The sequence below is a fragment of the Nelumbo nucifera genome, chromosome 3 (genome assembly GCF_055504915.1).
Source record: "Nelumbo nucifera cultivar China Antique chromosome 3, China Antique-T2T, whole genome shotgun sequence".
NCBI lineage: Eukaryota > Viridiplantae > Streptophyta > Magnoliopsida > Proteales > Nelumbonaceae > Nelumbo > Nelumbo nucifera.
The window spans coordinates 53,190,157-53,251,104 of record NC_142651.1 but is presented as its reverse complement, the minus strand read 5'-3'; the positions used below and the strand labels follow the sequence as shown (position 1 = coordinate 53,251,104).

The window sequence follows — 60,948 nt, the reverse complement described above, 5'->3', positions numbered from 1 at the left end:
GAACTGTTTTGGCCACTGATTTCTGGGTTAAATGGTCTGACCATATGATTTGAACGTAAAGCCCATTTTAATTTAAAAAAAATAATTAAAATAAAAAGTAGCCAAAAATATAATTTAGATCGATGGGTCAATGGTTCAACCACCCAGGCCAGTAATCACTGACCAAGTCAATACTTTTTGGCCTAGAAAAAATTTTAGGGTGAAACAAAACCGATTGTCTAGACAATTCCTGGATTGACTGATCCGACCGTCCAGTCCAGTCCGTTTTCAAAAGCATGGTCTCATCTATCATTTTTTTTCCCAATTTGGCCATTATTTTGAAAGCTTCCATTCTCACAACTTCCTGCCTCCAAGCCCTATTATATCTTTACAAGTCTTCCTCCATCTTGATTATCAGATCATGTAAAAGGTTGTCCTACAAGTTCCAGATCTTGTAGACCAAAATCTGCTATCGATTGATTTACTTGACTTGATATTTTCTCTCTCCTCAGATTTCTTCCTTTCTAATCTTTTCACGAAATTATGTCATTGAGGTTACCTATCAGTAACCATGGTTTTTGTATGAAACTTGATTTATTCCAAGGCTGTATTTGGTGCAGGTTCTTGAGTGGGCTTTTTGGGCCTTTGACTTTTTTGGCAATAATTGGGCCTTTGGCTTGAACCAATAAATTCGTTTAAGCCCAAATGTTAGCTTTTGCCTTTTGGTGTGTTTGGGGAGCCATCAATATTGCTCTGAATTTTAAAGATTCTCTATCATTGTTGAAGAAAACTCAAAGCTCGTGGTTGACTGCCTCAAGGAGAGAGTAAAGCTCTCGTGGAGATTGGAAAGTATCATTAGTGAGTTTCTTTGCCTTAAGACCGAATTTAGTTCAAGCATCTCCTTCTAGCATACCTATTACGAGGCAAACCAGGCACTGAATTGACTAGCAAGCAACACTCCTTCTACTTAAGGTTCAGTCCCAACAGATCTAAGACAAATTTGTTTTTTTTGATTCCTGGGGAAGGACTACCCCCGTCTTGTGTAGCCCCTCACCTTTTTTTTTTTTCTATATATATAACCTTGACTTGACTCTCCTCTCATTCTCTGCCTAGCAGAAAAACAAAGAGTTCAGTCAAGTCAATGTTTCCACATTAGATGCTGACCTTGGTTGGATTTGATGGAAGGAGGTCCCACAGCCACCGGGCTAACGGTGAAGCGTCCGATCAGGACCTCTTAGTATTAACGCTTGATAGATGATGCCTCGTGGATCTATGTCTAACCAGGATTTCACTTTATGGTCTTTCTTGTCAATTAGGACAAAAGAATCAAATTCAATGGCTTTATTGGATGGTCTACAGTGCCTAATATGAAGCTTAACGTATTGATAGCTTCCAAAGCTAATTTATGCTTAAATGCCGGAAAGATATGATGCCAAAGAAAACAAACAAACAACACAAACCGACAAAAACAACAGAAACAAACTATCTAACTACGACTACTAAACGCAAATGGATCGGATTCGAATCAGGCTGGATCTGATCCGATAATACATTTTAGATCCAATCTGATTTGAAGATTTAATCGGATCTCATAAATGGCGGTTTAAATTTGAATTTGTTAAGGATGTCAGATATGTGAATATGATTGATCTGATTCAAATTCTGTAAATTTTATAAATTATTAAAACAAATATAACAATTTATATAAAAAAATAAAAATATAAGTATTTTTCAATTATTTTCATCATATATATAAATATATACATATCTTTTTATAAAATATTTACAAAAAACAATATAAATATTTATAAATAAATGTTTTTATAAATATATTAATATATACATGCCTTTTTTATAAATAAATATGTTTACATATACAACAAAATAAATAGAATCCTTTTGAATCAGATAGGGGGTGATTCAAGTTCAATCCAATTTTCAATCGGATCCCATTATCAAATCCGAAAATCCAATAAACAGTTTTCTGAATCCAACAAAAAAAGGATTGGATACCACCTTCTGATTAGAAGTGAAATCCAACATAGCAACTGTATGCTCTGCTCCATTAGCCAATCAACGCACAAAAGAGAAAGAGATGTTTAAAGGTATAACAAGCTGCAAAATATCCAAGACCAATGGGATCTCTTGCGAGTGAAATACGTTCTAACACCTTTTCAACACAATCTAACACATCTCATCATGAGGCTAAGGCCTATCATAAAAGTGGGATCCACCATGTATGGGATGTGCATCGATAATGTGCAAGGTATTTTTATTGACAGGATGCTCAGACTCCATTTGAATGGATGGTTATAAATTTTTTTCGATATCATGTCTAGGGGTGAGCATGGGTTGATTTGATTTGGTTTTATGGCAAAACTTGAAAACTATCCTATAAGAATTGATTAAAAAAAATACATATTCTTTAAAACTTGAATTTCAATAAATATAATATATGATTTAAAATTTATATTATCTTTATTTATTAAATTTTGTAATTTAATAATTCAAAACTTATAATTTAAAATTTGTAATTATTACTTTTACTTTTTTTATTGAATATATTCAAGTATTCAAATAAAAACAAATGATCAAAATAACTTATATGTAACTCAATGGTCAAATGAACCGATTAAATGCATCCAGTCTTCGAGCTCGGGTCAATCTCCGGGTCAACTTTTCGGTTTTCGAGTTGACGCGTGTCACGTCGTCAAAAGAGAGAATCCAGTATCCTTCCATTTTCAAATCAGCAGCGATCTTTCTTTCCGTCACCCCGGCGGTTCTCTCACCATATCACTCAAAATCTCCAAATTAAAATTCGATTTTTTCCCTTTAACCATCTCAATTTGCTGCAGAATTCGGATCGAGAAACCATGAATATCTTCACGAAAAAACCCACAGCCAAAGGTTTGTTTTCTAGTTTCCCTATGTTTTCTTGTCCACCAGCTTTATCTGTTCTGCAAAATTTTCCATTTAACTTTGTGGTTAATTTCATTTTTTGTTAATTCTGTTATTATTAACTCTCAATTTGATTTCGTTGTTTCTACTTTCGTGATGTTGTCGTGTCTCGATTCTATTTGTTTGAAGTTCTGATTTGGTTCTGTTAGTTGACCTACTTTTCTGCTGTGTGGTTGCAGAGGTACTTCGAGAAAGTAAGAGAGAAATGGCGAATGCTACGCGAGGTATAATTTGTTTACAATTAGTTTTTTTTTTATTATTATTGAAAAGCGAGAATTTGTTTTTTCGCTTGCGACATTAGTTTCAGCGTTGCATATATGGATATATGCACTTTCGATCAATTACACGTTGAACTTATGGGATGCTAGAAATAGAAGGAATTCATTGGTAAAATTCTTACTAATTAGTTAGAACTTAAAAGAGCCACTGAAAATAATCCGGACATTTTTTTTAGAAGTGACAGAAGGTTCTTGAGGGCGAGTTTGCCTTTTTTTTATTAAGGTTTTTCCTTTCTGTTCTTATCTGAAGAACCTTAGGAAGGATGAGGGCTTGGATTTTCAGTACTATTCTTTTTGTAGAAAACCATAGTTGGCTAGGTTAAGCTTTCTCATTTTAGAAAATTTCATTTCTGCTTGCTGATATGAATAGAATCTCTTTGATGTTGGCACTGATAAAAAAATTGCAAATTCTTGCACTTAACATTGTCAGAGAGAACTAGTTGATTGGGCATAATTTGGTTTCTTTAATTGGATTTTGGAGTGTGCCAATAGCCTCTGTTACTTAAAATCTTATATTCCGCGCTTGTTAAAATGGAGGAACTAATTATTCGGATTCAATTTGGTGTGGTTTCAGCATTCATCTTAGCTTGGTCATCTTGATGCAGATAAGGGTCAGCTTCTATGTGTTTGTGTGTGTGTGTGCGTTTGAATGAGTGTGTAGGATGATTAATTCTTTATTGGAGAGATCGAGATAAACACTTAATTCTAGTTACAAAACTACCTCCTAGCGAAATAAATAAATAAATAAATAAAACAATGGAGCAATATTTTTTTTCTTGTTAGAAAAAAAGGGGAGCACCATGCCTGGTTGAATAGGATAAACACAGGCTATTATCCAATGTTGGTCCTCTATATATGGTGGACTGGATATGGGCCTGTTTGGCAAATTTTGCACAGTGGCCACTCTCAGACTTGAACCTAAGTTCTCATGCTTGTCAGCCCAAGGTTTTACCTTAACACCAAGCAATGGCCCCTGTGCCTTCTGAAACAAGATAATATAATTAATTTGTGTGATGCACACCATGCTTGAGGTAGGTGCAATTGCTTTTATTTGTGGTTCTGGCCTTTGTTCATCCATTCTTTGTACTGTGTGTCAAACTAGTTTTACTTTTAGAACTATACTGTGTACTTATTCTGAAAGTTTCATTTTTAAGCATACTTATTTCTCATAGCAATTTCTGTTTGATGCTTTTCTTGCTCAGGAATTGACAGGGAAATTGCAGCATTGCAGTTGGAAGTATGCTAAGAACTTTTCAAATGATATTCTCATTTTTAATTTGGTATTACATTTAACTTCAGCAACCATTATGACAGGAAAAAAAGCTTCTTGCTGAGATCAAGAAGACTGCCAAAACAGGGAATGAGGTAGCTTTTCAACATAATTTCACTGGATCGTTTCAACCTAGGAGATCATTGTATCTCTCAAGCATTTTCCAGGAGTACCTAAAGCTTTATCTTTTTCTGAAGCTTTTAGACTTGGTTGTCATGGTCTATTTTCAGTTTTTCTTTCATTTTCAACTGCAGGGAGCAACTAAAATTCTGGCGCGTCAACTTGTCAGGCTGAGAAAGAATATTTCTAATTTACAAGGTAGTCGAGCTCAAATGCGAGGTATAGCAACTCACACACAGGTACAGTAAAAATCCTCCTCAGTCTCTCTCCTATGAGATTTGCTCTGTTTTACTTGTTGTGTCTGTTGCATATTTTTTCCCTTCTCAGCAACATTTATTCCCCTTTGTAGGCAATGTATGCTAATACATCAGTTGCTGCTGGCATGAAAGGTGCAAGTAAAGCAATGGCATCCATGAATAAGGTTAGATAACAACGTCTAAGATTTACCACATAAAGGAATAGACCATGTACCAAATTATCCTTTTACTCGATATTTCATTAGATTATCATGTACATTGTCTTTTTTTTCTTGTCATTTATTTGTTAAAATATCATTTCTTTTTTGCAGCAAATGGCACCTGCAAAGCAGCTCAAAGTGATGATGGAATTTCAGAAGCAATCAGCACAACTAGATATGACTGTAAGATACTGCATTTTCATTCATGAATATGTTTCTAATCTTTAATTATGCCATGGGGGGAGGGTGGTTACTTTTACTGCTTGCTGATAAGCTGGTAGCACTTACTTTTTAATTTTTCATATGCAGACAGAGATGATGTCGGATGCCATAGATGATGCTTTAGACAATGATGAGGCTGAAGAGGAAACTGAGGATCTGACCAATCAGGTAAACCCTATATTTGCCTTCACTTGGTCCTAAAAACTATTCTTTGAGGAAAACCTTTAGGAAGGGGATGGATCCATTAGTCAGGTTGTTTATCTTAAATGATCCAAAAATCTTCTATGTGGCAACTGGCAACAGTGTTAACCAGATAAAGGTGTTGGATACAGATTTTACACTAAATATTGAAGCATTGAACATGATATGGCACTGTTATACAGGTATCTGGGTGTCATAGACTAGTAACTTGTTTTGGAGCTGGAAAGAATTCATCTGCTCTTCTGTCTGCCACCTTTTGCTGTTAGAGGTTAGAGATGGTTTGGTTATGTGCATAGAAGACCATCTGCAGCATCTGTTAGAAAAAGTGATCTGTTGCAAGTTGAAAGGGATAGAAGAGCTAGGGGCGGACTAGAAAGACTTTGGTGGAAGTAACAATAAATGATTCAGGTGCCCATAATTTAATGATGGATATGGCACTGAGAATAATGGATTGGTGAAACAGGATTGATGTAACCAACTCCATATAGTTGAGATTTGAGACAAGGCATAGATGATGATGATGATGAATTGTAGTTTGTTGTAGATATTCAAAGGCACATAGCTTCGAACAAAAGTATAATCACCTAAATGCTTCTCATCAATTCTTTATATGCATTTCCTCTATTTGTGAACTCTTTCTCAAGTTGGTCTTTATACTTTTGCAGGTATTAGATGAAATTGGTGTGGATATTGCAACACAGGTTGGTATAAATGGTATTCTATTTTCTGGGATTTCTCTTTTGTTAGTTCATTTTCTATTCTTAATCTGATTTTGGGTTTTAATGGAACCCTTAACAGTTATCAGCTGCTCCGAAAGGAAGAGTTGCCGGAAAGAAGACTCAGGATGTTGGAAGGTAAGCTGACCCCTGTGCTTCTTTAGCTCCTCTCTGCCCCTTCCTAGTCTATAATGTCCTTGCCTGGTATTATTTTTCTTTTAGCCATTTTGTATATCAAGCGAGCAGTAGATGAACAAAAGGCATGAAGAAGCTAAAAATTTCGCAAATTACTGTAGAAGCGGTCCCAGGAGGGGTTTGTCAGTGTCTTTTCTTAAAGCATATTAAGTAATTTTCCACGAAAAGCATTAATATCTCCTTACATAATCATGCTTCTCAACTTATTGTTGTACGTGTAACCCCCTCAGTTTCAAAGATGGCTTATCAAGTGTCTAAATATGTTTTATATTATAAACAAGCTGAGTCTTATTTTAGTAGGATTTTAAAAGAGAAAGTTTCTTGAAAAAAATTCAAATAGAACTAGTCTTCAGTCAAATATTAGATTTGGATGTTTGATAAATAGTGACATTCATGAATTGAACCTTAAGATTCAAACATAATTGTGAGATTTTTCCTGGAAATGATTCAATCATCAGATTCAGATCAGACCCCTGGGATTCATGATTTGAATTGTCAATTGTAGACTTAATATTTTGACAACATTGTGTGGAATGTGCTAACTATAGTGTATTCTTATCTTAATCGAGGGAACTGTTTTGGATCATATCCTTGTGCTCCTGTGCTCTGACTTATCAGGTTATACTTGCTTCCCATCATTGGGATAAGATTCTGATTAGTCTACCCTTCCACTTGTATAAGCTATTTTCCTTCATTCCTCTACATCCACTGACAGTATTAAGATCTTCATTGATTTGTTTATCATACTGATTTTTTTTCATTATTTTTAGCTCACTGGATAGTTTTATTAATACTTGAAACTCTTGTGTTTTTCTTGGTTAGCAGTTCGGATGTGGGTGAGCTTGAAAAGCGGTTGGCAGAACTTAGGAACCCATGAACTGAAGATCGAAAACTTTGGTTTCTTTCATAAATTAACAGCTGCCTGTTACGCTTTAGATCTTGGCTGGTGTGTAAATCTTGTATAGTGGTCTTGTTATATGTTGATACAAGGTTAGAAGTTTGTGTCCTTAAGGCAATACAATGCACGTGGCTCCACCTATGATTTGATTTGGGGCCTTCATTTGGAGATTTGATTTTTGAATGATTCATTGGTTATAAAATGTAACTATGAATTCATTTACTAGCAAAAAATCATGTAGAGCTTTGGATGATTAGAGGAAGACTCTTCCGAGGTAGATCCCAAGTCTGTGGAGAAATTGAAATTGTTAAAATCCCATCAAGGCATCAACTGAAGTGTTTGTATTGTGATGTAGATGGGCCATGTACACAGCATTTGCATGAAGGACGTGAAAATCACTAGCTCTAATAACACATATTAGTGTTTTGTTTCATTTTTTATTTAAATTATGTTTTTCTGGTAATGTTTTTATCAGGAACAATGTACCATGAAAGAAGAAAACAAAGAAAGAAGAAATTGATGGCAACGATTTTCATTTCTTTTCCAATACAACATGTTTTTGTTGAAAGATTCAAATGGTTTCTTTAAATCTATCTCTAGTGGAAAATGAGAGTTTAATAGAATCTTGAATATCCCAAGATCATGCCCATGGTGGTGTGCAAAACCATAGTTTCAAAAACTAAAACTAAAACATAAATTTAGTGAAGTTTGATCTACTTTGGTGGAGTTCCTGAATGCAGTTTTGATTAAAATCTGCAACCTCACAAGTATTTGGATTTCAAGAATAAGTCTACGTGAAGCAGTAACAAACAAAGCTCTAAATTCCCTTTCTTGATTTTGACCCAAGAGAATAAGGAAGAGGGAGAGGGGGGTGTTGGCTCCAAGAGTGTGCTAGCAATCCTTTTCTTAAATTAGGGTTTTGTTTGCTAGAAAAAAATGATTCCTTCAACCCTAAGGTCGTTCCATGCACTCCTTTTTATAGAGCTTATCTCATAAGTTATGTTTCTATTACAGTTAGGAGAGTTTATCTCATTAGTTTTTCGTAATTATAATTAGGTAGGGGTGGGCATGGGTCGGTTTGGTCTGGTTCTATTGGCAGAACACAGAACTTATCCTATGAAGGTCAGTTCTAGGGTCGGTTCTGGCCTTGGTGGTTCTAGATTGACTCCAACTTCCAGGGCCTATCCATGGAACCTGTTTTTTTTCTTTACTCCCTCCTTCAAAAATAAGAAGCATGTTCGTTAAAAACTTGATTTTTAATAAACCTAATATATAATTTAAAACATATGTTATCTTTATTGATTAAATTGAGTAACTTAATGTATAGATTATCATTATATGGTTCAAAACTTATAATTTAAATTTAAACTTTGTAAATATTACCTACATATTCAAATATTAAAATGAAAACAAATGATCAAATAACTTAACCCAATGGTAAAGTGGGACACCATGTCCTTTGTAACCATGAGTGCTTGGGTTCAAATATTTATATCCTCCAAAGTATTTTGGGGTTTATTTCAAGGCAAGTTTGGTTCCACCAATGCCAAACAATGTCAGTTTGGGTAGGATAAACCCCTAGACCCTATCATGTAACAGATTGGGTAGGGTTAGTTAAAGACCGGTTCAAGATCGGTTCCATTTGGTTCTAGGTAGAACCTATCTATTTGCTCACCCCTATAATTAGGTCCCTCCACTAAGACCCCTTAATTTGTGTGACTTCTTAGATTCAATACTATTAAAGTAGTGGCAAATGATGCCAAAATCCTTTAGCATCCCAAAAGAAACTTCTTCCATTTGAATTACGTTTCCCTTGAATGTGAATAATTGATCATTATCAGAAGGGTTCCATAGATTGCAAGTGACACCTAGTAGTATGTCTTGACCACCCTAATAGTTTGAATTCAACATATTGAACCTTTTCATCTACAGTTACCATGTAATGAAATCGTTCTATCATGCAATATTTCGAAAGAGCAAAAGGGCCATGGTGAATATGTCAAAACCTTCTATATGACTCATGATGATAATTGGAACTCTTTCCATAAACAATATTGCCTTGGCAAAGGACTTCTTGAGTCGCATCAATTTCAAGCGCATAGGTGGAGAGTGATAGATTCCATTTTGTGCATTAACATACTGCATAAGACACTATAGTTGACATGTGCATGCTTAAATCCATTGGTTAGGGCATAAGTGTTTGTACCATCAAATTATAGCATCACATACACAAGATATTAATGATGCCTCAGGTCTATCGATCATCTACGTGATTGAGACGATAGAAACAATTCTTGATAATTGATTTCACGCGATTATTCTATCTACAAAGTTTCTACATATGCTAGTTTTTGCACAACCACATCGTCTCTGCAAATGATTTATGATGATGTGATAACACCTCTCTATGTATTTGGACTTTTGATGAAACCTTGGCTCCTTTACTTTGGCTATTAATTACCCCATCATTGTTGTTGTAATATAGTAGCAAGGCTGGTAGTACTCTATTTGGAACTCTTCTAGCTAATGACTCCACCATTATAGGTGAAAATAAATCTTAATGTAGACTTCCTATCATTTATATCTAACTAGAAGTCAGAATTTATGAAGCTTTCAAGCTTCAACTCTTCTCTTCCATAAACCAAGAACAAAACCTTAGTCCTTCTTAAGTACTTAAGGATGTTCTTAACTACAATCCAGTGTTGTAAACCTGTATTTGACTGATACCTGCTAGTAAGACTTTTAACATGTGCATTATCAGACCTTATACATAATATAACATAAATGATGAGGCTACCCATTGTACAAGCTTATGGGATTCTGCTCATTTACTCCCTCTCTTCAGGCGTCTTAGGACAAATCTCCTTGGATAGATGAATTCCATGTCTAAAGGGTAGTAAACCCCTCTTGGAATTCTCCATATTGAACCTTTTCAAAATTTTTTCTTTGTGCATTAACTCAGACAACTCAATCAACCTTCTAGATCTATTTCTATAGACCTTGATTCATAAGATGTAGGATGCTTCGCCTATATATGTATATGTATATATATATATATTCCTCATGGATAAGTTCTGTGACAACCATATTTTGACTGATGCTATTAGGTCATTATCGTTGCCTATGAGCAAGATGTCATCCACATACAACATGAGGAAGACAATTACACTTCCTTTGATCTTCTTGTACACACATGGCTCATCCATGTTTTTGATAAAAACAAATGTTTCGATTGAATCATCAAAATGGATGTTCCAATTCTGAAAAGGTTGCTTGAATCTATAAATGGATTTCACTACATGTAAAGTCTTCCTCAATGTAACCATCAAGGAAGGCAGTCTTTACATCCATTTGCCATATCTCATAGTTGTGGGATGCATCTATGGCAAGTAAAATCTTAATAGACTTTAGCATGACTACAAGCAAAAAAGTATTCTCAAAGTCAACTCCTTGCCTTTGACAATACCCTTCACACTAACCTTGCCTTATATGTTTCACCTTACCGTTTGAGCCTATTTCCTCTTGAAGATCCATTTGAATCCAATAGGTACAATTCATTCTAGAGGGTCAACAAGATCCTATACTTTGTTGGAGTACATAGAGTCTATTTCGGATTTTATGGCCTCAAGCTACTTTCTGTCATCAATGTCTAGCATCGCCTCCTAGTGGGTAGTAGGATCATCTCCATGATCACTTTCTTCTAGAAGAAAATTTTCTTCTACACCCTTTTGGTTGAATCCATATCAATCTGGAGGGTGGTACACTCTACTAGATCTATGTAGAGGTTGTGGGTGTATAGGTTTTCTTGATAGGACTGGCTGTTCATGGGTCAGTTCGGTTCAATTTCAGAACCAAAATTTTTGGGTTGACTTTAAGGCCCACCAAAATCGACCAATAATAAGTGAAAACCAACTCTAAGGTATTGTCACATTGGCATAGGTTTCGGTTGGTTTGAATTACACTATCTGAAACTTTCAATTTGTTACCTCAATTCGACAAATTGACATTATGTTTTCTGACATTTTTTTGCATATTCTTTGTATGCATTCCTTTGTACAAGTGTAGTCTGTGATTAAGACTTTTACATAATTGAGGATAGTAAAAGATTTGAGGAGAGAAGAGACTTTTAGGGGTTGTTTTTTTTTGGATTTTGAGAGGGGGGAAGTTGGTCAATGGGATTTTGATTCCTATTGACCAAGAATCTCATGTTCATTTTTCAGATTTATGTGGGGACTAGGGAAAGTTTATTTTCCTGGGTATCACTTACCCGACCCATCTCCTAGGTTGGTAAATAACTTTCCCACCTAGGGAGAAAGTTGCTAACACTTGAATGGGATAAAAATGCCCCTTTTAATAATGAATTTTTATGGCTAAAATGGCCATTACCTTATTTACCTAGGAAACAAAAGAACATAGGTAAATGTACTTACCTAGGCAAGTGTTTCCCAAGAAAAACTTACCCAGGTAATTGCTTTTACCTGGGTAAGTAACTTACCAAAAAACGAATAGGGTCTTAGTCTTTTACATTAATCGATGATCATAAAAGTAAAAGGTTAGAGAAAAGAAAAAAAATTCAAAACAAAACTAAGTTAACAAAAATACTAGAATGGATAGAAAACTGTTGTATTTTGATTAGGATGTGAGAGAGAAGGGGTGGCCACGAGACGAGCTTCCCACGAGCTATTTGAGCTCGGCTCGACTCAATTTAAGCAAGCTCAAGCCTGATTTATAGGCTCATTTGCTAATCGAGCCGAGCTCAAGCCCAATGAAACCCAACTCGTGAGGCTCGCGAGCCTAATCATGCCCAGTATAATAAATATATAATTTTTTATTATATACATACATATACATATATAAATATATATAATAAATAATTTTTATTATATATAATAATATTTTATATAGTATTTTTATTTTTATGTATAATAGTAAATATTTTTATAATTATTATTTTTTGTATGTAAAATAAAAACATTTTTTATTTTTATATGTATAATAATAAATAATTTTTATAATTGTTATTTTTTGTATGTAAAATAAAAAAATATTTATATATATATATATAATTTTTATTTTTTAGAAAAAAACTTGGCTTGCAATTGAGCTCGAGCTCAAGTCTCTAGCTCAAATCGAGCTCAAGCCTAACACAATTTCAGGAGTCGAGCTTGAATAGCCAAGTATTTGGCACGACTTGACTCGAATCCACCCCTAAGGGAGTGAGGGACATTGAGTCTTGTTTTGCACAATTTACTGTGTATTTTTTATTTTTATGTTTTGGGTTTTAGCTTTTCATGGGAATTGGAAAAGAGGTTAGTGGACTGAGGAGAAAGATGTTTGTTGAGTCAGTTTCATTTCAGGTTTCAAAGCTAAAATCTGCAATCAAAATGAATTCTCAATTTTTTGTATTTTTCAAATCGAAACCGATTGATTTTTTTAACTAATTATCTCAGGTCAAATCAGTCCGGTTTGGTTGGTTATAAAATTTTAGGGATAAGTAGACTGCACTCCCCCTCAAATCTGAAATGACAGCCACCTCCTAGTCTACTAGTAGCCCCCCTTATAAATTGCATCCTGCCCGTGGATTTGGCATCAATCCACGGTTAGGATTCGCCCCACCTGTATGGTGGAGTTAAGATTTCTAGCGGTGGACTAAACTATAAAAACCCCAAAATTTTATGAACCCTATTTGAATAGGGTCATCTTTTTGATCTTGCAGGTTTTGGGGCTTTCCAGATAATTCCTCTAGCCAAATTCTTCTTCCTGTAGTATAACCTTCTTGAATAAACTCTTTTTCAAGAAGGGAAATTGCCTAAAACTCACCATGAGTTTTCAGCATTTCTCTTAAACTCACCACAACTTTTCAAAATGTCTAAAACTCACCATGTCAGTAAGTTTTTATTTTCTAAAAACTCACCTTCTATTAGTGCACCGTTAATGTTTCTTAATAGAGGTGTCCATGTCAGCATAAATAACAATTTTCATGACCAAATTACCCTTAAATGGCAAGCTAGAGGAAAAGGGTGCACTGTTATCCAATCTTTATATTATTCAAGTTTTTTTTTGTCTTTTTCAGTTTTCAATTTTCTTTTTTTGCACTTTTAGTGTTTTATTATAATTTCCAATGTTTTTTTATAATTTCTGCTTTTTTACATTTTTCTATTTTCTACAATCTATAAATTTTCCTACATTTTTTGTTATTTATTTACGATTTCTGTGTTTTTCTATAATTTTTATGTTTTTTCTACAATTTTTATTTTCTGATTTTGGTTTTCAATTTCTATAGTTTCTATAATTTGAAAATAATTTTTATTTTGTTTGCAATTTTTATAATTTCTTATATTGTTTGTAATTTATATATTTTTATGTATTTTATATTGGAATATATTTTTTGAACTTTTTCCTTTTTTTCATGTCTAAATATTAAAATATATACATCTATGAAGGTTAAAATAGTAATATATTAACACCCGTTAGTCTGTTTAACGTCAAATTAGTGACGGTGAGTTTTAGACAATTTCCCTTTCAAGAAAGATAGCATGCCTACTAGCCAAGACTTCCTAATAGGTGGGGAAGTAGAAATAGCATCCTAATAACGTAAATCGGGCATATCCAAATCTTAACATTGTTAAGATTAGGCTTCCTACCATGCCACCTCTCATGCGGGGTTTTGTAAGAATAAATTTGGAAGGCGCATTATTCAAAAGATAAGTAGTGGTAAGGAGTGTATAACCCGATTAAGATATATGGGCAAGTTTGTGTAACTTAACATGGATCACACCATATTTAATAGAGTGTGATTTCTCTTTTCAAAAACTCCAATTTAGTTAGGCTTCCTGGTAGAGTCCATTGTGAAATGATTTTGTTCTCTTTGAGGTGATTTAAGAATTTGGTACTAAGGCATTTTCCTCCTCGATCTAATCCAAGAACCTTAATAAACTTACTGGTTTGTTTTTCTACCTCACTTTCAAATTCCTTGATGAACTTTTTAAAAGATTTAAACTTATGTTTCATAAGATACACATGACGCATCCGTGAATAATCATCAATAAAGGTAATGAAGTAGTAATATTCTCTTCTAGCCATAATGTCTAGGGGCCCACACATCTCTATACATTAGGCCAAATATATGTTAACCTCTTCCCTTGTCCAACAAAGAGTAACTTGGTCATTTTCCTTGAAGATAATGACTTATAAGTTGAATAGGTCTCTAAGCTAAATGAATCTAGTTGTCCATCCTTGACCAACTTGTTTATCTTATTCTCACCAATATGACCTAGTCTTAAGTTCCCATATACTTAGGATTTATGTCCTTTCTTGGTCTCTTAGGAACATAAATAATTTTATTATACTCAACATTTGTTAAGGAACCAACTAAATTAACATGGTATAAGCCATCCATTAATGCACCAAAACACTAAATTTAGGGGTTTTTACTGTTCAGTCCACTTGCAGAAATCTTAGCTCCACCGTACAGTTGGGATAGGTGTCAGATCAGAATTGATGCTAATTCAAGGGCGGGTATAGGTGTTATAGGTGGAATTATTTTAAATTTTGAATTGTTATAGGTCTGCAGTTCAAATCAGAATTCTGAGATGAAGTGCAATCTAAAATCCCTAAAATTTATTTCCAAAATAAATAGAATTGTTGTGCTTAAAAATAGCAATTTAGCAAGCCTTTTGTACCTAGAAACTAATAATGAAATCAAATTTCTAATTACTGTCGGTACGTATACATAATTATTGAGATCCTATCTTAATACTAATGGCAATGGTAAGTTGAAAGCCCCTACAGCTAACATAGTAACTCTTGCTCTATTTTTCACTCGTGGGGCCCGCTCATTGTTCCTTCACCTCCTACTCTTACTTAGATACTGCATGGACATAAATGCATACTGAATCTATAACTCAATTAAGTATAATTGTTGCTAACAATGATGTTAGCCTCAAACATGAGCATAGTTGACTTACCTTCTAAAGGCTTGAAGTACTTTTGGCAATGTTCATCCTTTGCATAGTGAAAGCATCTCTATTTATTCGTAGCATTTTTGCTTTCTCCATTATCTCCACAGACCGTACTTCTCTTCTTCTTATTGATTTTCCTTTTGGAGGCGGAAGCATTGTCCATGGCAAGAATTATTTCTTTATTATTCCCCCTGCATCTGTGGTTACAAGCATGTTAAGGAGTTTAGCAGGTGACTACTCCATCTTGTTCATGTGAAAATTCATCATTGATGAAGATTGATGAAGGGTGATTTGGTGTCTTATCATGCATCATCAATCATGAATTAGGAAAACAAATTATAGGTTTTTCCAATCATGTGCCAGATCGCACATCATCAATAAGATTTTTGCCTAGGAACAAGAGTAGAAACAATAAAATTGTGAAAAACATCTCCTTAAGGCTATGTTTGGTTTGAAGGAAAAATGTAGGGAAAAGAAGGAAAGGGCAGGAAAACTTTTACAAACCTTGTATTGGTTTACTTGTCTTTCCCTTCCTTTCCCTACCTTTTCCTTCAAACCAAACTTAGCCTTTATGTTTGGGAGCAAGATCCAGATATTACACAAATTCTTGGAAAACAAGAATCATCAATAACCTAGCAAGATCGAACCTTGATAGGTTTTTCCAAGAAAAGATTGAATTATAGGTGCAAGAACAAGATCTAGTCATGTACATCAGCATAGACGATGGCTTTGATACCATTGAAATATTCTAGTGGTTTCTTTAAATCTTTGTGCAGCATAAAACTGAAATTTAATAGAATCTTGGATATTCCAAGATCATGCCCATGGTGAGGTACAAAACCCTAGTTTCAAAATCTGAAACTAAAACATATCTTTAGTGAAGTTCGATCTGCTCTGGTGGAGTTCCTGAATTCAACTTTAACAAATTTGCAATCTCGCAAGTGTTTGGCCTCCAAGGATAAGTCCACACAAAGTAGTAGTAGACAAAGCTCCAAATTTCCTTTCTTGAGTTTGACCCAAGAGAATATGGAAGAAGGAGAAAGGAGCAGTTCGAAGATTATGCTAGAAACCCTTTTCTTATATTAGGATTTTATTTAGAAGTGTAAATCGGGTCGGGCCGCATCCCTCTTCCATATTCTCTTGGGTCGAACTCAATAAAGGAAATTTGGAGCTTTGTCTACTTTTACTTTGTGTGGATTGTGGCTCGACACAGCCTGACATGATTTTGAGTCGGCTCGGCCCAATGGTTCACGGGCCGTGTCACGGCTCGACACGATTGTATAGGCCAATGGGTCATGCTGATGCTGGGCTTGTGGTTTCAGGTTGGCGGGCTGGGCCAGTACAACCCGCACAGTCATGCTATGCCGCCCATGACTCACAGGCTAGCATGGCCTGGCCCGCAGCGGGCCATGCTCGGCCCGTCCGAAGAACTAGCCGTTGGAGACCCCCCCCCCCCCCCAACAGCTATAAACAGTTATATAGAGGGTATTTATGTATTTTGGCTTTGGGGAGATAAAATGACAATAATGCCCCCCAACAACTATATAACTAGTTTAGGGGAGTATTTAGGTAAAGTGGTAAATAACTTTATAATGACCAAAATGCCCCTCCCAACAACTAAAAAATAGTTATTTTTAGGGTATTTTGGGGATTTAAATTATTTTCAATTCTTATAAATAGCCTTATCCTCCACCATTCACATCACACCAATTCTCATACTCTCTTAGTCTCCTATACTCTCTCAAATCTCAATCTCTTCTCATACATCATACTCTCACATTACTCTCATACTCTCTCTACTCTCCAATTCTCAACTTGGTTCAAGTTTCAATAAGAAGAATGTTTGCTTGGGTATCTCAAGTTAGCAATTTGGGAGACTTGGAGGTTTCAACTATTGAAATCAAGTTGAAATTCTAAACTGACAATCTAGGTAAGTATAATTAAATCAATTTTTATTTTTTTATAATTAAAAAAATGGCCGACTCCTCCTCTCGCTCTCGACACCAATTCCCCAACATAGTCAATGTCGACGATGTCGATATTGAGTCACAATATGATAGTGTTAGCATCGATATGGATGTTGCTAATATTGTTGACGTTCCCACCCCTAGTACTACTACTAATGGTAGGGGAAAGAAAAAGGAGAACACTAGGTTGATTAGCCCAGTTTGGACAATATTTAAAATAGAGGAGGCATGGGGGAAGGGAAAAAGAGTTGTTTGTCAAAAATGTACGAGTGACTTTAGCTATAGTAGTAGTGATGGTACTGGACGTTTGAAACACCGTTTTATGAAAGTAGAAGGGAAAGAAACATTACAAGCACAAATAGAAAGTGAGATTTTTGGTATTTTTAAATATTCCCAAGAAAAAATGAGGCAAGAATTAGTAAAAATATATTGTGCATGCTGAACATCCATTTTTATTAGTTGAAGATACTAAACTTGAAAAATTTTTACGTAGATATATAAATCCACAATTTCAAAAAGTTTCTAGAAATACTATTAAAACAAATGCTTTAAATTTTTTTTTGTTCATATAAACAAAATTTAATTTCTATGTTATCAAATCTTAATTCTAAAATTGCAATTACTTCTAATATCTGGACATCTAAATTTAACATAAGTTATATTTATGTTACTGGTTATTTTATTGATGAAATATGGCTTTTACATAAACAAATTTTAAGTTTTACTAGGCTTGAATGGCCACATACTAGCTCAATTATTGCTAGAAGTATTTTAAATACTTTACATATTTATGAAATTGAAAATAAACTTTTTTCTATTAGTTTTGATAATGTTAGTAATAATGATTCAGTAATAGATATTCTAAAATATCAATTAAAATCATTTTTAGATGGTAAATTATTTCATATTATATGTGCATGTCACATTTCAAATTTATGTATTCAAGATGCTTTAAATATTATTACTCATCATATTTCTAAAATAAAAAATTGTATAATATATATTAGAAGTTCAAGAGCAAGAAAATAAAAATTTAAATATTTAGGTTAAAATTATGGTTTAAATTGTAAACATTTTGTATTATATGTTCAATATAGATGGAATTCCACCTATTCTATATTAGAAAGTTGTATTGCTTACAAACAAATTCTTATTGATTTTCAAAATGCAAAAATTTCACACAATCTTATACTTGAGGAAGATTGAGAAATGACAATTTGTATAAAAGATTTTTTACAATTTTTTTTTATGATGTAACTAACGAATTTTCAGGTGTTCATTAGTCAACTAGTTGTATTTTTGTTAACTAATTATTTATAATTAGTGAATATTTTTCAAAGTATAGGAAAAATCCACAATTTCAAAGAATTATTGAAATAATGGAAAATAAATTTAAAAATTATTAAGAGAAAATTTCTCTCCTTTATTGTTTAGTTGTAATATTAGATCTTAGGATTAGGAAAGATGGTTTAGAAATTTTACATGAATCATATTGTGAAAATATGAATACTGGAGTTGGAAATAAAATAGAAGAAGTTAATAATTTATTATTTGAAATGTATAGTTTATATGAATCTCAAGTGGGTGGGCATAAGAAAACTTGTATAGGTGCAAGTTCCACTTCTAAAACAACTAGTTCCACTTCCAATAGTGGAGACAAATTTCAATCTCTACTACATAAGAGGCAAAAATTTACTACCAGTTCATCATCAAGTTCATTTATTGAACTTAATTTTTATTTGCAAGCAATTGTTTCTACTTTAATTGATTCCTGTGACAATGAGGGATGGAATAATTTTGATATTTTAGCCTGGTGGAAAGGACATGAAGAAAACTATCTAGTTCTTATTGCCATGGCACGTGATATACTAACCCCTCTCGTATTTACAGTTCCATCGGAGTCTTGTTTTAGTGCAGGTATTAGGGTGTTGGACAACAAGAGAATTTGCATGAATGATGAAAGTCTCCAAATATACATCTGCCTTAAAGATTGGTTGGATGTTGAAGGAGGGCATGACATTATACCTGACGTTTCACCTAAAGCAAATGATGACAATCAAGGAGATGATTAGATGAAGATGCAGGTTGAGGTGGAACTTGAAGAAAAATAATGAAGTCAATATTTTTTATTCTTTTTTATACTCAATATTTCATTATTTCGATTATTGTAATTTTTTTTTCAATTTTTAAAATTATTGTATTTTTTTAATTTTATTTATATTAGTTCTTATTTTTTCAACAATGTAATTTTTTTTTCAATTTATAATTGTATTATATTTTTTATATTTATTCCATTTTCTATATTCCATTCATCCATTGTCCATTGACCATTGTATTGTTTAAATATTTAAGTATTTTTTAATTTCTTTGTTAGATTTTTTATTTTTCCAAATTTTTCCCAAAGGTCAAAGTAATTATTGAATTAAGGAAAATGAAGTATTTTAGCAAAAAATAAAAAATCAAAATGTCAAAAAAACAAAAAATAGTTTGGTGGTTAGGCCCAGGCCCAATGCTCGGCCCATAGCCCAGCCTGGCATGGGCAAGGCCCACTACATGGCTCGCAGCCCGCACGGCCCAGGCCCAACATGGATTGCATGGGCTCGGGCCATACCGGACTTGACCCCCCGAAGTATCCTAGGGGAGGGAAGCATGGCCCGGTCTGGCCCGCAGGCACACCCAATTTACACCTCTAGTTTTATTTGTCAAAAAGAACTCCTTTAACCTTAGGGCCACCCCATGCACTCCTTTTTATAGAACTCATCTCATAAGTTATACTTCTATTACAATTAAGAGTACTTATCTCATAAGTTTCTCATAATTGCAATTGGGTTCTTCTACTAAGACCCCTTTTAGTGATTACACCCTTCCTTCATACATTGTCTGCATTTTGCCCCTTAATGTGTGTGACCTCTTATATTCAATATTATTAGGTAGTGGCAAATGATGCCAATCTCCTTTTGCATATTAGATGGAACTTTTTTTAGTTCTCCTTTGAATTGGAACAATTGATAATTATTAATAGGGGTTCCACAGATCATGAGTAACATCTACTAGTATGTCTTGACCACCCTAATAGTTTAAATTCAACATTTGAACCTTTCCATCTATAGTTACCATGTAGTCGGATCTTTCTATCATGCAATGTCCTAAAAGAGCAAAAGGGCCATGATGAATATGTCAAATTCTATTGGCTCAATCATATGTCCCACTGAATTAATAATGGCCCGTATGGTAACAATTGGAACTTTTTCTATAAACAATGCTGTTTTGGCCAAGGACTTGTGTATGCTTAAATTTTGTACATTAACATACACCATGCATAAGACACTTAGCTGACAAGTGTATGCTTAAATCCCTTGGTTAGGGTATAAATGTTTGCACCATCAAATTGTAGCATCCCATGTACAAGACATCAATGATGCCTAAGTTTAAGGATCATCTACATGATTGAGATGATAGAAATATTTATTGACAATTGATTCCATAGGACTGTTCTACTAATGGGTCTATCTCAATGACTTGTTTGTCTTAATTAGTGTCTTTAGGCAAGTGACTTGAGATTCATCACCCCTGAAGGTAAGCATAATATGTGCCATTCTATTTGAAATATCAAAGCCCTCTTGATAAACCTATGACTAGGAAATATTTTAGGATCTTGTACCAATGATAGAGATCTCAAGTTCTTAAACACTTAGGGGGGCGTTCTTTGGATTTTGAGAGGGGGGAAAGTTGGTCAATGGGATTTTGGTTTCCATTGACCAAGAATCCCATGTTTTTTTTTCAGATTTATGTGGGGATCATGGAAAGTTTATTTTCCTGGGTATCACTTACCTGGGTAAGTGATACCCATCTCCTAGGTGGGTAAATAACTTTCCCACCTAGGGGGGGAAGTTGCCAACACTTGAATGAGATAAAAATGCCCCTTTTAATAATTGATTTTTATGGATAAAATGGTCATTGCCTTATTTATATGAGAAATAAAAAAACATGGGTAATGCACTTACCTGGGTAAGTGTTTCCCAAGAAAAATTTACCTAGGTAGCTGCATTTATCCGGGTAAATAATTTACCGAAAAGCAAACAAGGCCTTAAGAGTATACCAGTTTGACAAAGATACTATAGATTATTTATATAATTATAATAAAAAAGACATGAATGAAAGTTGCCCTATTTGTATTAAACTAAAGTATGAATGCTACAAGATTGCCCTTTTACATTATCACTAGATTGGTTTTAAGGCATATGCCTAACATTTGCATGTTTTAATAATATGCATTTCAGTACAACATGCTTTCGTATATATATAATTATGTATATTTGACCCATCCAACCCAAATGGTTGAACTGTTGACTTGGACACAGAGGCAAAAATGGTTCAGCTGGCTAGTTGGGTTTTAAAACATCTACCAAGACCATAAAAGAGTTTACCTTGTTTGCTAGACTAATTAATTATATCCCTTAAGAAGCTGAAAGCATTGGTTACTCTAAGAATCCTTGGCTTGCATCAAAAGAGAAGGTATTCCTCTCTGCAATTTGGGTGGGCTAGACTCAAGCCCGATTTGATCTGAGTCTGCTCGAATAATATACATACATCAAGTTGAACTTCAGCATGCCTTAGGTCAATTAGACTAAAATACTCCTATCTTCAAATTTGAGTTTGAGTTTGAGGGGGGAGAGAGAGAGAGAGAGTTTGAAGAACTAATTGAATGAGAATCAAACTTAATTAGTATCAATCTATCGAGCCTAACTGAATTCAAGCATAAATTGTTTAATTAAAGCTCAATTCAATTGCACCCTTATATGCATTTTATTTATTTTGTAAGTATATACGCATTTGTAAATAAAATATTTTACATATTTTCAATGAATTTCACTCCTAAATTAGGGCATAAATCCCAATAAAATATGGCTATACAAAAATTATTTCAAACCCAACTATGAACAAACACGACTAAGCCTAGTCTATCAAATGAGCCCAAGTCTGGCTTGAGTTGTGTTGGGTTAAGTTTGGATCGGACCAGTCCCAAGTTCGAGGATTTGCACCTTTAGGGTTAAACCCAGGTTAACCCAACCCTACCCGTCTAATTAACTTGCACCCCTAGTAGCTTATTATAAGAAGATTGTCTAGTAACAGCCTAACGGGTGTCAATATGTGAACCTTAAACCATGCGATTATATTCAAAAGTCTATCTTTTATAATGTGAATTTTACTGGTTCAAAACCATGATTAGCTGGTTCTAAAATGAGAAACAAAATGAAAACGTCCTTCAAAACACTAGTGTCCGAGAACCAGATGGAACACAACCATAAGAAAGATACACCTAAATGTAGACCAGGCATGGTTCCATACTTCCATTGCATTAATATACGAATATTCCTTTATATCCAAAACATGATAGATGCATCTATCACTTGGCCAGAGCATCATTCGCAGATCGGATCTGTTTATTCTCTAGTTTTCATATACCACAAAGGTATTTATTTGCTGTTTAAAAAAGGCATTGTGCATTGAAGATTAATATAACTTGGGAGGAGTACAAATACAAATAAGTAGTGCAAAATCTTGTATTTTGCATTGTTTTGTATGTATTTGTAGTTTGTAACTTTGTACTCCCAAACTGAGACAACTGCAAATAGGATGAAATATTTTAGTCAAAATCAGAAGCCATGCTTATGAATTACGACCACGTACCGCAATGAGTATACTTGTTTTTACATGAAAATGACACGAAAGTTGGAAAAAGAGGTAAAAAGTAAAATCTACGAACTGTGAACCGTTTTTAGTCTCAAATTGAAGTTGTGGGCAGGGCATATGAAGAATAACAATATTATTACAACTATCCAAGTCTCAGACATATTAACAATTCCCTAAAATGGAAAGCTTTCTCTTTCTTGGTGAAGTCTACAACACATTATAATGGCTGTGCCTGTAAAAAAAGCTTACTGGAATTGTTCTTAAAAAGGAACTCCGTTGAGCTCCAGCTATGATGAAAATCCTTGAATGGGATATTTTGCATATACAGAGGAACGATAAAATGCTCATTACTCAGAAAAACAGCAGCAAGAGGGAGTGTTTTTCCCTTTCGCGTAGAAGTAATCTCTTCTTACCAGATAGCTCTCTCCTTTACTTCCTCTTCTCTGTGCCAATTGACAGGAGCTCAAAGCTCCGAAAAGTATCATCACGAGCACTTCTTGTGGCGGCTGCACGAGATAAGGAAGATGATTTGGACTCAAACCCAGGTTGGACCCTTTGGGTAGTAGACAGACGGCCACTGCCTGAGACCATACGGCTTGGCCGGTTCTCACTTGGCTCACCAGAGGAGCCAGGCCGGCTGCTTGAGATGACAGCCCTCTTTGAGCTGCCATTTCGAGAGGAAGGTCGTCCCTTTTCTGAATCTGGATGCTGAAAAAGCAAGCAGGAAATGGCATTAATAAAAGAGGCAAGCATTGAAGCTTCAGGGCTTCCGAAATCAGTACCCTTGCAAGTCTCTTCATGTCATGCAACTAGGATGCAAAACTAAGTGTATTGGCATTGTATATGAAATGTGGGGAAAATGTTGAACATATCAATTGAAGTAAAATGCACCCGAATTCTAATAGAGTTAAATTAAAAGAGGGGAAAAAAGACATCTGAAAAAGAACAAGTACCTCATGCCAAAGAAAAATGGAAGGCTTGAGATGTGTGCACGTGTACATGTGTACACATGTTGGATACACACCGACTGCATTAAGGCCTAAGGACTCGATGGCTACAAGGCAATCATCAGATTTTTTTTTTTTTTTGACAAAGGTAAGGCAACCATCCGTATTAACTAATCATACACCCAGTAAAATACCATAACATGGTTTAAGCTTCCAAGGAAAAAGGTTTCATAATAGGGTAGGGAAGTACCCAACATAACTATGTTTGGACATGGGTCAGTCCCGCAGTCCACATCAGAGTCCTATGTTCATGCATATTTTAATTTTTAGTATACAAGCTCTCCATAAAAAGTATTTTGAACACGTGGCAAGGTGGTAAATAAAGGTTAGGAGAGGATCATGGAGGCTCTTTTGAGTACCAAACTAAGCTGTTACTTAGAGGAGCTCAGTACATGATCACTAGCAAAACCTGTCACCTAGTATTGTTCTACAGTATAAATATTATTATAATCTAATAAAATCAATATACTAAAATTCTACTATATTATATATTTTGTTCAGTACCATTAACATATTAAATAATTGTCCTCACAAACAGAAGTGAAAACAAGTGATCTAGGAGATAGGGGGAAGCAAAGGAGAGGGAATGTGAAAATTGAAAATGTGTCTTCCAAAAGAAGCTACAATACTAGATTGTAAGTTTTCTTTAAGGCTCAATAGTTCATTTATGAAAGTTAATCATATATTTTAATCCTGGTGTTGGGCTATACCTAGTCATTGTCTAGGCAACACCTTACTTGAAAGAACAAAAATAAATCTAACCCAAATAATGATCAGTGGATGGAAATTTGTAAATGAAAAACAGTTTGGAGACTAAAACAGTGTGACACTCCAATCACCGAACAGAAGAAATACATCAAGGGGAAACATGGTAATTTTTAGCTTTGTCAATTCTCATCCTATTTGCTCTAGTGACTGGCAGTGGAGCCCAAAAAAATTTAAAAATACCTTATGATGAGAATTGACAAGCTAAAATAAGACATCAAGGTAAAACACGACAAAATACTATTTAATGGACAATTATAGGAGCCTTGCTGGGCCTTTTTTTTTGATACACCAGAGACTTGAGCAAAACGAGAAAAAGAGACACGAAGAGATTCTATAAGAATGATGTAGTCCATCTCCCTCAAATGGAAAGTGTATGAATTAATCTCACAGTGATGACCATTAGCTAATCAATCTGCTGCTTGATTACCTTCTCTATACATGTGATGATAGCTGATCATGGCATTTAACTCCTTAATAAATCCAAAATCTGGCCCATATGGTCAGGATTAGAGCCAAGATAGGACCAACCCTAAAGCTTGGACCTACAGCTCCAACCTGAGGCAAAGACCAACATGACCCACCTGAGTCCCTATCACAAATCGGGCCAGTACAAGGCCAGGGCAGATTGATTGGAATAAAGGTTATGTTGCTCATATTGTAACTTTTACATCATTAATAGTGACCAAAAAGGATTTTATTCATAGGAGAAAAATATAAGAATTCCAACAGTTTTCCTGATAATTTTAAACTTCTTCAAATTAGAAATTAAAAGGACACAAAATACCATCAGTGCATACATATTTAGATGGTGTTGCATAGTGTGGTTGTATTCTCAAGAAACACTGCCATGTCAGCACCATGTAGATGTTTTGAGCAATTTCTTATTTGGTTGGAGTAGTTCAAGTAAAAGTGGTTGTATTTCCTTTACCTTGGTTTCTGTGAAAGTAACTTCTAGTGAAAACAACTTTTTTGCATTTCTTGCTTGCCGAGGTGTTTTCACCTCTTCTGTCCTATGTGGTACCTATGTGTCTTTTAAACAGAATAAACAAATACAATCCGGGGTCTGTGCACAACTGACCTCTCCCAATTTGCAAGGTGAAAATGTTGCCTCAAGCAAATGGACACAGTACCAAACACTGCCTTAGTGTGTGCATGTGTTTATGCATGGATGCAGACTAGATATCATGAAGGGTTCGACAAGCTTGAGTTGGTCAGGCTGGGCTTGGGCCACTGAGATCAGCTAAATTGGGATCAGGCCTAGCCCATGTCCAAGAATCAAAGCCCACCTCATGCAAAAACTAAGGTTTGCCTGGGGCAAGGTCCAGATTGGGCAGAGTCCAAAGAGAAATATGTAGCAAGAAAGCCCAATGGAAAAAGGGTTATCTGTACTTACAACATCCTTGGAAGATGGTGCATCCTCTAAAACCTTGTGTTTGGAATGATCCCCATGGATACCAATACCAGAACTGTTTCTTCTAGCAAATGCCTCAACTGCACCTGAGAATCTATCTCGAATTTCTTGTCCCACTAGAAAAAAGAAATAGCAGAAAATAAGAACTGATAAAGACATATAAAATGAAAGTCCATAAAAAAGACAAAAAGAAAAACAGACTTGATTTACAAACATAAAGTGAAATCTTTAATTTTGAATCTCAAATTAGTATTTTAAAACTCAAAGAATAGCGACATAACAATTGTAACCCCTAATTGTTATAAACCAACCTTAAACCCTGTAACACACCCAGCAGATCTTCTTTTAAAGAGTTTCTGATGGGCACTCACACATGCAATAACGTTTAGATTCTAGTGCTTTGTGCATAATAAATTTGTCAATTTTACAATTCAACGAGTCCCAAGGTGGGCAAATGGTTTGGCTGATGCTTTAGCAAAACAAAGGGGTTATTAAGGACCAGTTCTTTTGGACTCAATTGTAAAGTATGATACTAACAAAGACATGGGCTGGAAGATCTATCGGATGTTTATAAAATTTGTAATTTCCATATATAATAAATTATTTCTAGTTACTGAAAACCAGGCACCCACTAAAACCATTACTTGAAAGTTTGAGGTGGAGACTATGTTGTACAATTCAAAAGAGTTTCAACTTCCCACAAACAGGGCTTGGAACCTCATGTCAAGAAGGCCAACAGACCTGAAGTTCTCTCTGGTCTTTCTATGGATGGGCCTGCATTTAGGGCTGGTTTCCCACTAGGCTGCTGAAAAGAGACACCAGAAATAACATTAGAAACACATCCATTGAATGCTAATATTTTATACAATGAAATCGAGGCACCCTTACCCGTGATCTAGAGTTGGAACCAATCTGAGGATACTTCAATATGGTCCAGTCAAATACATAGTCAAACTGATAGCCTAGAAAAGAATATCAAAAGCCAGATACAATTCAAAAGTATCACTCAAACTAGAAGTAATATCACTGACTGATAATAATTTGAAGCACTAACAGCAGAAAAATAAATGTCAAGGGCCTGCTTTATGGCTTACCTTCTCGAATAAATAGGTCACGGAAAAGCCTCTTCAGGTATGAATAATCTGGTTTGTCCTCAAACCTCAATGATCGACAATAGTGGAAGTATGATATAAACTCTGAGGGATATGATTTGCAAAGCACCTGTGGAATAATTTTCAAGTAAATCCCGTCAGAATACCATGCTGTGCCATGGAACAATAATTTTCTTCTCACTGTAGACTAGAAATAAGAAACAACAAAACAAACTCGTTTCTTTACAGGACCACATTCTATAAACCGACATTATAGATGTTCTCAAATTGCCTCAACTGAAGCTACCTTGAAGGTGGCAAGGGGAAATACCTCTATGGAAGTTAGCATCTTCTTTTCGCTGATCTTATCATACTTCTGCTTTTTAGTGCCGGCTTTCAACCCCTGCCAGGGAAGACTGATGCACAGAAACCACACAGTTAAAAAATATGAGGATAAGAAACAAATAACTTTGATAATTGGAGATGACAGAAGAAAGGTAAAATAAGGACAGGAATATCTTATATTTAACCTTCCCCTTAAGAAGTACATAAGCACATAACCAAGAGACTCCAGATCGTCTCTCCTGCTTTGTTCTGTAACGAAAGGAAGCAAGAACAAGATTGGTCATAATTTGAATCCCCTACCATACACCAAAAATGAAACACCCAAATTTCCATTTACTATCTAGCAACAAATATGCAATAGCACTCCACATACCAACTCCAAGATGTGTATTAACACTTGCATATCGAGCTGTTCCTGTAAGATTCTTATTTTCTCTGCAAGGAAAGACCTCATCAGCAGCTGGGACAAGTCATCAAAAGGCAAAGGATAGCAACGAGAGAATAAATCAAACTCAGACATGAAATAAGCAAAATTCTGAAGACACCCAACAGGGCCAATAATGTTTTACCCTAATCTAATACATAGGAGCTAGATCCTACAGAAACCATTCACACCAATGATTTAGAAATAGGTTTCTGCTATCAGTTTAATATCCTCATTCCCTAATATGCACAGTTGCGCACAGGAATATGCATGGTCTAAGATGCCACCTTTCGATTCAGTGGTTATGGCCCATCGAATTTAGAACAAAATACACACCTAGGAATCATGCATCCAATCAATTGAAAAAACAAGAAACAAAAGATACATCAAATATCAAATTTTTCATAGTGGAACCATGGAAGCAGACAAATAAAATCTGTATATAATATAGTTAGTTTTAATTTAGAAAGAAAATTTAGTTTCTTCCATTGAACTTCATCAATAATGGTCATAATGAATGAATGATAACAGTAACAGTTTCTTGATGGGAAATTGGTGCAGGAAACAAAGCAAGAAATGGAAATTTTTTTTATCAGTAACAGTCAATTTTATTAATAAGAAGGAAAAGCTAAATTACAAGTTAAGGAGCTAAAAAATCCTAACCCCCAGATACCTTATAAACCCGAATTCTTGAAACAATTACAAAACAGCCCAAAACATTGAGTTTCTGTTCACCCCTTGCCTAGCTAGACCATCTGCAGTGCATTAGCACTTCTCACTATCCATGTATAATGGATTTCAATATCCTCGGTGAGCCACTTGAATTTCCTCTTTTCGTTGCTGTATTTCCAGAGTGTAGAGCTGTCCTCTTTTAGCCAATTTACTACAATTTCAGAGCCACCTTCTATGATCAGTTTTTTACAGTTCATTTCCTTAGCCTTTTGAATCCCTTCAAGAGCTCCTAGGATCTCAGACCTCAGAGAATCACCCACCCCAACTGGACCAGAATACATAGCTAGCAGGTTCCCATTTTCATCCCTTATTACTCCCCCCAACTCTGGAGGGCCCTGGCTTACCCGCAAGAAATGGAAATATTAAACAACTAGAAACTTCACATAATGTACAAACTGCACTGTCAATAACAGATCCTCAAAGAAAAATAAAAGAAATGCCAAGTGAAATAGTTTGAGATATTAAAAACCTCAACTTTTTGATTTTTCTTTCTGTCCTATCCCACACATTTCTTTTGTGTTTTCCACATTTTATTGAACATATCAACTGGAACCTATATGTTTCCCAGAGAGCCATCCACTGGAAACAATCCAAAACAACTAATTTCGAATGACACCACACAACATAGTCTTTTGAAAAGGCAATTCTAGCACCTGAGGCACAAGGTGACATGTGCTATTCAAAGCAAGAATTAAAAAACAATAATACAAAAACTGTAAACCTGAATTTTAAAAGAAATTAAATGTTTTAAAAAGCCCATTTACTCGAATTGAAATACAAAAAAAAAATGCAAACCTGAATGGTTTCAGCATGGAAAACCTTCAGATTTAATTCTTTTTTTAAACACCCCCCAATTTATCCAAGTCCTTGGTTTTTGTTTTCAGTCACCACCATGGCTTCCAGCCTCTCTGCCTGTCCCTCCATTATAGCTACCGCTGGAGATTTAAGGTTTTCCAATATCACTATGGCAGCCTTTTTTATCAGCAAAGGTAGAATTTATTAAGTATATAACTAAACTGGAGGTTTCGTTGCTGAGAGTAAATTACCCACTTCCAACTCATTATCCAAATAAAATTAGAGCACAAATCCCTGAACAAGCATTACAATTTAGCCCAAAATATCTGCTGCTTATTTTTTCCCCTTGTTTAGCTAAAGCATCTGTCATGCCATATGCAGATCATCCCACCCATTTCAAAGAGCATTTAATTCCCTTGTTAAACATTCAATTTCACAGATCTTGTGCTTGTAAATCCAAGGCATTTGGCTGTGAAATTTTTTCAAGGAAGTAACCACCTGGGAGTCCCCTTCCACTTCCAGCATCTGAAACCCAATCTGCTTTGCAAATTTCATCCCTTGAAGCAAACCCAATAGTTCTGCTGCCAATAAATCTACTTGCTCTACAGGACCCGAGTATGGTGCACTATGGTAGTCTTCTCACCGAACCGGTATTGCCTCTGTCATCAGAGTGGTCTATGCATGCAGGAACCTTTGTAAGTGTCCTATCTTTTCTGTTTTTTTATCAATTCCAACAAATGCCTGCAGCTTAGCGTCAAACCTTCTCCATCCATTACTGCCTTCAGGAATGCACATCAATGCACATCAAGAGGCTCCTACTGAATAGCTGGAGGAAGTATCATATGCATATTGCATATAGAATGCATGTACATGGAACTACTTTGATGATCATACCCTTCAAACTCCTAATTGCATAGGCAGCAACAGAAAGTGCCTATGCCTACTGCCTAGAAAAACTAGGGATTTTAATGCGGCCTGCTCTTGATATGGATGAGAATGTAGCCTCCAAAAATCAACTTTATCAACAGTAAATTGGAAAGTTGCAAGGGGTCAGTACATTCATACCAATTTTGTGATATCAGGGCCTCCCAGTGTTTTAAAAGGCATGGGAGGCATATGCCTAGAGGCGCGCCTCCAGGCGAGACACTCCCAAAACGCCCCGAGGCGTATGCCAGAGGCACTGACACCTCTGAGGTGTACACCTCAGGCCTCTTGTGCTTTTTTCATGAGGCGTGCTAGAGGCGTACGCCTGATGCGCCTCATGCACATCTGATATAAAAAGATAGAAAAAAAAAAAGAAAAAAGAAAAAAAAAGGTAAGGGAAAGAAAAAGAAAGAGAAGAAAAAAAAAAGAGAGAAATGAAAGGGAAGGGAAGAAAAGGGAAGAAAGGATAAGGGGAAAGAAAGTGGTTTGCCCCTTGCCCCTTCGGCTGGGGGGCTTCGCCCTCCAAACGCCCCCTCCGCTTCGACAAGACCCCTTTGAACTAATGTTATGCATCTTTATTCTTCTTAATATAAAAGATTTTTATTAAAAATAAAGAAAAAATGAGATCCCCCCCTTCCTCTTCATCCTCCTCCTAACCCCCCTCCTCTTAAGGAGGCTTACGCCTCTTGCGTTCTGAACTATGCCTCATGCCTCTAGGTAGTGGAATGCCTTGCGTCATGCCTCCGCGCTTTAAAACATTTCAGTTGACTTTGTAAATGCAAAGGGAACAATCCACTGCATTATGTTAGATGAAAACATTTTTTTGGGTAACAAATAAAAATAAAATTTTATTAATATAAAGAAAGAAGTACATCAGCTAGGGTGATGAGTATTGCCACAAATTCGACTCAACTCCCAATCATACATCTTCTTGAAGAAAAACATCCAAAAAACAAAAAAGAAAGACTAACTTCTTGACTCTAATTCAAATAGGGATCAAAACACAATTCCAAGATCTTCCTTTGAAACCCCTTCAAATTTTGGAAGTATGAGAATCCAATCCAAAATCCTTTTCCACATAACATTGCAACTTGACTCTAATGGCATTGAACACATAACCAGTCTTATGATTAGTGATGTGATCTTTCTCTTCTATATTCGAGATCTAAAACTTTTCTTTCCCACTATCAGATCTATATTCTCATCCTTCTAGTCCTAGTGGTGGATGGAAACCCCACCTTTAGAGGGGACTCATGAGTTGGCATGTGTCTACAAGCCAACTCATGTACAACTTTCCAAAATATGTGATGGACTCAGCTACAATGCAAATCAGGCGGATTTACCAAAATGCCTGCAGCATTGAGATCTGTCCATTAATCCTACTTTTTTTTCATTCACTAAATCAGACTCCCCGACGTGCCACATTCTAATTCCTATGTCTGTATTCATGCACACTGTCTAGTCCACAACTACTAACCAATAGGCCTTTCTACTTTTCCTCCAACATCAAATATGAGCTTTTGCGCCATAAATAAATCCAATGAAGGTCGTCATATAGATCTCTCCAACAAAGTCATTATTGACCTTAATAATGCATAGAGTTTATATTATAATTCAAAAGCAAAACTTGGAATTTCATAGAAATATGAGTTGCAAGGGTAACAACACTGTCAATAAACTCGTTCTCAAGTTAACATATCTTAATATGGAGAGAGAGGATTTTAGTTGCACTCGGATTTTAATCGAATGCAAGTTCCAACATTCAAATCCAAGATAATCAGTTAGGATGTCGAATTAAGCATTGGACTTATGGAGTCCATTGACAGCCCCTGCTAGAAGAGCTAGGGGCAAACCAAAAAGGACATGGTTTGAACTTTTTAGCAGTAAGATTTAAGAAATGATTCAAGGGCTCATAATTTAACAATGGATATGGCACTAAACAAAATGGAATAGTGAGATAGGGTTCATGTAGCCAATTGGACAAGGCTTAATGGCAATGGAAAAGCTGGTAACCCATTGAATGGGTACATATCAATAATTCAACCATCTGAGTTGATGGGTCATTGAATCAATCAACAGATTTTTGTAGCTAGCCAGGTTAGACACTGAACTGAACTGGAATTGCAACAAGTAATGAGGTTGACCAGTCCAACCAGATTGGTTAATAACATGTTGAAAGCATTGGTTGTGGGGTGGGAGGACTTGGGTTAGGTATTTTGGTTAAGCACACCCTTATAAGAATTTAAAAAATTAAAAAAAAAAGGTGTAATTCATCTATAGGGATCAACCTTTTTCTCTGTCCCTAAAAATTAACCATGAAGGAGATAGAACCGGTATCTATGAACAAGTCAAGTAACTCAAAAAATATATTTTTTGACCACAATAATTCCTTGTTTGCAGGTCAGCTTCCAAAATGAACAATGTCCACACATTTGAAATTCAAAACACAAAAACAAGGTAAGCAACATGAACAACATGAAACCACAATTTTGGATTAATACCAGAGTACAGTCAATGAGGTACCTGTATGGTATGTGCTTATGAGTTTGAAGGTCCCTATATTTTTTTGCAAGGCCATAGTCAATGATATAAACCTGTGGTGGACAGAAAATCAAAATGAGAAAGTTGAGCATTGATAAATACAATATCCCTCATCACATTCAAAATCTAAGGTCTGGATGTCAGACCAGTAGGCAAATTGCTAAGGCACTTTATAAATACATTATAAAGTACCTAGGATTATGTGAATATCTTGGGTTGTGGTGTTAGAGGGTGGTCTTTAAAGTACCTAGGGCCAAGGATGAAAGTATCAGTATCGAATATCGTATCGCACAGCTTGGATATGGGTACAAATATGGATATGCTTTGAAAACACATTGATACAAACGAAAAATATGGAAATGCTTGGATATGATAGGGGAATTCATACAAATCAAATAAATACATTGATAACACTAAATCTAGAGCTGAAATATCTATATGAATAAGGTATAAACACATGAGAAATGCATACTTAATAGGTTATATGAAGAGAAACATTACAATCAACAATGCCTGCACTCTAGAACATGTATGCATTATACAATAATTATCACTTTATTTCAGTTTTTATGGAAAAAATAATTTATTTAGTATTTTTATATAAATAATAACTCTATTTTTTCAAATAATAAATATGTTTTCCTTTTTAGCATATAATTATTTTATTTTGCATATAATTGTAAAATAAACATATAAATAATTTAAGGTAGATAAAATAAATTATTTTTATAAATTTTCAATTTTTGTTAATTTTTTGGGGTAAATTGAAATCTTAATTATTTATTTCAGTTTTTATAATTATAATTTTCAATTTTTTTTAGTTTTGTTGGGAAAACTTATTTATCTATTAGGGCTGTTCATAAGAAGGCCCAACCCGACCAAACCGACCGACCCAACCCGAGTCGGCTTGGTTATCTTCAGCATCGGTCGGTTTCGAGTTGTAAAACATCATAAACTGATGGTTGGGGTCGATTTCGGTTTTCTTGTGTGAAAACCAAAACCGACCCGAACCGAACCGACTTAGCTAAAGAAGCATGTTATTGTATACCTTGTTTAGTTGTTCATAATCCTTTGTGCAGTTTATACAAGTTGATATAATGTTTGAAATTCATGATTTCAGTTTTCGTGGTGAAACTAATATCTAATCCCAGATGCCTATCAATTTGTCTTCTTTTTGCCATCTTCACTTCTAGCAAGAATAAATTCTCAAACTGACAACCCAAACTTGCACCACACAGGCACATGGTTGAACTTAGAGCCGAAATCGACCCAAACCGACCCAACCCGACTCAAACCGACTGGGTCGGTTTTTCTTAACACACTGGGTCGGTTTCGGTTTCAAGTTCAGGTAACCCGACCAGGTCGGGTCGGTTGGAAAAACCTCAGTAAACCGACCCATGAACAGCCCTATTATCTATTTAGCATTTTTATATAAAATAATAACTCTACTTTTCAAGTAATAAATATATTTTAATTTAAATTATTTTTATAATTTTCAGTTTTTATTAATGTTTTGGGGAAAATTAAATATTAAATTGTTTTTATTTAAGTTTTTTATAATTATAACTCTATTTTAATTTTTCAATTTTTATTAAAGTTAAAAAACAGTCCAAAAATGGCCAACATACAAATTTGTCAAACCAGGCATCGATACACATATGTATTGGTGCATATCGAACCGTCTATGGAGGCATATCGTGCCAACGCACACAACTTGTGGGATACATACCCAATCATGGTGAATCCTGTATTCATAGCCATGAATATAGATATGATATGCCCTATATCAAAAGTATCCTTTTAATACTTTAAACCTTGCCTAGTACCTTTGGGAGGAGGGGGTAACCTAGGGAAGTGGATTTTTGGGAGGTGGTAATAGAGAAGTTTGTCAAAAGACTAGCTTCTTTTAAAAAGAATTACATCTCAAAAGGGGGGGGGTGTACTTTAATCAAATCCTCTCTTTCCAATCTTCCAATTTGTCTTTATCAGTGTTTAAGGTCCTTGTGAGAGTAGTGCAAAAGATTGAGAAATTAATTAGGTTGTGTTTGTTTGTAGTGTAAACTTCATTGATGTAAAACTCCACCAATGGAGTTTCACACCGAACCGTTTGAAAATTACTAAACCGTTGACAAAGTAGGCATAAAAAAGGTGATTATCGATGTAGTACTAAATTGATTTTATCAATGTAGTTTTTACATTGATTTACATTGTAAACCTCATCTCCATCCAAATGCGAACAAAACAGAACCAGAAGTGATGGTTTACACCAATGACGTTTTACACTCCATCCAAACGCGGACAAAATCGAACAGGCAGTGACATTTTACACCGCAAACAAACACAACCTTAATGCTGCATTTGGTTGTTGTTCAATTTTATTTGCACTAGTACAAATGCATGGGAGTGCAAATGAAAAAAAATGCAAATTCCCATTTAACTTTGTTTTGGGTTTTACTTTATTCTGCTTCATGTCTTAATTTACTTCATTTGTACTGCAATCAAACAAAATAAGCTAAAATTTGAAACAAAAATAAGTCAGAATTTACATTTAAATCATTAGCACTGCTATGGTTTTGCATCAGTACAAATTTGTTTGCATTGCAACCAAACACAGCCTAAGGATTTTTTTTGTGGGATGGGAGTAATAATAGAGTAAATCATCATTTGATGTGTTCAGATGTGAGCAAAGCAAAAGAGGGAGGATTGAGCATAGGAAGAAGTCAGGAAAAAAAAGGCTTTATGGGTAATTGAAAGCATTTAAAGGTTGCATCCCAATGGATGGAACTTAGGACCTAAGAGCTTCTACAAGAAGCCCATGAATAGAAGTTTTGACTTTACTTCCAACCTCCCTCCAATATATAAGATATGATGTTATTTCAGGACAAGGGATGAAACTTTGGGAGGATTTTCAGTGGGAAATTTTTCACTTTTCCATTTGTTCCTAACAGAACAATATCCAAGGTTTAAAATGTCGATGTCGATGGAAATGTCGCTTACCAAAATATAGGACATATGCCAGAAATGTCGAGGGGGATATTGTAAAAATTAGAGACATTGTGGAAATATTATGAAATATGTGGAACTATGCAATGATATTTTGTAAAATGATAAAAGAAGCATTAATACATATTTCTAGACTATTATCTTATTCCCAACCATTATATAAAGTTAAGAAACTAAGATCAATAACAAATTAGTAAATGACGATTTACTGATTTATTATGCATTTTAAAGTTTTTACAAGGTTATCTGATATTTTCTTTTCTTATTTTTAATTCTGATTTATTATAAATTCTAATATATTTATTTCACACTAGTAAATAAAAATATATTTATTCTGATTTTTTAAATATTAAAGTTGTAATACATTATGTTTTATTATAAATTTAATAAACTGTTTCTCCTTTTTCTAGTATTAAGATTATGATAAATTCTGATTTCTTATAAAACTTAATGAATTTATTATGATTTTTAATACTAAACTTATAATAAATTATGATTTAGTATAAAATCTAATAAATTTATTCTGATTTTTATATTAAATGTAGAATATGATTTATTATAAAATTTAGTAAACATTTTCTGATTTTAATAAATATTTTAAAAAATACTATCTAGTTAATATTTTATTACTTGAAAAATATTTTATGTTTTATATTATAAAGTAATTAATTTATTCTTTTTTTTTATATTTTGTTAATTCTTTCTTATAAATATTTTATTTGAAATATTAAATATAAATTATTAATGGAATAATTTATATTAATATACTGTATTATAATAATATATTATACTAATAATATTATATTATTAATGTACATTAGTTGACATCCTGTCGACATAATAGGAAAAAATGTCTTTTTTTGGTTATTTGGACCGATTTGGTCGACATTTCCGAAATATAGGAAATGTCAACCGAAATAATGTAATTTTTATATTACCATCCATTTTCATGTCGGTGAGCCTCAACATCGACATATGTTGGGCGACATTAGCGACATTTGAAACCATGACGATATCTTAGACCTAGAAAACGAACCTATTGTTGACTTGTATTCCTGTGATGAATTTGGATTGGTTTTGGATTAGGGTTTAAGGAGACCCTTAAGAGAGAATGAAACCAAAGAGCTGATTCCCTCACTCTCTAGGACCTTATCCTTCTCGTCTCGGGTTCTAATGAGAGGGTATGGACCCTTTTGGCCAAAGGCATTTTTCACATGTGCATCCTTTAAATTGCTTGTTACCCCAATTGAAAGCCTAGCTTTTCTGGCTAAGAGTTGTGGTGGTTAGCATCTAGTGCTGTAATCGGATCAGATTTGGCAAAATCCGACTCCGATCCAATGATGGAAGAGTGATTGAACCCACAACAACAAGGGTTGCACACTGGGTATTGATATGTAAAGAATTTAGTGGTGTTAATATTAATGATTTGTTAAGACGGTGGAATATTAGCAGGTTTTCAAACCAGAGCGCCTCAAAGAGTGGTGGAGTGTAGTGGTGAGATTGATTCACTCTTTAGGTGCCTCTTTTTTTTATATAATAAAAAAAATTATTAATAGAAAAAAAGAAGTAAAACAAGGAAGGTAGCAAGTAATCACCCAAGAGAAAAATGAAAAAAAAAAATACTCCAACCTCCCAAACACCTCCAGGGAAAACAACAATCCAACAAAAGAAAAAACACCAAAAAAAAAACACTTCAACCAAAGAAAAAGACCTAACAAACCACCCCAACCATACAAACGTAGGTGGCATCTGAAAAGCAACATTTTCAGACTTCATGGTCTTTATTACTATTTCATTATTATTTTAACTCTTAATAATTTATTTTTAATTTATAAATTGATATGTATTTTTCAATTTTATTCTTATTTTAATAAAATATTTTTATTTTTTATAATTTACTCATGTTTTTCAATATTATTTTGAATTTAGTAAATTATTTTTTATGAAATAATGCAAATTGAACTCAAAATTACCAAATAGTCTATTCTAGGGGTAAAATAGTAAAATCAATGAATTTCAAATGCTGAAGGTTTAATCCAACACAAACAACCTTCTTTATTCATAGCCTCTAAAAGGTCGAAAAGCAACTATGTCTCTTTTCAGATTTCAGACATATCTTTTTAGCTTTTCAGATTTATCAAACGCCACCTAATATTCAACCTATTAAACAAGATACCTGTTGTAAACTAAAAATAGATCCTAATAGAATCGTCACCTTCATAAGTTTGGAGTTGGTGCCAAAACACATCAATAGACAAAACTCTTTATTCATTCAATGGTTCAAATGAGCTATTACAAGGAGTATTTAGAGAGAAACAAAATGGATCTTCTAAGATCTACAAAGTATTTAATTTTCTTGAACTAAAAACAGGGGTCATTACATGGTGTTATGGTAAAATCTTAGTCAATAAGATCTGAGAACACGGGTTTGAGTCTGAGAGCAGTCACTTTGTGCAAAAAGTAAATAAAGAAAGAAAGAAAGAAAAATGACAAAGCTTAGGTCTGTATCCAGTCCATCCCTCCCAAGACCCCAGATAGCTGGGACCAACATTGGATAATGGCCTTATTTACAGAAAGAACTAAAAATACTTGTAGAGAACACTGATGTGGGCCCCACGGCTGTGGTCCCCACTGTGTTCGTATGACAGCATCTGTAATCTTTGTTAGTCATGTCAGTGTTAGTTGGTAGTTATCTTAGACAGCTTGTTATTTATTTCAGTCTTTTATTTGTTTTATTTGCCATGTAAGTATTAAGGACAGTTCTGTCCTTTACCTACATTTAGTGAGCATAACCTATAAATATTAAGCGAGTGGCGGCGGCAGACTCATTCAATATGTCCCTCCTTTCAAAACCCTTGTGCACTTCTGCTTCTTCTCCTTTCTTCTTCCTCTTCCTTCTATTTTTTCTCAATCCGAAATCAGTTGGGATTCAAGACTGATTGTAGTCTTGATCGACTACTTGGTATCAGAGCCTATCTAGGGTTTCTCATGTGAGTCTAGTCCAGCCGATCACATGAGAACTATCTAGGGCTGGAAGCTTACAAAAGACTGTTCATTGGCTGATTCTTGGAGGTTACCAAAAAAGTTTAGAAGTTGTTCGAAGACTTGTCGCAGCTTACAGTGTTTTGGTAATCAGGAAGAATCTGAGGAGGTTAGGGTTCAAGCCACGATTGAAGGTAGCGATCAAAATTCTCTGGGTAAGTCTTTATTTTTCCCTTGAGATTGCTGTCAGTCAAGATAGGTTGGACCTATCTAGGAGGGAGCAGCCGAACCATCCTATTTTCTCTCAGAGGTGATCAGTTTTTTAGGGTTTGTCATTAACCCTACGGCTAGACTTGACTGTGAATTCTCTTGGAAAGTGCGGCTGAGCACTGTTTATGTTCTCACAAGGGTCTTCCTAACCCTACGATTGAAACCCTAATTCTGCTTCAGCTCTACAGAGTGCTTTCTAAGTGAGTTTCAGACCTGGTTTTGGCTTCCGAGCCTGTTTTGAGAGTGAGAACTGTTATCAGACTGCATATATTCTGATTGCCGATTGGTTTCAGATCAGATTTGAACTGATTTCATACAGTTTTCTGATTGTGATCGATTGCTTCAGTGCTGTTTTCTAGTGTGGAAACCCTAATAGTTCTTAACTACTGATTCTTGACCAAGAATGGAGTTCAAAAATCAGGAAGAAGGTGTGTTTGGGAACAGCAGTTCTGGTAGTATGGCTGAGACTGCGTTTCATATTACAACTGCGAGATTTGATGGATCCAATTACTTGGAATGGGCCCAATCAGCCATGATGGCTATTGGGGGAAGGGGAAAACTTAACTATCCCTTCCAAGGAGAACCCAATGTATACCAAGTGGGTTCAGGAGAACTACTTGGTTATGACATGGCTGTGCAACTCGATGCAGCCACATATCAGCCGAAATTACTTGTGGGCAAAGACAGCCAAGGAGATATGGGATGTCATGAAAGAGACCTACTCCCAACCCCTTAATGTTGCTAGGGCCTATGAACTAAAGTGTGAAGTGAATAACCTTAAACAAGGAGAGAAACCAGTCTCTGTGTATTTCTCTATACTGAAATCACTGTGGCATGAAATTGATCATCAAGAGACAGTGTGACCCTTTCTCAAGCATACTCCCTTGTGCATAGTGAAGAGACCAGGAGGAAGGTTATGATGCAACATCAGCCCTTTCCCCCAGCCCTGGCAGCAGTTAAACCCAAGTCTGGGGGTGATACAAAAAGAGACATGAAGAAGGAAGACAAATGGGATCTAGTATGTGAACATTGCAAGAAACCCAAGCATACGAAAGATACATGTTGGAAGCTCCACCCTCATTTAGTCCCAGCAAAATTGAGGAATAAAAGGGGTAATGCTCATATGGCAGTGAATACTGATTCTACATTCTCGTCAGGCACAAAAGGCACACCCCTAGATACCTTAGCTGCTGTTCGGGCTGCCCTGATACAATTGGAAAAGGAGGTTGGGAATTCGGCCCAGTCATCTCAATCACCATCAGCCTCTGCCACATCTGCATTTGCTCATTCAGGTACCCAGGCCTCAGCCTACCATGCTTCAGTTCCATGTAATACTGAACACTGTTGGGTAATAGACTCAGGAGCATCTGACCATATGACTAGCTTGCCATCATTGTTCACTACTTATCACTTGTCTTCTGGTAGGGATAAAGTATCCATTGTTGATGGCTCTCTTGTTCCCATTTCTGGCAAGGGTGACATCAAGTTATCTGATACTATCTCTTTATCCTTTGTCTTGCATGTTCCTAAACTTGATACTAATTTGCTTTCAGTCAGTAGTATTACCAAACATCAAAACTGTTCAGTAACCTTTTTCCCTGACTGATGTGTTTTTCAGGACTTGGAGACGAGGAAGATGATTGGGACTGGCCATGAGACGAATGGGATATACCTACTTGGAGAGAGTCCTCATTGGAAAGAGCCAGTGGATAAGAAGTCTTTTGTTTCTCAGTGTGTGAGTCCAATTATGCTTTGGCATAATCGATTAGGTCATTTATCTTTTCGGTCTTTGAAGAGTTTGTTTCCTACTTTATTTGAGTCTGTTGAGATGTCAAATTTGAGATGTGAGAGTTGTGAGCTTGCCAAACATTGTAGAACATCTTATTCCTTGAGTAATAAAAGAAGTAATAATTCTTTTGATATTGTGCAGACCGATGTTTGGGGGCCATATCACCTCCCTTCTATGGGTGGGTACAGGTATTTTCTGTTGTTTGTTGATGACCATACCCGTTTTTCTTGGGTCTACCTTATGCGTTCTCGAGCTAAGGTTCCCGCTCTGATCCGAAACTTTCATCAGATGATTTTAACCCAGTTTGGGGTCAAAATCAAAGTCCTCAGATCTGATAATGCAAAAGAATACTTTGCTAAGCCATTGGCCTCTTATCTACTTGATCATGGGGTTATTCACCAGAGCACCATACACCACAGCAGAATGGGGTTGCCGAGAGGAAGAATAGGCACATTTTGGAGGTGGCTAGAAGCATTATGTTTACCTCCAATGTGCCTATCCGTTTCTAGGGTAATGCTATCCTCACGGCAGTGTATCTCATTAATCGGGCTCCTTCACGGGTTCTTGATATGAAGCCTCCATTTATCCTTCTATACCCAGACGAGAAGTTGTTTACTGTTCCTCTTAAGACCTTTGGGTGCACCTGTTTTGTTCAGCTTCTTGGACCTCATCATTCCAAATTTGACCCTAGGGCCTACAAATGCATTTTTCTCGGTTAGCACAAACTCAAAAGGGTTATTGCTGCTATGATCCTGTTTTAGGGAGGACATTTGTCTCGATGGAATGTCACCTTCTTTGAGGAGGCACCCTATTATCCTAGGATTTCTCCTCAGGGGGGGAGTAGTGAGAATGCGAATTTGGGTCTTTTTCCTCAGGGGGAGTGCAGTGAGAGTGGGGTTACCTCATATGAGGTTGTTCCTTTACCCATTCCATGGAGTGATGAAGGCTGTACTGGTGAGGGTTGTCAGAGGGATCAAGAGTTGAATGTCTATCACAAGCGATGTAGGCAAGTTGATCTCGGTCATCAGCAGTCCAGGCCATCCCCAGCTCCTTTTGCGGATCCAGATCCAGGTACTACAGTCCTAGGGCCCATTGAGATACCTTCCACTATTGCTACTTCTCCTTTTTCGGATGACCTTGACCTTGACCTCCCTATTGCGGTCCGTAAAGGGAAACGGCGCTGCACCACATCCACAGCTCACTGCATTTCCCAGTTTCTATCCTATGATCGCCTATTTCCCTCTTACAAGTCCTATCTCACTTCCATTGCTAATATCCCTATCCCCAGAACAGTGCAAGAATCCTTATCAGTTCCAGAGTGGAAAGATGCAATGAAAGTTGAAATGAATGCCCTTTTGAAAAATAATACTTGGGAGCTAGTTGACCTACCCAAAGGAAAGAAACCAGTTAGATGTAGATGGGTATTCACTGTGAAATATAATGTTGATGGCTCCATTGAAAGGTACAAAGACCGGTTGGTTGCAAAAGGGTTCACTCAGACTTATGGTATAGACTACTTGGAGACCTTTGCCCCAATAGCCAAGATGACCACTATTCGAGTTCTATTAGCCTTTGCAGCAAGTTATTCTTGGCCCTTGTTCCAGATGGACGTTAAAAATGCTTTTCTGAATGGAGACTTACAGGAAGAGGTCTATATGCAGTTGCCCCCTGGATTCTATGATACAGAGACAGGAAAGAAGGTTTGCCGATTGAATAAGGCCCAGTCAGATCATACATTGTTCATTAAAAGGGTGGACTCTTCTTTGACCCTGCTTGTTGTATATGTGGATGATATTGTAGTGACAGGGAATAATAGTAGTGAGATTGAGTCCCGCAAACAACTCCATCAAGAGTTTGAGGTGAAAGATCTTGGTGCACTGCGATATTTTTTGGGTATTGAGGTTGCTAGATCTAAACAGGGGATCTTTATCTCTCAGAGGAAATATGTTCTAGATCTGTTGGCGGAAACTGAAAAGTTAGGTGTCAAGCCTGCAGATACACCCATTGAACAGAATCACAAGACCAATGCAAAGGGTGGGGAGCCTCTTGAAGACAAAGTTATGTTCCAACGGTTGGTTGGAAAGCTCCTATATCTCTGCCTCACTCGGCCAGATATCAGTTATGCAGTCAGTGTTGTCAGCCACATGCATTCCCCTAGAACTACTCATCTTCTTGCAGCAAAAAGAATATTAGCATACTTGAAGAGATGCCCAAGTAGAGGTATATTGCTCAAGAACAATAATCACATGAAGGTGGAGGTCTATACAAATGTTGATTGGGCTGGGAGTGCTGATGACAGGAGGTCTACCTCTGGATATTGTGCCCTTGTGGGAGGTAACCTTGTTTTTTGGAGGAGTAAGAAACAAAGTGTTGTTTCCCGCTCTAGTGCCGAAGCTGAATACAGGCCAGTTGCTAACGGAGTGGCTGAAATGCTACTTGAAGAGTTGGGTATTGATTATGAGAAGCCCTTGATGTTGTATTGTGATAATCAGGCCGCTATTAATATAGCTCACAATCCGGTAAAGCATGACAGAACTAAGCATACCGAAGTTGATTGACATTTTGTCAGAGAGAGGGTCTCATCACAGGAAGTGTGTCTCCTGTATATCACCTCCAACATGCAGCTCGCAGATCTTCTCACCAAGGTTGTACCAAAGAAGAAGTTAGAGGCAGACCTATTCAAGTTGGGAATGACAAATATCTATTCCCAACTTGAGGGGGAGTGTAGAGAACACTGATGTGGGGACCACAGAGGCAGACCTATTCAAGTTGGGAATGACAAATATCCATTCCCAACTTGAGGGGGAGTGTAGAGAACACTGATGTGGGCCCCACGGCTGTGGTCCCCACTGTGTTCGTATGACAGCATGTGTAACCTTTGTTAGTCATGTCAGTGTTAGTTGGTAGTTATCTTAGACAGCTTGTTATTTCAGTCTTTTATTTGTTTTATTTGCCATGTAAGTATTAAGGGCAGTTCTGTCATTTCCTACATTTAGTGAACATAACCTATAAATATTAAGAGAGTGGCGGCGGCAGACTCATTCAATCTGTCCCTCCTTTCAAAACCCTTGTGCACTTCTGCTTCTTCTCCTTTCTTCTTCCTCTTCCTTCTATTTTTTCTCAATCTGAAATCAGTTGGGATTCAAGACTGATTGTAGTCTTGATCGACTACTATACTTGTAACTAAAAACCCATTCAAATCTTCAGGATCCACCCATCATTCAGCATATTCAGAATCCAGTCAAAGATTTGATCAGGAGCATTAAAGCCAAATCATGTCGGTTGCACTTAAGTTGACATCTAACTTATTGGTTTTTGGAAGGCTCAACTTATTCCAACTTTTAAGTTTTAACACTCACGGAATTTGGTTGGGTTCACATGTATATGTGAAGATTTGATAGCTAGCAAATCAAGATAGCCACATGAAGGCCCATATAGACCAAGAGAAAAGTATGGATTTGGCTTCCATTTTCTTGGATTTTGGCCCCACACCATTTTCCCTTCATTGGAAAAAAAAAATAAACATGAGAGTATGAAAACTGCCTTGTTCCCTGAGCTAGAATTTCCATGACCATATGAATTCCATAAAAAGATGCTTCTACAAGCTAAAACCATAAGTCTATTGCACAATTTCAACAAAGGATCCAGAAAACCTAAACCTGCATTTCCATGCTTGTGAGCCCAAGACTTTATCATCACACCAAGTAATAGAAGACATGTTGGTTAAGATGCTAAATTTCAGTAACTTATTGGTAGAAAGAGATTCCCACATTGTAGTTAGGTGGCTTATAAATGATGGTGTGGGATTATGTCACTATAGACATGAACCCTGAGGCATTAAAAACTAAAAAGATGTTAAGCAAGCTTGGAATCAGATATAGGTGGACAGCAAGATCAGCCAACAGTACAGGTGATGCAATAGCAAGACAGCCAATGAGTGGGAATAAGCTGCTTTAAGGTTTCATCTTCTAAAAGGGTTAACTAGTAACATGAATAGAAAAATAGGGGTGGGTAGAATAAGCTGGCCCATTGATAGGGATGCTTCAGCATGACAATTACACCACTGTTTGTCTTACAAGGCCAGTCCCAAGTACAGAAAAGGAGGGTTGCATCAGGTTGGCAGCTGGCGCTAAAACTTTTGCCAAACTCTCGTGATCATGGATCCTTATTTGTCTTTTCATGCTCATGCTAGGACCTCCATTAGACTTGGGTGGAAGTAATACGAAATAGTTTAAGCATTATTGACAAAAAATAGCCCATACTGCCTCCTTGTACCCTCTTAAAAAATAGCCGAGTATGCAAATACCAAGAGACCAGCTGAACAAGGGATTCTGCCTAGCAACCCTAGCCACCAATAATTAGATGGTGATGCAATGCCAAAAATTTGCTCAATTGTTCTTTTAACAGCTGTATCTTATGCTTTAAATGTCTCAATTATCCATTCCAAGGGCATTCATACCAGATCTATTAGGGCCATTTAAGTGCAAGAGACATGCACATATGCATGTACCAGAAGATGCCTGGTGGGTGAACCAAGAAGATACTGATAAAGAATGCATGATGCTTTTTTTTCCTGGCGCATTATCATTTATTACAGCAAAACCAAGTTGAGAATAAAACACACATAGTATATAGGGAATTAGAAAAGATCACCATGGCTAAAGGAAAAATCAAGCAACTCCAAGTAGAGGAAACAAGCCCATGTAATATCTGATATGCAGATAATGAAGCTATTGCTTAAGCAAGAATTATTATTAAAAAAAGGCAATACCTGATTTGCTCTACGCCCTAAACCCATTAAAAAGTTGTCAGGCTTTATGTCACGGTGAAGAAAGCCCCTTGAGTGCATATACTCAACTCTGTTAATCTAGAAAAAGGGGTGGGTGGAATATTTAAAGACAGCTTAAAAATCAGGTAGAGACTTAGTTTTATAAACCAAATAACTTATACTTACTAATTGATCAGCAAGCATCAGAACTGTTTTTAATGAGAATTTCCGATTGCAGTAGTTGAATAAGTCTTCCAGGCTTGGCCCAAGAAGGTCAATAACCATTACATTGTACTCACCCTCAACTCCAAACCACTTCAGGTGGGGAACTCCCGCTTCACATAAAACAAATAAATCAGATTGAACTCCAAGTTTAAGTTGTTAAGCAAATTAACTGCATCCAGTTTTCTGATGATTCATCATACAAAAGAAACCATTTTTCCTATATAAATCTACTTCCTACTCTGTTATCAAATCATCTGCTACAGTCAAAAAGAAAAAGGAAAAAAGAAAGAAATAAAGAACAAAGAAAAGGAGGAGAAACTTACTTCCTCCTTGAAGAAGCATATATAACTTTGATTCATAGTGAAGTTGAGGGTGCTTAGTCTTCACAGATTCCTGAGTAAAATATCAAGGGAAGTTTAGGTTGAATATTCAAGGAATAAGTATTCTATGTCCCATTGTAGAAAAATGCATAAAACCAAATATACAAAATAAAAGTTCAATATTCTCCATTGTTCCTTTTCAAAAAATGGAAAGAAGATTACATGCTTTCACAATGGTCACTAGTAGCAAATGCTAAGGGGCAATCTGATAACTGTTGAATTAGATGGACTGAATTACTTATCGATTCGCCTTTTGGTGGATAAAATAGTCATAGAATGAAATATTAGGAGTAGTGGCCAATTGGTCATTCCAATTTTTTTTTTTTTTTGATAATTGAATGAAATTTATTAATCAGCAATGATAATTAGTACAAGGTCCCCAAAGAGAGGCAGGAGATGCAACCTCTCCAAGCTAGTTAAGTACAGCTTTCCAATATACTAGAACAAGTTACAATGTAGCACAAAAAAGACCTTCCCTGGAAACCCCCCGTTTGGCCAAAAAAACGGCCATAGTATTAGCCGACCTGCTTACCCATTTAACCTCAACTCCCATATTACTGGTTAACCACTTCACCGTTTTGATGAGGTCTTTGTACCTCCAAATGGTAGCATCTGGGTTAGAAGCCACCCTGTTACCACCTGTGAGCCCCCTTTAACTAGGAGATGTTCCACCCCAAGCTGGTTGGCAATCTGGACCCCTTCTACAGCCGCTAGTATTTCTGCCCTTGTAGAGTCCCCCACTCCCACCGGGTCTGAGAATAAGGAGATGATGTTGCTGCCCTTATTCCTCGTAACACCCCCTATACCTGAAGGCCCAGGGCTACCTTGGCTGCTCCCATCAAAATTTAATTTGATGACACCTTTTGGAGGTGGATTCCATTCTACCAAACTTCTATTTTTCCTGGTAGAAATATTAGCTATTACTGACCACTCCGTCATTCCAATTTCCAACATGCCATGTTGCAATTAAATAGAACTCTCCTAACTGAATTACTTATTCACTAGACAAAAAGCAAGAAGTAACTCAACTCAGCCAATTTAACAGTTATTAAATAGCTCCTTAACTGAATGACTTTTTGCTTTTCTTTTAATGAATAAGTTATTAAGGAGGTTGTGAGCTTCTTAATGGCTTAAACTGAAATTAGGTTGGTTATTATACCCCCAGATATTTTACATTTAATTATTTTATCCACTAAAAGATAAAGCAATATGTCTTTGGTTCAGCTACTTCATCCGTCATCAAATGGCCCCTAAGTCTATGGTAGAAAATGCTGAAGCTGAAGACCATGAGCAGAAAAATAAAAAAGTAACACGTACAAGTAGCTTATCAAAGACATGATGGTGAGATGATTCTTCGATATTCATGACTGATTGATGAAGGAAATGCAACCCCTTTGCTGGGCTTGGAAAGGATGTTAGCAGGAGATTTCCAAGTGGCTATTGGATGGATGCTAAAACACATGATTAGAGAAGCTCAATCTTTGCCATCCTCTTTGAAAAGATCATTCAAGTGGAAAAGTGTGGGGAGCAAAAACTTATTTTGGGAAGTTTTTGGGAGGGTATAATATTTGTAATAATCATATTTCAACAACGAGTATGTTTAGTGTCCATGCTTTTTTTGGTTTCCCTAGATCATATAGGGAGCATACTTCCTATCTTTTTTCTGAAATGCAATCTTCTTTATCATCATCATCTAAGCTTTTTTATAATAAAATAAAATTTATTGAAAGAAAAAGAAATTAATAAAAGGAAGGTGACCAGAGGTCACCCAAGAGAAAAAGGAAAAACTACGGGCCTGTTCGTTTCCTCTTAACTCTTATCTCTTAAGATGAATCTTTTAACTTTAAAAGAAAAATGGTTGTTCGTTTCCTCTTATCATCTTATCTCTTATCTCTTAAAGTGTAATCATACAACTTTTTGTTTTCCAATGATACCCCCAAAAAGACAAACAAAAACTCTAATACATGGGGTCAAATAGATATCTGATAATTTTCAGAATTCAGAACAACATTCTCTTCATTCAAAGTTCAGAGGAAAGAAAAGTTCACTAATACCAATATGCCTCTTAATGTAATTATTGCACTTTCGGATGTCTGACTTCAGAACAAACGAACAGGCCCTACAGATCCCACCCGAACACCCAAAACCGTACAAATTGGCCCCTAACAGATGACCATCAAGACAGCAAGCTCCAACATGACACCAAGCCCAATTACAGAAAAAACCAGGATCCCGTAAAACCACAAGGGCCAATGAAACATGAAAGCCACCAACCACCAGAAAAGGCAGACGGCAGACCAGGAGCTTCCTCCCGTCATCATCTAAGCCTTATTCCCAACTAAACGCAATCTTCTTTATGTTCCCAATAAAAAAATAAAAAGGAAGAATTGTTTATCCCTTATTTATTTCTTTTCAATAAATGAAAAGATGATTGAATGTTTTCCATGGTGGTTGTAGTAGCAAATGTTTCCATCCTGGATATCAAGTGGAACTCCTAAAAGGCCTAAGGTATTACTCTCAATTTCTCTGTTTTCCATTTCTAATCAAAACTATTTTTAGTTTCTTACTATTTCTCTTCCAAACTGATATGGATGAACAGGATCTTGTTGACTTATATAATATATGAATTCCAAAAGCAAAACAGACACAAAATACATAATTCATTGCTTGGAAAGTTGTGCCCAAAAATTCGAGGAGGAGGACGATACAAACATGTACAGGGAGGTGATTATGTGAAAAATCTAGATAAGGCAAATATACATATGAGAGAGAGACAAAAGAGTTGCGTATTTGATTTGCTTAGTACAGAAAAAATGGAAATTCCATTACAGATGCCAAAGGTAGGGAATCTGGAAAAGAGAGACCACTTTTACCGAAGAGATTGAGAACTTGGTTATAAAAAAAGTAGATTCAATATGTCATAACTAGCGGAACCAAAAAAATGGAAGCAACTTTTTTTGTTCCCTTCATTTAATGTTACAAATCAAACGGTTTTTCCCCTTAAGGACATAACCAATGCTCAGAGAGCAAAATCACAACAAAAGAAGAAGTGGCATCTGCTTAATCCAGATATCAAGGAAAAGTTACTGAATTAACATTCTAACACATGCCAACGGTAAATTAGATCCTATCCAACACTAAGTGCAAGTGCAGTTCTCCAGAAAAAGATGGACGACTTACCAGTTTGATAGCCACTTCTTCTCCACTTTGGACATTAACCCCTAAATCAAATTGAACCACCAAAACAATAACTTATCAGGAAAGAGAAAATACGTGAATGCACAATGCAGAAAAAGACGATTATGAAAGAGAATCAGTATGCCAGAAAGGAACAACCAGCAGCATACCTAGATATAGCTCACCGAAAGATCCGCTCCCGATCTTCCTCCCAAGCTTAAACTTCCCACCAATAACATGCTCCATGATTCAATCCCGTTAAAAAGACCTCAACCCAATCGCTTAAATATGATGACAACCTTAGCCTCTCCCTTGCTCAGATTCCGACCAAATTCTTCACCCTTCCAAAACATAAATAACTGAACCCTCAATGATCCGTCTTCAAATCCTCCTCTAATATCCCTATATCTCACAAGAGATCCACAGAGTCGCAAAATTTCACAGTGCAACTAATAAACAAAGAAACCTTCCGTTTCTTCAATATTTCAACAAAAATTCCCTCAAATCGCTTAGGTTCCAGCTAAGGGGCGCACGCAAAACCGCGTAAAACAACAATTACCGATTAAACGATCCTCCTCATCGACCACCAAACCAGAACCCCTGAACCTCCTCCCAAATCCAACAAAGCCGATCTACTACAAACAAAAACTGATCCCAGAATCTACATCACCAGAGGAAACAAACCCTAAATCTCTGCTTACCAGCTGCGAATTGAAACCCTAATTCCCGCACCGTCAACCGACATTGCTGAAAAGATCGAATTCGATTGAAACCCAATCCCCCCAAAAAGGAAATCTCTAACCAAAACTATAAAATATAACAGCGGAAACCAAACAAAAAAAAAATGCCCAGAATTTATCAGCAAGAAAAGCAGAAATTCGAAGATTATCCACGGATCTGAAGACAAACCGATTCGAATTTATCCGAAGAAAAAATAAAACGATTATTCGAGGGGATTTCGGGAAAAGAATCCTTGAGATAAGAGAGGTGGTAGAACGCGACGGAAGAAAGTAAGAAAGAGAGAAAGGAAAGAAAGGAATGAGAGAGGAAAAGCTGGTGGAAGATTTTTGCTTTTGTTTTTTTCTTTTCTTCTTTTATTATTTTTTATTTATTTTCAATATAAAGAACAAGGGGTGAACGGTGAAGCGATTCCTTCTCCTTTTTACCTCCTCTCTCACACTCTCTCTCTCTCTCTCTCTCTCTCTCTCTCTCTCTCTCTCCTCTCTTTCTCTCTCCCTGTCTCTCTTTTTTACCCCCTCTCTCACTCTCACTCTCACTCTCACTCTCACTCCTCTCCCTCTCTTTCTCTAACCCTGTCTGTCTGTCTCTGACCTCGGCCGTTTAAAGAAGAGAAAGCAAGCTGGTTGTGTAACAAACGTGCTTGCCTTTGGCCTTTGATTTGTTCAGGTTCTTTCTCTCTCCTCTCTCTCTCTATCTCTCTTGGCTTTGTGGGAGAAACCGAGAAAAGAAGGGTTTAAAATGTAGCGATTTTTGGCAGCCTTCGTTTGCTAACTTGCATCTCTCAAAATATGCTGGTACAGGGGGCTATAGATTCTAGCCTTCTACTTGTTTAGATAATAGATGGGTTGGTAACCGAAATTACCTAAATATGATATTGGATTGGGCGGTCCAAAATCACACTTACTCCAGATATTGGGATTGTGACATACTTTGTATGTGTGTTTTGAAGAGATGGATGGATTGGATTCTATGTGGGGTTGTCTTCATGTTTAGTCATTCACACCCGAAGTCTTCAATCACGGATCAATATATACATTCAAATAGTTTTGATAGTTTGCTAATGATCCAATAGTTTAATTAGCCAGACGGTATCTCTCCATGTACTGAATTCTAGTGCTATGCATATCAACAGAATACATTCAGCCCAAATCTAAGTCCGGCCTGATCATCGGGCCTAAGTCTTGAGTTTAAGCCTGACCTAAAACTCGGGTCTGAGCTTGAACTTGGTTAAAAATTTGAAAATATAAATTTATTTTCTTTTATATTTAATAAAAAGTGTTTTATTTATATTAAAAATTTTCAAAACTCAAAAATAATAAATATTTTACTATTACTTCAATAAAAAGAGAAAAAAAACAAAGAAAAATATTATATATATATTTTTTAGTATTTAATATATATAGTATCATGCCGGGCTCGAATTAGGCTTTTTTGAGAAAGTCGAAGCCCAATCTGAAAAAAAGTTAAATCTAAAGTTTTAAACCCGAGCCCAAACCCACAAGCCTAAAATTATAATCAGCCTAACTTATAACGGGCTGGGCCGTCAGGCTACCTGGCCCATAAACAGGTCTAACCACAATTAACCCGCTAATTGGGTTTAGCATATATCACTCCTCCCCAAAAGGGGCCAAAGCTGCATCACGTGTAAAAAAAAGTCATATTTATAGTTCAATCACATTATAATATTTTAATATAAAAAAAAATCATATTTATAATTCAATCACCTTAGAATATTTTATTGGTTTCCCAGATGTATTTGTCCACACGGGCCACACCCCCTTAACACTGCATCAAACTGTACGAACGCATTAAGGATTTCTAAGAGAGACTAAGCAATAAAAACACCAAGAAATAAAGGAACATGCAGGTCACTCGGAAAAGCTAGCCACGTGGCATGTATAATATGAAGTTGCTGAGCTGAAACCGACAATTGTGATGTATTGCTATGACTTAACAATCAAGAGGAATAGCTCTTGGGTTTCTTATGATTAGGGATCTTGGGCTTAAGTTGGTATTCATGATGGTTTGGTAGCCAAAACTTATGATAAGATGGACACGAGACACAAATTAGGTTTGGGGGGTTAAAAAGTTTGGTAACAAATAAAAAAAAAAAAAAGTTTTGAATGCCATTTAGGTTGTGTTTGGTTTACAAGGAATAGGGACTATTTTTTCCTTCATTTTTCTACTTTTTTCTTTCAAGCCAAATATAGCCTCAATATTGTTAGAGGGTGTTTGGTTCTATTTATGTTTATTGAATAAACGTTTTGTACTTGTGTGACTGCAAAATCGGTAAAAACAATTAATGAGTAGGCGTCATTAGGCACTACATCAGCAAAATGCCAATAAACGCCTATATGTTTCAAGAAGCTCCAAAATGAAGCTTCCTGAAACAGGAGAGACGCACAGAAACCGAAGTTTGCTTTTACAAACATCGATACATACAAATGCAATTAATGAGGCATTTGTTGATAAGATGCCTATGTGGCATTGTTTAGTCAATAAATATAAACAGAACCAAACATATACTAAATGTTCGATCATTCACCCCAAGTCACTACTCAAAACCACTAAAAAACCATTATGGCTGCAAATAGATAAGATCAAACTGAAATAGAGGTATAACCAAATTCGATCTGATATCTAAAGGATATGCAAAATACATAACATATATTCGAATTCAATTCGTTTATGTATCCAAGTATTTGGTTTAATTATAATATATAAAAATTACATACAAAACAAAAAATATATATTATAAATGAAAAATAAATGTATCTAAATTCTAAATCCAACTTAATTGTAAAAAACATTAATGATAAAACTATATTTTATATATGTATTTATAAGTGGAAATGTGGAATTGATCAAGTAATATCTAATGTTGCAGGAGGGCAATACTTGTAATCTGTGGTGAAAATGGAGTTGAGGGCTATCCTAGTTGTTGTTTTGTTTGCTTCCAATTAGGAGTTTGACAATATTGTTATCTTCTCGGACTCTTTGATTGCTGTAAACCTTTGAAATTCTGGTGTTGGGGTGTGTTCCACTTGACTTAGTGGCCTTTGGTGGACCATATTCTTTTTTTGAAGGTAAACATGCCTGTCTTGTTTAAGTATGTTTTTAGGTCGAAGAATAGTTTAGCCCATGAAGTAGTTTGTCGGGCTAAATTTTTTTATGAGGAGGCTTGTTGGTTGGGTTGTCCTTTTTTTTTTAATGGTAATTCTATTTTTTTCATCGAAAAAATTCATTTAATAAATATATCATACTTTTAGATCTAATTTGATTCACTTATAGCCAAATGGAGAGTGTAGTAGAAATTGCGCTCTTCCTCTTATTTATGAACATTTACAAAACTAGTGAAAGAACGCATGTTACACATGTGTATAAGTATTAATCTTAAATGATATATGGTATTTGAATTTAACTTTAATAAATTGCACAGAACTTAAGACAAATATGAAATATCCACTATATACAATATAGACCTTGGCTAAGCAAAATCAAACTTTTGGAATAACGAAGACTTTGCCATAATGTTCCTTGGGTCAAGGCTTTTGATGAACAGTGATACTGATTTGAGCTGATTCAGAATTTACATTTCAAACAGACCATTATGGCTGTCAACAAGCTGGGTCAGGCTAAGTGGGCTCCAACTGTTGTGTATTAACATTTACCAACCAAGGCTAGACCAGGCTTGAGTATGGCCCAACTAAAGGTTTAGGTCAGACATGGATTCATAATTAAGTAGACCTAAATAAGGTCCAGGCCTGGCCCACCAGAAAACCTTCCTGCCTAAGAGAGATCCATTACATAGGCTGGCCCCTTTTGGCCACACCCATCAGCCAAAGCAGCCCTTGAAACCTAGCTAACAACTCAAGGAATTAATCATGATTAGAACATGAGGCACCTTCACAAATCACAACCTCTCTCTATCAAAGATATGACCAATGACCACTTCCAGCAAGGCCCATCAATTTGTCAAGTTGGGCTTGACCTAATTTTAAATTTAATAGAACTCAACCTTAACTTGAAAGGATGATTAACTAATGCAGAAAATGGAAAACAATATTTTGTGCTTTTCTAGAAGTGATTGTCAAGAGAGGACCACTTCCAGCTTCTTTTAGACTGCTTTTGTAAATTGTGATATCTGGAGGAATGAATTTGAATTCCAGTTCCCATGGAAATGAAATGACCAGCTTGCAGAAGGAATTTGAATTTCACCAAGGGGGGTTCTTTTTCTGGATTTTGAGAGGAGTGGGGGGAAGTTGGCTCATGGGATTTTGATTCTCATTAACCAAGAATCTCATATTCTTTTTTTCAGATTTATGTGGGGACCAAGGAAAGTTTATTTTAATTGATACCCATCTCCTAGGTGGGTAAATAACTTTCCCACCTGGGGGAAGTTGCTAATACTTGAATGGGACAAAAATGCTCCTTTTAATAATAGACTTTTATGGCTAAAATGGTCATTGCCTAATTTACATGAGAAATAAAAGAACATGGGTAAATGCACTTACCCAGATAAGTCTTTCTTGAGAAACACTTGTCCGGGTAAATGCATTTACCCGGGTAAATACCTTGTCGAAAAATGAACGGGGGCTAAAAGAATTTCCATGTTTCTCTGAATTTTGTGATGATGATGAGATTGCCCAAAATTCAGAGATTTGTAGATTTGATAAATCTAATTCTTTATCCAATTCCAATATAATGCAACCTTATACATTTCGGTTTATTCACAATCCCCTGCAAAAAAAAGAAACCTCATTGAGTATTTGTAGAGACCCACTTCTGAATTTAGCAGAATGAACTTATATTCTTCCCATCTACTGAACTGGTGCCATTTATGTGGTGCAGTAAGCTTTCTTTTCCAGCAATTTAGCCATGATTATAATGAAAGAAAGTGTGCCAGTACTATTGCAGGGAATTTGATAACTTAGATGTCTAAAGTCATTGAATGGGCCCTAATTTCTCAACTGAGACAGACAGACATGTATATAATATATTAAAGAAAAAGGAGGAAACACAACAAACTACCATATAAAAGCACTTAACCTGCAACTACTTTCAAAGTAGTGATAGGGGTACAGGGATGATGATGATGCCATTGAATCAGATTGGATTGGATAGTAGCCAGTAGGCAAAGCATCTCATTGTCGTTGTTGCAGTACATTACATGGCCACCACCATTCACAAATTAATATCATAGTCATCATGAAGCATGAAACATCCAAACAGAGGCTGTGTGCAAACTAGTACCTTTCCATCCAAACAGGGCATAGTTGGATTCAGATTGGATCCGGGTCAAATCAGAATCCAATCTGATTATTGAAACTTCTAAGTCAAACCTCTATGCCTTCCATTATTAAGTAAAATCTCTATGTCCTTCATCATCTTTAGTATTTAGAATTACCCTCATTCTGGAATCCACCACCTCCATTGAAACTCCCCCTCCAATGCCACTATTGTAGTGCCTCCTAATACTTTTCCTAGGCTTGCAATCACCCATAATTGAAGGTAAAATTTTGACCTAAAAACAATGTTTCCACCTGAAAAGTCTTAGTTTCAATTTGTGACAGGTAACCTACTCCATGTTGATGTAACACAATCAATCATCTGTTCTGCATATTTGGATGATATTAGATTCAAGCATCAAAACCAACTGATGAAGACTCATCAATGTTAGGTTGGTGGGAAAGACTAAGCAAGACCAATTTTATAGGGTGGATCGATAGCCTCAATCCTATGGCAAATTTGGAAAAATAGAAACAACAAAGTGTTTAAAAATTCTTTATTGATAAAGAAAGGGATATACTGATAGAATATGTTAATTTAAATTATCACGAAGACATGGATGCCAAACACTCTAAAAACCAGAACCCTGTCAAATGGAAAACGCCAAAAAATGATGAGATCAAGATCAACTTTGATGCTTCTAGAAAAGATACCGGTGAGTATGTGGTTGGTTGCTTGGCCAAAATGCAAAATGGAGAGGGTAAAGTTAACGTGGCTGTGCAACAGTTAACGTGGCTGGGGCATGGGCAGATGCTCATCAGTTGGCAATTGAATTGAGAAATAAGAAGGTGTTTCTTATTCCACAAACTACTTCAAAAGCTCTCTTCATCATGTGTTCTTAGTTAGAGAGAGAGAGAGAGAGAGCTTAGGGGTAGGAGCATGGTTCAAAGTGTAACTCGATACATTTAACCATTTTGATAGTCTATTTTTTATTTCTTTAGTCTGATATTTTGCATATATGTTTGTTAAGACGAATATTAACATTTGAATCTATTAAATAGGCCTAATTGTTAGTATTTAACTATCAATGACCCTAAAGATACGTTTTGATACCTTAAGCCTTGGGTGAGAGGTTAATAAGGGGCCTTAACAGCCAAATTTCCTTCCAAGTGAAATGAGAATGGAAGAGTTTCTAGTAAAAATTAATGTAATGGGTACTGAGAATTTAAACTTTCCCTTAACTTTATGCTTTTCTTCTATCAAACCAAACATAGCTTAAGTATTCAACGTATTGGTGACCTTGAAAATTGATACATGTTGTACAACTAGTATTTGTGTGCGTGCTTTGCAAGTGACAAAATTTTGTGATGATGATAATATATAATATATTTTCAAAAATTTTTGCAAATTTTTATATTTCTACATTTATAAAAATTATTCTTATTTATCACATTTATTATGGTTCATTAATATAAAGATATGTCCAAATAAAATTCTTGCAAAGGTAACGAAAATTAATAAAATTCTTATTATTCTTAGTTATTATAATTCATTAATAAAATTAATAATTTTTATTAGTTACCTTGGTCAAATTTGAATTCTCGTTACCTTTGTAAGAATTAACTTTTATATGATAAATCCAACTTTAATTCCTTCAACCGCTAAAAACCTTCCAATGAACTGCTATAAAAAATATCACTTACTCTTGCAGATATCTTGCCATCCAATGATGTGAGCTTTTAAGGTAACAAAAATGAAAAATTAACCCATCATATGGTGAGAATAAAGAAGAGAAAGCCATTTACTACTTTAATGATCAAGAATTGAACCAATGAAAATAGGCTATTGAGAACATAAGGTGTACTTTTACCGTAAAATTGTTGATCATTGTTGAACCCCCCCTAAAGTTTAGTAATGCAATCACCTCCCGTGAACTTTTTGACAAAGTTGCAAGTAGACCCTCTATTAGAATCTTCTAACAAAAAGTACAAAAATATCCAAAATACCCATATAGTTACTTTTGACCAAAATGTTTATTTTCCAAATTTTTTCTTTCATATCAATCACTACCCTAGTCCCTTCTAATATCTTTTTTAGAATTGATGTATTTTCCAAATTTTCCTTTTATATCAATTGCTCAAAGGTAAAATTATAACTTTAAACTCTTTTTTTTGTTGTTCACAACATTTATATTGTTTTTTTTGTATAAACCAACCTCAATAATAATTGCATGGGTATTTTAGACATTTTCATGCCTCTTGTTAGAGGATTTTATAAAGGGGGTCTACTTGTAACTGTGTCAAGAAGTTTAGGGGAGGTGATTGCAATTACGAGACTTCAGGGGAGGTTTGGGCAATGGTCAAAAACTTCAAGGGAGGTTTCAACAATTACCATGGTTTATTTTCTAATTATTGAACAAAAAGAATTTTTTTGTGTATTTTCCCAAGCATTAAATGAGAATGCTAAATAACAATTTTGCCCTTAACTTGTTCAGGTCTTAATCAGTTCAAAACAACCAAAACGGGTCCCAAACCCAATTATATAATTGGGACATAACACAAAACCAGACCAGAGACTCGTGACATTTTAAAAGGGCCTCTCCTTCAATATGGGGCCCTCACATGAGAAGCAACCTTCAACGAATAGATTGAAGGTGGGTTATGGGCTCACACTGTTTTGTGAAAGATATTCTAAGCTGAAACCCACCATTTCTTAGCCATTTAATGGGGGTGTAAGTGGGACGGGTTGGACCAAATTTATGGTCAACCCAGGCCTGCCCTAAAATTTGGGCTTAAGGCCGGAGCCCGGCCTAAGTCTGAGGATTAAGCCCGATTTTCTCAAACCAAGTCCAGCCCACCCTGTAATTTGATGCATTCGGGTTGGGCTCAAGCCCGGGCTGGACTCGGGTTGGTCAATGAACCCACTTTAAAATTACACATATATAAATGTATTTATGCAAATATATATGTATATATTTATGTGTGTCTATAAATATGTATGCAAAATATCTAAACAAATGTTATATATACAAATATGTATATATATATATGTAGATATGTATGCAACATTTACATTTATACATATACATATATATATGTATATGTATATGTATATAATTGGGCCGGCCTCGGGCTAGGTTTGGGCTATCTAAGGGCTAGGCCCGAGCCTGATCCAAAAAATAGAAAAGCCCGACTTCCTGGGCCTGAGCCTAGTACGAGGATAAAAAATCTAAGCCCAATTTGTGTAAAATTCCGGGTTGAACCGGTTCAGGCTCTGGCTGGGCCCGCCCAAGTTGCACCCCTATAATTTAATGGTCAAATGTCCTTATTTCTATGTGTGAGTTGTGTTCAAGTCATATATATATATTATATATATAGGTTTGCATCTTAAGCTTAGTTTGAAAAGAGTATAAATACAAATATGTACAATATAAATACATATAAAATAATATAAATACAAATACTCTATAAATTTGTATTTGTATTCCTTTCAAACCATAGTTGTCAAGGCAACGCCTAGGCAACAAAGCGCCCTTTTAGGCTCGCCTCGCCTAATCGCCTAACAGTTTTCTACTTCCTACCATAAAATACTATTTTATTCATTCCTTTTTGATATTATAATTATAAAATAAATATTATTAAACTAAAATTATCATTTTGTGTGTTTATATACTAATTTCTTTTTATTATTTTCTTATTTATTAGGGTTTAATCAACACAAACATTGCTAAATGGTGTATTGAACCCTCAAAGACTTAAAAACCTGAACCAATAAGTAAGGAAGAACTTAAAATTTTATCTAATCAGCACATTTTCCTCTTCAATATTTTATCATTTTTTATATAATCAGCATATTTTCTTCTTCTACTACTACTACTACCAATACTTTTATTTTCTTCTTTTCCTATAACAAAAATAAGAGTTCAGCCCCTATATATTTTTGAATTTTATTTTCATTCTTCCTTTTCTTCTCGTGAATATGTTGTTTTTCTATACTTTAACATGAAAATTATACTTTTCTTATGAAAATCATGAATAATTATTAAAGAAATATGGTTATGGTACCTAGGAAATTACCCTACGATTTATGTTTTTAACATAAAAAATCCATTGCCTAGGCGCCCGCTTAGATGACAAGGCGCCCTCTAGTCGCCTAGCCTCGCCTTGGTGCCTTGAAAACTATGTTCCAAACTGAGCCTTTGGAAGGAGTACAAATACAAATGTGTAGAATGCAAAACCTTGTAATTTACACTATTTTGTATGTATTTGCACTATACATATTTTTGTATTTGTATTCCTTCCGAACTGAGCCTTAACTTCAAGAAAACACTTTGGCCAGATTTGCATTTGCTAAAAAAATTTGGGAGTGCAGAGTATAAATTAATTCTGGTTTATTTTTATTTCAGCTTGCATTATTTTATTTGTTTGTATTTGCATATCGAGTAAAATAAATCTGAAGGAATGTAAAATTGAACTTGAATGTGCATTATTCTCATTTACACTCATGCATTTGCACTAGTTCAAATAAGATTGCATGGCAAATAAACGGAGCTTTTGGTTCAAATTTTCATATTTGGCATTTTCAGAGAACTATTCAAGTCAATAGTGGTTCAGGAGTTTTTTTGTTCTCCTTGTTTTTTGAAATTTAAAAATCATCCTCTCAATTCCCAATGAAAGAAATCTTTTATAAATAATTTGTAAGAAAATAATGCAAGGTGTAAAAACCAATTTATCATATTTTCAAATTAATTGCTTCTTTTTTTGTTATATATTTTTATGTTTTTTTTTTCCTTTTGGACTTTTGGAAAATGGGGAATGTGGGGTGGGACCCTCGATTTAGGAGATGGTGACAATTAACTCCTTGAACTTTGTTTTGCAACAAAAGCCTCCCTAAACTTTTTGATTTCAGTATTTTGCCCCCTTCTCTATTTTTTTTAAAGGTATTTTACCCCTTTCTCCATTTACGAGGGTGATGATAAAGATAAAATTATAAAAATTAACCATTCGACTGGGCATGCTAAAGCACACTATCTCTTTTGGACTGGATTGATATACATCAAATCTCAAACGAGCAATGTAGGGGGAAAAGTGCCAACATCCAAAGTTTCAGGGAGATTTTTGTCATGAAACATTGCGGGGGGGGGGGAGTGTTGACATCTAATCTTGCAAACAATGCCATTAATTAACAAGAAAGAGGGAAAATGAGATGTACTGGCTATGACAAAACAATGTAAAGTGAATATTCCTAAAGACATTCTTTCAACAAGACTTAATAATGCATGGTTGTCTTGGGTCTTCAACACTATTGGTCGGTTTCTAGATTATGATTTTTTTTTTTTACAGTGCACTACTTGGTCCAGCAGTGACCACAGGGCCACATGTCAGTATACTCACAAAAGTAATATTAAATTTTATTTGCCCATGAATATAG

At 35.6% G+C, this 60,948-nt stretch overlaps 2 protein-coding genes across 5 annotated transcripts; one reads left to right on the top strand and one right to left on the bottom strand.

The window, feature by feature from the left end:
* Positions 1–2,714: 2,714 nt before the first annotated feature.
* LOC104600906 (vacuolar protein sorting-associated protein 2 homolog 3-like) lies at positions 2,715–7,740 on the top strand. Of its 3 annotated transcripts, XR_016083606.1 has the most exons (12): positions 2,715–2,886; positions 3,117–3,161; positions 4,418–4,452; positions 4,530–4,580; positions 4,740–4,844; positions 4,955–5,026; positions 5,174–5,245; positions 5,372–5,452; positions 5,668–6,059; positions 6,151–6,186; positions 6,284–6,339; positions 7,222–7,266. XR_016083606.1 is itself a non-coding variant. In XM_010264065.3 (11 exons), the coding sequence occupies exons 1-11, from the start codon at positions 2,853–2,855 to the stop codon at positions 7,271–7,273; spliced, it is 639 nt and encodes a 212-aa protein (XP_010262367.1). In that variant the 5' UTR covers positions 2,719–2,852; the 3' UTR covers positions 7,274–7,740. The 3 variants fall into 3 exon arrangements, 1 of the variants encoding a protein (XP_010262367.1); XR_016083607.1 differs by lacking the exon at positions 5,668–6,059 and having other exon boundaries at positions 2,717–2,886; positions 6,269–6,339; positions 7,222–7,291; XM_010264065.3 differs by lacking the exon at positions 5,668–6,059 and having other exon boundaries at positions 2,719–2,886; positions 7,222–7,740.
* A 15,294-nt stretch (positions 7,741–23,034) lies between these two features.
* Positions 23,035–51,087, bottom strand: LOC104600904 (casein kinase 1-like protein 10). Of its 2 annotated transcripts, none has more exons than XM_010264064.3 (14): positions 49,719–51,087; positions 49,552–49,592; positions 46,315–46,384; positions 45,953–46,101; positions 45,770–45,865; positions 32,937–33,007; positions 27,912–27,973; positions 27,724–27,787; positions 27,525–27,609; positions 27,197–27,323; positions 26,991–27,064; positions 26,844–26,907; positions 26,085–26,218; positions 23,035–23,624 (listed from the first exon to the last, which is right to left on the bottom strand). In XM_010264064.3, the coding sequence occupies exons 1-14, from the start codon at positions 49,792–49,794 to the stop codon at positions 23,346–23,348; spliced, it is 1,392 nt and encodes a 463-aa protein (XP_010262366.1). In that variant the 5' UTR covers positions 49,795–51,087; the 3' UTR covers positions 23,035–23,345. The 2 variants fall into 2 exon arrangements, with proteins under 2 accessions (XP_010262366.1, XP_088756263.1); XM_088900137.1 differs by having other exon boundaries at positions 26,844–26,904.
* Positions 51,088–60,948: the final 9,861 nt, after the last annotated feature.

What these genes read in the sequence shown, in the direction of transcription:
- LOC104600906 (XM_010264065.3), top strand. Translation starts at nt 2,853, where the DNA reads ATGAATATCTTCACGAAAAAACCCACAGCCAAAG. An exon ending in GAAAAAACCCACAGCCAAAG is followed by an intron (nt 2,887 to 3,116) that starts GTTTGTTTTCTA and finishes GTGTGGTTGCAG; the next exon opens with AGGTACTTCGAGAAAGTAAG. An exon ending in GTATAGCAACTCACACACAG is followed by an intron (nt 4,845 to 4,954) that starts GTACAGTAAAAA and finishes TCCCCTTTGTAG; the next exon opens with GCAATGTATGCTAATACATC.
- LOC104600904 (XM_010264064.3), bottom strand. Translation starts at nt 49,794, where the DNA reads ATGGAGCATGTTATTGGTGGGAAGTTTAAGCTTGGGAGGAAGATCGGG. An exon ending in TTTCGGTGAGCTATATCTAG is followed by an intron (nt 49,593 to 49,718) that starts GTATGCTGCTGG and finishes AATTTGATTTAG; the next exon opens with GGGTTAATGTCCAAAGTGGA. An exon ending in AAGACCAGAGAGAACTTCAG is followed by an intron (nt 26,219 to 26,843) that starts GTCTGTTGGCCT and finishes TCTTTTTTCTAG; the next exon opens with TGGGACAAGAAATTCGAGAT.